Raw genomic sequence first — 72,089 nt, forward strand, 5'->3', positions numbered from 1 at the left:
GGAGCCGGCTCCGTCGTGCGCATACGCACTAGGCCAACATCGACCCGCTTGCGAGCGCTCAGCGCTCGCGAGCGGGTCTGAATCAGGCCCACAGTTACTTGCTATTTCTTACTCAGGGCCTGAGTCAGCAAGGAACGCAAGTGAGAGAACGCACGCACTCGGCCGCTGCGTGTATATGCTAATCAATGCATACTCATGGCAACCGCAGAAGATGCAGACGAACAGCACTACACAATGCCGTCCACTTCCCTTTACGCAAAGCCTGACTAGTCCGCAAGACAGCGGAAACATCAAGAACCATCGGAACCATACACACAATAGAGGTTGACCTGATGTCGTGCAGGATTTTGGCCACTTCTTGCGTGCATCGAGTCATCTGGCTGCATATGCTGCCGCACTGCCTTAATTATGCACGCCCCTATAACGGCATCCCAATGCACAGTCACGCATGCCTTCGCCCGACCACCCCGTCACCACCCACAAACGACAGTTCCTGTTGATCAATATCAGAAGGGTCTGCGTACACACTGTGTGTAGTCTGCGTACCCTAACCCGATCGCACTGGCTAGTTCGTGCACGTGCAGTGCGAAAACATTGGCCGAGTGTGTGCGTTCTCTCACTTGCATTCTTTGCCGAATCAGGCCCTCTGTTCCCAACTCTGAATTAGGGGTAACCATCGACCATCGGTGATTGAAAATCTTCGACGGTTTATGGCTGATGTCAAATGCTTTTACCATCGATAGGAGTAGAATTTTTTTTTTGTTTGCTGGATGGGATGGAGCTTAGCCCCGCCACCAGCACCTGCTAGGCTCTGTCCCTGTTTTTGATTGGCCTGCGGCCAGCTGTCCCCCCAGCAGTGGTGGCCATCAAGGGGTGCAAACCATCGATGGCTCACCATAGATGGTTTTTGCACCATCGATGATAATCACAGATGGATCCATCGATGGTAACCATCAATGGACACCCCCACCAATGGCCATCCATACTCTGAGGGGAATTCAATTAGAGGCAAAAAGCCATATTCGCCTGTTTTTTTTTTTTAAATTTGCCTAAAAAAATTTTGCCAAATTCAATTCCAGGACAATTTTGCCTAAGTGGAAACAATTCTCCAAAAATGATTCTCCAATCAATAGCTGGTGAAAAGAAAAGCAAAATCTTTATTTTGGGGTGCAAACGTGGGGAAACAACTCAGACCCCTTGGGACAGCCCCCCAAAGGACAAATCTGCAAAAAAAAAAAAAACCTAAGAACACCCCAAAAAAGACACGTCATTTTTGGGTTTAATACATAAATATAAAAGTAGCGAAATAGACTTCTTGGGGGTCCCCAAGTATGGGTCAGGTGTTTTTGGGATTGCAGGTGCATGCAGCAGGTGGATTTTTCACTTTTTTAAAAGTTCACTTTAGAGACATAAAAACATGCTAGCACCCATTTTCAAGCACCCCAAATTTTACAGGACTACTTATTTTCACCAAAAAATACAGCTTTGCGCCATTCTTCACCACTTTTACAAAGACGCTAATAGCAAGCAAATTACACAACTTAAGTACCCAAAATAGTCTTATTAGCGCTATTAGTACACATCTATATTGATTCCCTAGGTTAATATATCTTTTTCTGGGGTACAGACTGATTTCCCCAATTCTTTCAGTACTGTTCGCCTGCCCCGCATTCGCCTATTTCCGTTTTCGCCTGCTTTGCAATTGAATTAGGCGAAAACCGGGGACGAGTACGGAATAAATTCGCCTCTGAAACAGGCGAATGAAGCGAACAGTCGGACAGGCAAAAACTTCGCCTCTAATTGAATATGGCTCTCTGAATCAAGCCCAAAGTCAGATGTGGTGTTGGTTTCAAGGGCATGCCAGCCAGTTACTATGCCCACGTGACTGCAGCCATTGGTGACACTAAACCAACAAAGAAGTGTTGGTGGTTATCACCCACAGATAATTAATAATAGAGCAACAAATTCACAAATGTAAATCTAATTCCCCCACTGTGCCAGGTTCCTCCAGAAATGAACAAAATTAAAGTTATCCTAATTAATATATATATATATATATATATATTATATATATATATATATATATATATACATACACACACACACACACAAACACATGCAAATATCAAGCACTCGTCCACAGTTTAAAGATGGTGCTGGCTCCGGTGGCCTTCACAGGGTAATGACACCCCAATATAAAGCGGCAATTATAGACTTATAAGTAAATTAAAATGCTTTTAGTGGTCCAATGTTTTGGGTATAAGCTGAAATTGAGGGAAGTCAGTGTCGGTTCTGCATGATCCAGCTATGCATTGAAAATGTGTGTAAATGATATCTGCCATAAATATATCACAGCTGGATTTACTAACAGTTTATCACAACTGTAAAACAGGCAGAGGCATCTGTGACTAGTTCGCTGTTCTAGAACTTTAGGTCTACTGACTAGAGCACCCAGAGGCTTGTAAATAAATACACATCCATAGGTGGCCTCTTTCTGCTCAGACGTTTGGTAAAAAGCTGAGATGCCTCCATGTGGTTTGTGTCACACTATACAGTATATGCACTGCATGCATTTATATAGGAGGATTATACAGTAAGCTCCTCATGTATTGTATCATGTAACTGCTGGTAAATATAGTCACACCACCCAGGACACTGCTACTGCTACAGAAATGGTTAGGTGCAGGGCCACTACATTACCTGTTAGTTAAGCAATTTCACCTTTGCTGGAACTCAACTCTCCAAACTCCATAGCAGCTCCACCCCCTTCTTTAGAGACCACACACCATGCCCCCTGCTGCGCTGATTGGCTGACAGACATGTCTGTTTTTTCTTTCTTGTGTTGATTGGACAGAGCACACATGCAGCATGCAATGCATTTTACACTTCCTGTCTGCAAATCTATACATTAGTAAAGTAGTACTGGTACTTGTGCAGTTGGTTAGAAGATCCCTTCACTTTAATAAAGTTTATAAAAATAAAAGCTTCATATGCCGCCGCTGACAGCCCGGGCAGGAAAGGAGACATGGCACCGCCACCTGCAGTGCCAGTAAGGTCAATTTGTGGGGAGAGGTGACTAAGTGACAGCAGCAGCAGCGGTTGGTTAGGTTCACGGCCGCCACTAGCGCAATGTAAAAGAACGATGTCTCTGAGACGGGTGTATCTAGGGGTCAGAGCGCCCCTGGCAAAGTAAGGGACTGGCGCCCCCCCCACCCATATTATAACTAGGGACAAAAAAAGGGGCATGGTCTCGTGGGGAAGGGAAGTGGCCACACAATAATACCCCTAATTCAAATACGCCACACAGTACTGCCCCTTACTCACATTACACTGCATATTAGTGTCCCTTATTCACATTAGGCCACACAGTATTACCCCATATACACGTAACGCCACACAGTAGTACCCCTTTAGCCACATGCTAGGTCCCCTTATACATGTTACGCCACATGCTAGAGCCCCTTGTTCACATTACACCACACAGTAGTACCCCTTATACACATTATGCCACACAAATAGAAGAATGAATAAAGCCCCCAAGGGGTTTGGTGCGAGATGCCGGCGCTCAGGTTCTCAGCTGTCAGAATCCTGACGCTGGCTTCCTGACAGGGTTAGGATACCAATACCTGTCGGTAAGTATCCTAACCCTAAACTTCCCTCCCAGCAGCCTAATCCTAAACCACCCTACCCCGAAGTCTAACCCTCCCTCTAGGGCATTGGTTCCCAAACTTTTTTGAATCACGGCACCCTAGAATATCATTTTTTTCCACAGCATCCCTGGGCCAAAAACTTTTTTATTGAGGAATTCAGCAAAAATAAGTTAAGTAAATTGTACTTATATGTCACCCTTTGATTCAATTATGTAGTGGTTGACAGGGCTGCTCTTCTTTTTGTCCACATATATTTTTATTGGCAGTCATTAGCACTGGTTTTGCCAATCACACTGACCTAAAATAATTATATTTGGCACTGAACCACGAACCCGAGGCACCCCTGCATATGCCCTGAGGCACCCCAGGATGTCCCAGTTTGTGAAACACTGCTCTAGTGCCTAACCCCTAACCGCCCCCCCTAACCCATACCTCCCAACTGTCCCGTTTTTTGGGACTGTCCCGCTGTCCCGCCCACGGGCCGCAGTGTCCCGCGGTGGGGGGGGAAGTTGGGAGAAGCATACACCGGACAGCGTGTATGTAGAGCGAGAATAGATGCTGTGCGCAAGCGCACAGCATCTATTCACAGCACGGAGGGGAAACCCGGGGGCAGCCCAGCATCCCGGAGATGCTGGGCACGCCCCTTAGTGATGCAAACGGGGGGGTGACACTAGGCCACGTCCCTTTTGTGTATAGGCTACACCCCTTTTCGGGAGTGCGGGACGTGGCACACCAAGGACTGTTTCGCATGACTGAAGCAACAGTATAAGGGGGATGTACTAAGCCTTGAAATATTATAAAGTGGAGAGTAATAAAGTACCAACCCATCAGCTCCTGTCACTGTACAGGCTATGTTTGAAAAATGTCAGGAGCTGATGGGTTGGTACTTTAGCACTCTCCACTTATCACTTTTCAAGGCTTAGTACATCTCCTCCATAGGACACATCTGTATGTCAGAGCCCTGTTGCTGCATACTTGACAACTCTCCCTGATTGTCAGGAAGACTCCCTGAAATAGTAGCAATCTCCCTGACACCCTGAAGAGTCCAGGAATCTCCCTGATTGCATCTAATTATGAAGCTGTTATATAAAAAAAAACAGAGAAATATACATTCAAATGGATTAGTATAATTTCCCTGCATTGGTTATAAGGCACAATGATCCCTATGGCAGGCTTGCCGACTTTTAGCTCCCTCCTTCCGGGAGGGAGCTGTCGGGCTTACAGGGCTGGGGGCGTGACGTGGCAAAAGGGGGCAGGGCGCGGCAACTGACGTGTTGTTGGGGGCGGAGCATGGGGCGTGACAGCGCGATTGCGTCATCGTGGCTCCGCCCCCTCTGCACAATGCCGTGATTAATGGCATTGTGCAGCCGGGGGCGGAGCCACGACGACGCGATTCAGCGCGAATCGCGTCACCGCCCCCCCTGCTGCCGGTGGTTTTACCTAAAAGTGCTGTGGGGTGCGGGCACATCGCCAGGGCCGGGAGGATTGCCTGCCTTCCCGGGAGGTCGGGAGCGGCACCCGATTTTCGGGAGGCTCCCGACCAAATCGGGAGGGTAGGCAAGTATGCCCTATGGCTACATGTATTTTCTGAAAAACTATCAGTGTGTTTTCATCAACAAGTAGATCTTACTAACTGCTATGGGGCTCATTTACAATTGTATGACTCACCTGCCTCTCAGATGTAGCAGTACACGCCCACTTTACTGCCGCGCTCATAGGGGCTGCTTTCACAATCTCCCTGAAAATGCTTTTTCAAAAGTAGGTAAGTATGCGTTGCTGGGATCTGATGCCGGGCCAGTGATAGAAGGGAATCTTTAGATTTATTATAAGTTTATGACCTTGTTCCTGTAAGTTTAATACCAAAGGGTGTGCGTGGTGATTGTCACTATCCCTTATCTGATGGCAGGAGATTGGGTACACACCACACAATGATGCAACCAAGCGATACATCACATACCATACACACTGCATGATCCGCCGCACAACAGTGCGATGTATCATTACATGCTGCATAGTCAAGATAGTTTTGGCGAGAAGACCTGAGTTGGGAGTCGATGCTGATTGGAACCCCAAAATGATCCGAGCAGGGACTCCGAGCCCCAAAGTTAAGATGTGTTTGGTTTTCTTTTCAGCGAAATCGGACAGTTCAACTCTATGTAATATAATGTGTAAGCAGCACATACATTGTAATACAGGGGTCTATTTACTAAGCCTTGGATGTAGATAAAGTGAACAGAGATAAAGTCCCAACCAATCAGCTCCTAACTGTCATTTTTCAAACACAGCCTGCGACATGGCAGTTAGGAGCTGATTGGTTGGGACTTTATCTCCGTTCACTTTATCTCCATCCAAGGCTTAGTAAATAGACCAGTGTGTTAGCAGAACATAGATATAGTAATAGGTGTTAGTAGCAAGTACATAGTGAAATAATGTGATGCAGCACTTACATAGCATTATCATTATAATTATTATCCTTTATTGAGTGAAAATAAAAGTCTGTCGTTCGAATCGTCACAAAAAAGGGGCTTCTCAGGCAGCAAAGGGTTAAAGCAAAAGAAGAGGCATTTAAAAGCTCAGGCCACGCCCACCACGCTCCGCTTCGCCCAATCATCGCATTCGGTAGCAGCGCCGTCACGTGTTTTTGTTTCCCTGGAATCGCTTTCTACGGCTTCCCCTGATTGGCTGTCACTTTCGAATTTCTGAAAAGAAATTGTCGGACATGGAAGCCGCGATCTGATTGGCAGAGTGAGGACCAATGAGAGAGTGGAGTGGGCGTCGCCCGCGGGTTTCAAACTTGTGTGGGTGGATGATCCTGAGCAGCGCTGGGGAGCTGGTCGGTCCGGTCACTGGTAAAGACAACAGCGAGTGATCATCGGATCTGGTCGGGGAAGGGAAGTGTCTGTGCGGGAGGTCAGTGATCGGTGAGTCGGGGCCGAAGGACGGGAGGCAGAGACAGTTCTCCCCATTAGCACAGGAGGTAGGTGCGGTAACGGCGTGTGTGTGTTTCCTTCGTGCTCTGCTTGCCAGCGGCCCCGGTGTCTCCGTGTCCCCTATGGTTACAGCCTGATCCCGTGTACCTATACAGAGCTGAATAGCAAACTGAGACCCCCCCCCCCCCCAGCCCACTCAATGTAAATCGCCATGATGTGGCAGCAATGCATGTTTTTTACCTATATCAATTTGTCCTTAATCCCCCCCTCTGCCCGCCCCCAAGAGTCCCTCTTTGTAATCACTTGAGCTGTATCTGTCTCTAGAAGTGTTCATAATGGCTATAGTATAGTGCTATATGCACCGTGTGTGCTCTAGTTGTGTAGTGTGTGCAGCTTACATGTATGATTGCTATGCTGCATGTATGTATACGGGAAGCCCTTCCTACAGCAGCCATATTGTACAATCATACAGTATAAATGCATTGTTTAATATGGTAACCTCCTTCCATGACTGGTATGAGGCTGAGATGTGCTCCTTGCTCCTACACCCCCTGCAATGTGAAGACCTGTTCTAGATGATGGTTAGAGATAAAATAATTGTATACTGTGGGCTTGATTCAGAGGTGGACGTAATGTTGTTATTATTATTATTACCAGTTATTTTATATAGCGTGCATATTACAGAGAATATTCGGCCATTCACATCAGTCCCTGCCCCAGTGGAGCTCACAATCTATATTTCCTATCACATGCTCACACACATACTCTAGGGTTAATTTTTGTTGGCAATTACTTAACCTACCAATATGTTTTTGGAGTGTGGGAGGAAACCCTCGCTCGCAACCACAGGGAGAATATACAAACTCCACACAGTTAGGGCCGTAGTGGGAATTGAACCCATGACCTCACTGCTGAGAGGCAGTAATACTAACCATTACACCATCTGTGCTGCTCTTACCCTTTGTTGATGCTTCATGTAGCTGACCAATTTCATTTTCACATGTGTCTGAGCGCACTGCGCATGCATCCTGGGAACGAATTTGGACACAGCGATTCAATTAAATGGGAGTTGATTAGTGCGGTGAAGTTGATCCTGGAGCTATTCAAATCAGCGCGCTGTTTAGTTCGACACTTACAAGTTAAGTCGGAGAATGCTGGTTCTTATCCTTAATATTTTAGCTGTATGATTTTGAGACGGATTGATTGTGTGGAACAAAGGATAGTTCAGAGTCAAGGATGTCACCTAGGCATTGGGCTTGTGGGGTTGGGTTGATTGTGATCGAGAGATCAGTTTGATAACTACTATTGGCCAGTGGAAATATAATTAATTCTGTCTTGGATATATTAAGTTTGAGGTGGCGAGATGACATCCAAGATGAAATGGCAGGGAGACACTCAGTGACATGGACCAGCACAGATGGTGACAAATCTGGGGAGGAAGGGTAGATTTGAGTATCGTCCACGTACAGATGATACTGAAAACCAAAAGAGCTGTTTACAATAGGTTAGGGTTTGTTGCTGTAAAGCGCACTGAGGGTCTCATCCAGACCCGCTTGCGAGCGCAGGACGCTCGCAAGTGGGTCGATGGTACCCAAATGCGCATGCGCACGACGGAGGGAGCTCTGTCGTGCGCATGCGCGAGACCCGGCGAGCGACGGGGTAGCCGTCGCTCGGGGTCTCGCACCAAAGGGGGCGTGCTGTCGATGGTGAGTGACAGCACGCGCCCTTTGGTGGGCGTGCCGGGGGCATGGCTGCCAGACGGAGGCGTTCCCATTGGAACGCCTACCGTCTGGGTCCGGCCCCACTGACATCACTAGTGATGTCAGTGGGAGTGATTTTGGCTCTGATAGAGCCAAAATCACTCCAGGGTTTGCGGCAGCGAGACCCTACCGTAGGGTCTCGTCGCAAGCCCGATGGTCGCGATGGTCTTGACCATCGCAACCATCATCATGGACGCTTGCATAAGCTGTGGGTGGTAACCCACAGCTATGCGAGCGTCCAAGAGGCCGCTCCAAGTTTAGGTAGGAGGGGCCTGATTCAGAGCGAGCGCTCTGGTCAGAGCGTCCGGCTCTGAATCAGGCCCTGAGTTAGGTCAGATTGTGTGGGTCCTCTGCATTTATTGCTACATGTCGCACAATGAGATCTGTCTCGTCTTACAATTGTCTCTATGCTGTATTACTGAAGGACTTTTAAAAATATTTAGGTATGGGTTTATGAAATGGGGAGGACACATTTTTCTGCTTTGACAATGTCCCACCGGTGGCAATTGGAGAACTTGCACCCGCTAATAAATGGCCCTGTGCCGTTTGATATATCTTGTCTTCCAAGAATGACCAATAACTCATTTAGCTCTCAATAAAGGGGTAATTACATCAGCTATGTATTTAGCATACAGCGGTAAGCTTAGTTAGCCGTAAGGTCCCCTTTGCGACAATTGGCACCCAGTGAAGTTCTTTTCTGCTTCAACGAAGCATTCCAGGCTTTGCTGTGTCCAAGCCACGTTGAAGCGCCATGCTCAGTCTGTCGTCGCACGTGCGCAATTAGTTAGGAAACCATTGAAGGCAGCAGTAGGCTGCAGAGAGCTCTGCAGAGAGGATATTGGTTGAGGAAGATGTTGCTGCACCTCGCCCATCAGGTAAGTAATATTAAATACCAGTGGTACATTCGTAAATATCACCATGATCCTAAATAAGCTGCCGGTGTCTAGTATCATTGTTAAATGGACCCTGTAGTCTCCATGCTTCTTTTCTTTTCATCTCCCTCACTTCTACACCTTTCTCTTTTATCGGGTAAATTATCCCTTTCAGCCCTACGCAGCGCTCTCTTATGTTTTCCTTTTTGACTGTTGCTCGCTTGTGTAATACTGGGTTATGCCGGCCATACACAGTGCGATTTTATGTTGGTAAGACGTGTTGTATGATTGCCCTAGAAATTCTTCCCTTGAAATTCTCCCTACGATGTGGTGAAATGGTGTACGAGTGATTGTTACGATCATACGATAAGATGCATACATGTGTATCACATTGTACACAATAGATCGTAAACTTACGGTTTTGCAGTAAGTTCTACGATCCAGCTATACGACTGCTGGGACGCACGTTGGCATCGTAAACACACAATCAACCCACGATGTGCACGATTGATCGGAATCGTACACTTCATGCAAAAAATCGTACCGTGTATGAGCTGCTTTAGTTTGAGGTTAATGTGTTCCAGAGCTTTGGCACCATATTTTCCATGGGTGAAACTATTCCGTATAACTTGCTAAATGTGTGCGGGATTGTTCTGTTTGTAAATGTATATGTTGAAAATTCAATAAAAATTCCCGGGGGTGAGGCTGGGAAGCAGCGCTAGCGCTCTTCCCAGTACCACTGGACTGTAGGTGCTGTGGTTATAGGTTATGTTGGGACTTACCAGCGAAAAAATACAGAGAACCCTCATTAACCAATGTGTACATTGTGGCAGGGACAGCAGGATTTCACTGGTTTAAATGTGGACCAGCAGATGAACATCAATCCAGTCCAGGTTTTCTTTAAGGTCAGAGATGAACTGCAGCTAGGCTGATTAGTAGCACCTGTTAGCTAGCTTTAAAAATGTTGTTTGCGCACAGGGATGATTATCCTGACTGTGAAGTAGTCTCCCAGGTTATAGGCCCAGGAATGACTAGTGTTAGGGGGATGTAGTTATTCGGTCTCAGGCCCTGATTCAGACCAACTCGCGAGCGGCTGTCCGCTCGCAAGTGGGTCGATGTTCTGCACTGAGCATGCGCACGACGGAGGGAGCTCCGTCGTGCGCATGCGCCAGACGCGACGAGCGAAGGAAAGTCCTTCGCTCGTTGTGTCTGATCAAAGGGGGCGTGCTGTCGATGTTGATTGACAGCACGCCCCCTTTGGTGGGCGTGCCGGGGGCGTGCCTCCCTGACGGGGGCGTTTCCACGGGAACGCCTCCCGTCAGAAGCCGGCCCACTGACATCACTAGTGATGTCAGTGGGAGTGATTTTGGCTCTGATAGAGTCAAAATCACTCCGGAGCTTGCGGTTGAAAACCTCAACCGCAGGCTCCGGCTCGCAGTTTCGATGGTCACGACCATCGCGGCCATCAAAATGCACGCTCGTATAGGCTGTGGGTGGTGACCCACAGCTATATGAGCGTCCAGGAGGACGCTCCATTTTTATGGAGGGCGGCCCTCTTTCAGAGCGTGCGCTCTGCTCAGAGCGTACGGCTCTGAATGAGGGCCTCAATCCCAACACTACAATCCCGGCAGGGGATTTAACATAGATGTCAAAATACCGACGCCAGACTGATCGTCCAGTGGCGGAGGTAAGTAGCGATATAGACTGGGATGGGGAGGTTCGGTTTAGGGACTCCCAGACAGGGTTAGGCTGGGGGGGGGGATTAGGTTTATGCACTAGAGGGGGAGGTTAGGGTTGGGGACCCCTCCCTGGGGAGGGTTAGGTCTAGGGTGCGGGAAAGGGGGGTTAAGTTTAGGCACTAACGGGGGGAGGTCAGGGTTAGGCACTAGGAGGAGAGGTTAGGGTTAGGCACCCCTAAAGGAGGGTTGGGGGAGGGGGGGGTTGAATTACTTGCCTCCTCTGTCGGGATTTCCTCCGCATTGGGCTAGCGCTGACGGGATTTGAACCGGCGGCTACACAGCCGCCGGCATTTCAAGCCCATTCCGTGTTGGGGACCCTGGACCTGTGAGTCCACTAAAGAACTGTTGCTGTTTGGCAGGTTCTGTGCACCAGCCTGTAACATCTTGCCTGTGAACACTGCACTGTCCTGTATTCCTGCCTGTGGTGAGAAAATAAACCTCTGTTTGATTTTACCCGGAAAATGGTAATTTAGTTTTGTAGTCTCCAGAGGTATTTAGGGGGGGGACTATAATCTACAGGAAATATAGGGGAAAAGTATTCCCCAAACCAATCGGGCTAGTGTGCATAGTTCAGACTGTAGAAATAACCCATTTGGTGAGATGTTTATTAGCATGTTGGAATATCATTACCAAAACTTCCTAATTCCCGGTGCCAAATTTTGACCCAACGTGATTCGACCCTTTGCATTCTACAGTTACTTATTCAGAATTGTAACATCTGATGCCTGTGCCCATTTTGCTACCCAACTTCATGCCCTAACCCATGTAGCGCCAGACTAAATACAACCACAGTTTTAGCCTCCCTTACATATTCCCCCTCATTACACAGAATCAGCAGGTGCTCTATATAAGGGAGGTCTGTTGGTGGCCTGCTGTATGTGCTACAATCTCTTGAAGTATTATTGCTATGTCATGTTTAGGATAAAAGTAGCTGATGTATCTGTTATTCCCTCTAGGTCACTGAAAATGATGCCCACTCACCGTAACGTTCGACCGGGGTTATCCAAACCTCCTCGTCCGGGGAAGCCAGTTGCTGTGGAGAATGTTTTGACTGAAAAGGTATTGCCCATACTGAGTGCTATCGTGATAGATTAGTATATAGACAGACTTACAGCTTGATTCAACTTAACAAACGGTGAAATGTATATTTTCACCTCTAGCTAATGGCATCCTGAGATGGCATTCGCTATATCCAGCAATCAGGATTAGCAAATGCGTATGTGCTGATGTCGGTTACATGTGTAATTATGAGAGAACACTCAGAGGATTGGAATTTTTCACCAGGTTTCTCGGAGGATCCACGACAAGTTGCCATATCACATTAACCGATATGCAGCGATACATAATGATAGTTACCACCGGACATTGTTAATAGACCACAGGTTCTCAAACTCGGTCCTCAGGACCCCCAAACAGTGCATGTTTTGCAGGTCTCCTCACATAATTACTAGTGAAATAGTTAGCTGCACCTGTGGATCTTTTAAAACATGTCAGTGACTAATGAATACACCTGTGCACCTGCTGGGTGACCTGCAAAAAGTGAACTGTGTGGGGTTCTGAGGACCGAGTTTGAGAACCACTGTAATAGACCCTTCCTTGTGTATTATAGTATTTTAGGTTTCCGAGGACTGTGTCAGCATGAGAATGACTTGCTGTCCTATTGGGTATCCTAATTAGCTGTTATGTGGGAGTAGTGCTCAGTACAGTTCATTCTGCTCGGTTTACAACTGATGACTGGGGTGCATTAACCCCTATTTTACTCTCCATATAAGTGAATACAGATGTGTCCTCTTACACTTTGTCTTCAGTTGCACCGAACAGCCCCTTCGCTAGGCGCTAGGTCCTGGTTGACTCGGCGGCGCTGAGCTTCTTTTTCAATTATAATGTTTGTCTTATTTGCACAAATAAAATGACTAAGTGGTATAACTACTTTGCTAGATTGTACTGATTAATTGTGACATTTGTACATCTGTGTGCGGGAAAAGTGTGACCCAGTGTACGAAGTGCTATCATGCGGCAGTCACGTCTTTTTCTTATGCCGAGCTCCGTTGTGCTTCACCTGCGACTTTGTTTGTGCTTTAAAATAAATTCCTGTTCTGAGAAAGTCACAGCCCAGAGTCTGTTGTACACTGAGCCGTGTTTCGCTGCATCTGCAATGTGATTAAGACACAAAACCACACCGCTCGGAGCGGCCCAGTCGAGCTGGTCATCTTATGGCGTAATGAAGCTAGGTGTATGAGGACACACCTGTACATTAATGTACACAATTACATATTATAACATTTATTCAAGGCAAGAATGATCGCCCAAAACATAGAGGTTAAAAAAGAACCTATGGACCCATTATCCGGCTTATCGACCAAATCATACGTGTGTGAAAAGTGAAAATATTTAAGAAAAACAAAAAAAGTGTATATTATATTAGCATATAAAAAGTCATCCTATATATTAAGTTATAGGGCCGTATTCAATTAGGTGCGAAAAGCCGTCTTCTGCGGAAAAGTTTCACCGGTGACGTCATTTCGCCTGGCGAAATCTTATCCCCGTATTCAATTCCAAAGACTTCGCCGGTGCGGAAAGTCAATGCATTGGAATAGGTGAAAAAGCTGTTGTAAACAAGTGCAGAATTGGGGTTTTGGGGTGCAAACTTGCAGGAACCATTCTGCACCCTTGGGACAGGTCCCCAAAGCTAGACTATCAAAAAAAAAAAAAAAAAGCTAAGGAACACCCCAAAACAGTACTTTCAATTTGGGGGTGAAAAAAACTAAAGTTGGGGGAAAAATTAGCAAAATAGACTCCTGGGGGGTCCCCAAGTATGCCCCAAGTGTTTTTAAGTTTGCAGGTGGATTTTGAAAGTTTTTTTAATACTTCACATTAGCAACTTCAAAGTATGCTAGCACCCATTTTCATGTACCCCAGATTTGCTGGGACTAGTTATTTTGCTGAAAAAATATTGCTTAATGCCATTCTTCACCACTTATGTAAAGACGCTAATGGCAAGCTTTTGGAGAAACACCCACCCCCCAGTTTACCTTTTAGTAGAGTTACTAGAACACCCCTATAGTGATCCCCTATGTTAGTGCAGCTGTTCGAGAGGTACACAGTGTGTTCCCCATTTATGACCGTACTCTTCGTCAGGTCCAATTTCGCCGGGTGCCGTTTTTGCTGATTTGTAATTGAAAACGGGGATAAGCATTATGAACGCAATACTTTCCCGCTTGGAAAACCAGCGATAATGGTGAAAAATCTGGGACTTTTCGCACCTAATTGAATATGCCCCATAGTGGTGAATTTCCTGTCACCACCTCATATGGAAAAGCCACAGCTTATGTCACTTGTACAGTGTTGATCATTCGTATCGGGGTAATGGCACATGCAGATACTGTCCCTTAGACTGATACTGCATCCTTATAAAGCACATGGAAAGCGGTGCATGTTTATTTACATCTGTGTGGTCAGGGTTTCATTATCTAACACGAAATGTGACCTAATAGTGCTGATGCCTTTAATGCGGTAATGGCTTTATCCACACAAGCTGTGCCGTCTAGACACAGAACACATTAAAGAGCACAATTAAAAGGAAAATAATTAGGTTAGCTATTTTTAAAAGGGTTCCCTCTGTTAACACAATCCCTATTTTTGATAAGGATCTGCAGCAGAACTTTAAAGGTAGGTAGCAGATGATCCTTATTAAAAGGAGGGATATGCTTTAATGGTGAGGTAGGGGGAGAGTGTACGTCTCCATTTACAGGGTAATTCTCTACCCTAGCTGTACCCACAGAGGAGTCCTCCAGAGGAACGATGAATCATAGAGTACACGGCATTATTCAAAATCAATTTAGAGATAAATGCATTAAAATTAAGTAAATATGGACTTGCTTGTGTACATAACTGTGTGATTTATATATTGAAATTCCCACAGGAGGATTGTGTCCAGATAAAGCGCTCCCCGTCCTCTCCGCAGGGCGGAGCGAAGAAAAGATCTGCATTTGGGGACATCACTAATGTGAGTACGGAGTTCATTAATCTGCCGCAGACTACAATGCTGCACTGTTGAGCAGCAACATTGCTCTGGTGACCGCAATCTTTTTACTGCTTACAGATGTGGAGCTGTATTTACTAGGCGGCTGGAGTTAAAAGGGCAATTAGAATCAATACAAAATACAACTGGTTTTATCCTGAATATAAATGTCCCTTTAAATTCTGCAGACGAAGATGTGGTGGCTTTGAAAAGCGTAGCATGAAATTACCATTGTTGTGATAAACAATAAATTTACTATACACCAGTATGCAAGTATGAGGGGCCTGGTATAAAAAAACAGGCTATTTAGCTCATGGCAATCACGATATTAAATTATTTGGGTAATAAGCAAGTTTGGATTTATGGCTCACTTCAAGCACCTGCTCTAACGAAGAAGTAAATAATGTAGCTTCAGTACCTTTCTCCTATGTCATCAAGGCTCTCCATAATCATACTTATTCTCTAACATTATCAAGCTCCTTAATCCTAGGACTATGCATATTCTAGAGTTTAATATCAACCATGAACAAACATTGACCACCTTCCTTCTGCCTGGTCTTCAGTGTCCTGCCCAGATCCCTAAACACATGGCGGAATTTCCTTGTTCACTTTCTACTCTGCCATATTGTGCACAGACCCAAGAACTTTAAAACCAGTGAATGAGAGTGACTTTAGTGCTTTGGGAGAAAATTAGGGCATTATGGGAACATTCACAATGAAAGGATGTGTGTGTTATAGGGATGTGCAGGCTCGGTTCTACTCGGTTCCGTTCGGTTCTTTTTACCGAATCTTATTGGCTATCCAAAACTCGTGACAGCTGAAACCCAATAAGATCCGGTAAAAAGAACCGAACGGAACCGAGTAGAACCGAGCCTGCACATCCCTAGTGTGTTATAGAATCTAGTGTAAATCTCCTACCGTATCACCGCTGTGACCTGCAAAGCTCACATTCCTCTGTTGTCATGGTGATTATTATTTAGCCCTTTATTAAGTTCGACTTCAATGTCCGTTTAGAACGATACTATACCTGTGTATGTAAGCATGTTATAATTGTAAATGCACCAACATTTGGAAGGAAGGCTTCTTCAGTTAAACAAATGTTCTCTACAGGCTAACAAAAACCAGCTGCTTCAGAAGAAAAAAGATGGACCGAAAGCTGTTCTGAAGAAGACAAAAAATGTTGGTAGTAGTGGAGTGGCAAAAAACAATGAATTAAACATAAAGAGGTGAGTGCCCCAAACCCCCCCCCCCCCTCCCCCCCCCCTCCCCCCCCCCCCCCCCCCCCCTTCTGTCTGGAAAGAGCAATTCTGCTGGGGCAATCCTTGAAAAAAGTGGTGCGGTCGCCAAGGTGTTTTCATGCTCGAAGAGTAAAGCGAAACTTTCTCATGCACGTTTTGAACCAGGACGCGCTGTGCGCTACATGTTAAGTGGGCGTCCGGTGTGCTTGCTGCCCGGTGAGGGCCCCTTTAGCTGGGGAGTCATCAGCGTGGATAGGCGGCCGGCCTGTCTGTATGGCTGATTTACACCACCACATGACGCTGCAAGTAAAAGTCTCGGTATCGAAGAATTGTCCCCGGCATTAGCAGGATAAGGCTCAGTGTGTCAATATTTATTAATAAATTGCAGCAATAATTTTCTCTCAGTGATGGATAATTCGCCTCATCACTGCAGGTTGATGAATAGGATGGAAAATATTGCTCTTTTTACACTGCATCATACCAAAGAATGGTAGAACAACCAATATGGCAAAGTAGAGCTAATCTCAATACTGTCATTAATGTGATACAAAAATCATTCTCTTCTAGAAATCAGAGGAAAGTTGGAACCACAGAGTCCGTGTTTGCGGTGGTGAAAGAAGAAAAGTCACACCATGAAGAAGTTGAATCCCAACCAAAGGTGGAAACGTTTGTGGAACAGGTACTCTTCACGTGTCCTTACCAATGTGTGGACAGTACGGGTGAGTCTGCCATGCTGCCATCCTAACGCTATGTGTATAATGTGGTTCCAGGTCTTGCCACCTGATGTTGAGGATATTGATAAAGACTCATTGGGAGACCCGTTCGCTAGCTCGGAGTATGCTATGGACATCTTCGCCTACATGCGTGAGAGAGAGGTGTGTTATTGAGGACTCCATATTAAAAGCAGATAGATATGTATCACAGTTGAACATGCTAATTAGCTGCAGATCACATTATGTTATAATGTATTTTTTTTTGTCATTATAGGACAAATTTGTGCTTCCCAATTACATGGAGATGCAAAATGATATTAGCAGGGAGATGAGATCCATCCTGGTGGATTGGATGGTGGAGGTGCAGGTTAGTGTCCTGTAATTGTGTCAATTTTAGTACATCATTTCTCTTTCAAACAAATATGCTGAGTGGTACATGAGTATAATATTGTAATGTTTTGGGCTGTTTGAATAATAATATAATATGGGATTATGTACATCACTTACTACGTTTCTCCCCTCCCCCTCTTCAGAAATAAATGCTTCCTGTCCGTTGGCATCATTAATAACCAGTTTTATAATGGTTCCATATAACTGCTTATTGAGGCATGTCTGTGTCACAGCTGTCAGTCATCCCATAGCTACACACTACCTATCCTGCCTTCACATCAAAGGGAAAACCTTCTCCAATAACAAGCGTGCTCTCTGCTTCCTATATCTGCTCATGTGTAGTTAGCGAAGGAAGGAGAGAGCTTGCTGCTGATTGGTGGATAGGATTCCTGTGATGTGTGGGCGGGGCTGGTACAGAGTACGGTGTATGTGATTTGTTCAGACTGTGCTTAAGCAGAGCATGAATTGCATTACTGACCTCATTAGGTGGTTCTGTGCAGTGGTGGCTACTGAGGTTGCTGATAGGTAGAATAAAGAGCTTCAGGAAGGAGCAGTGATTTCTGAAAGTGATATGCAATTTGTGATATCCTTAATTATTTATATAGAGAACTTTCTATCCTCTATCTTATACGTATCTCTCGTGTAATGGTGCCCATCCACCTGAGCCTAATTTATGATCAAAATAATCCCCCATCACTGGAACCGAAGTATTTTAGTGGGCTGGGGTTTCTGAACAGCAAAGTTCTATGCTAGTTGTATACTGATTCCAAGTTGCAGATGGATCTTGCGATATTTAGCAGCTGCGTATGCATCCTAGTCAGGCGGAATCATATGAGTATATCCAGAGTTATACACATCTCCGTCACATCTCGCTTGCGGCTAAGCAGGTGGTATTGGGTTATAATATTGGTCGGAGGCCCTGCGCACTATATCTAGGTTAGTGGTCGGGGATATGCTGCAGTACAGATTGGGTTGCCCTGACCTAGAAGTGCAATCTATGGGAAAAAGTTCTAACTGCGCTCTCCCTTTAGTGAACCTACAGACTATGTGGTGCGAGATTGAAAAGAAGGAGAAGAATGTCTTTCTGTAGACATGTCATACTGTGTAGATATACAGTATGAGAGCGCAATGTATATTATTGGCCATTAGCACATGTTGGTAAATTGTATTAGGAGATGTGCACAAATAAATTAACATTAGCACAGAAAGACATATTATTTTGCTGCTTTTCAATCTCACACCACATAGACTATAGGCCCACTAAAGGGAGAGCGCAGTTAGATCTTTTTTCCCATAGGTGGCAACAGAGCGATCATCTGTAGTTTAAGTAGAGTGCGGGTGTGTCATGTGTATGTGGAGGAAATTGTGGGTTGTGCAGAGTTATCCCTGTGCAGGTTTCTATCTGAGCCAGACAGATCAATTGTACCTAGTTTAGGGCTCGTGCAAGTCCCCACTGATAGTGGCAGCTGTTTCCACAGGAGGAGTGACGATGGCGGTCTGGCAGCCTAGGTGTCTACAAGTCTCAATACAGGGGAATAAATGCATTTTATTTTCCTTGGCCGCTTATTATATGGGTCTTATGCCTACTTTGCACAATTATGTATTTTGGGATGGGATTTATTTAGATAGATATCTATCTGTTTCACTTGCACTCTAATACTATGCGTGTTTTTGTCTCACTTTACGCCTTGGTCTATTTTAACAGGAGAACTTTGAGCTGAATCATGAGACCCTGTACCTGGCGATAAAGCTGGTGGACCATTACTTAGCAGTCTCCATTATTGTGAAGGAGAAGCTGCAGCTCATCGGTTCTACTGCAGTGCTGATAGCTTCTAAGTTTGAGGTAAAGTCCTGTGGAAGTGTCATCTTATACAGTTTAACGTGGCGTTATTGAGTGCTTTAGCCAACTCCTATAATAGGACTGAATGTCCAAAAATGAGATGGCTGCAACTTACAACTGTGTCCCTCATACACCTCGCCTCAGTACGCCATTTAGCGCAAGTGAGCAGCCAGGCCCCATGCGACTCTGCTTGCGCTGAGCGTATTTTTTATTTTGGCCTGAAAATGTATCTTGGGTGCAAGCGGATGTGACAAACCTATTCATAAGACTGCACTCATTAATTTGATATGTGACACTTGTATATCTTTGTGCTACTGATTCTGTACGCGAAGCACAATGGAATTTGTCGCGGAAAAAAAGGTGCTGCCTCTGCATTGTACCACTTCATATACAGATTCAGGCTCAATCGCACCCATATGCAAGTGTTTTTGGGTGAAAAAGACACTCAGCGTAAGCAGTCACATGGGACCTGCCGCACCGATATGGTCATTTTGGGGCAACTGCAACATTCGTGTGTTAGGACATATCTGAATGTATGAGGAATTGGGGGCGGGACAATATGCATTAGCAGGTGTGGCTGTGCTAATAATTCCAATGCACAGTGTGTAGCAAATATGCTAATATCTGTTCTTTTAACCTAGGTGGCAGGGCTTGTGCCCTTAGCTCACTAATACACTATTTTTAAACCATCCAATGCACACTGTTCTGCCTGGGACTATCGGCAGTCATTATTGCACTAGCACAGCTGTAAAAATACCCCCACTAATATAGTGTTTGAGCCTCTACTGTTATATTATTTGTTCCTCTGTTATACACCGGTTATTAGTCCGCCAGGTTTGCAGCAAATGTATAAATGCAGCTCTGTCCCCAGTAATGGTCTAGCCTTACACATGCCTGTGCAAGCAATATGTAATGCCTATGGCTAGTGTGATCCAACATGTTTCAGAAAAAAAGTAGGATTGTGGCATGTACTGGTTTACTGGGAGAGTTTTCTAGTTGCCAGGGTAACCGTATGCTGGTCCAGGATTTGTCCATCCGTTTCCGGTGGAAACAGAAGGTTCAGGAGACAGCGATAAAAATGACACAATACACATACAGTTTAAGTTAAATAATTAATTAAAATAATTTATTTGTACTTAGTTTTCTAATTAATTCCGATAATGGTCCAATACAGCGCAAATCACACCCGGAAGCCTCGCGCCATCATAACAGGCCGGATGGGTACACCGGACCCAGCACTTTCTGCAGTCAGTCTTCGAGGCTGGAGTTAAAGGCTACAGACTTCCGCATTTCACACTGAATTATAGGGCTCCTAACAAAGACCGGATACTACATACCTTATATGGTCATAATATTCAAATAAATATTAGCAAATAGGGGGCAGCATTGCCTCAAATATAGTTATTGCCAAAATATTATAACATGACATTTGCATCTATATGTTCAAGGCTCTTGCATTAAGCAGTACAACTAGTCCTAACATAACTACAGCACATTCCTTTGAGAATCATATCATAAGAGCACCTTCTAATAAAACAATAATTGAATATTAGTATCAAACTGCATAGCTGAATTAGTAGAAAACCCTTCCTAAATACATTAATACAATCACTAATATATACATTTAAAATTACTCTGAACAGTTTAACAACAAAATAGCGCAACAGCCACTTTGTATCACCTGTCACACCATCACTGAGTGATTCTTTATGCAGGATATATATTATGTAATTATCGGCTTAGTATTGGATGATCGGGCTTCTAATTCCGTAGTGTATTGCCGTGACTGATCAGAGATGATGTGACAGTGTGGTGTGCAAGATCTTCCAACATGCCCAACTGATCCTTTCATTGGTCAGCAGCATCTGGAAGTGTATTCACTGCTGCAGCCAACTGTCCGACAGTTCCCCTGTTCCTTCCTAGGGAAAGAACCCAGATTTTCTTTGGCCATACAATGCGAAATATCTCGGTGTTTGGTCATAATATCTGCTGATTTCAGGCTGTCGGTCTGATAATGTATATACAGCATTAGATTTGTCTGTCTAGAACTACCGTCACTCTGTGTAAATGTGTTACTCAGGTCCTACCTTTATTACTTCCATAGGAGCGTTGCCCGCCTTGCCTGGATGACTTCCTGTATATCTGTGACGATGCGTATAAGAGGGAGGAGCTGGTGTCAATGGAGATGGAGATCCTACAAAAGCTCAACTTTGACATCAATATCCCCGTCCCATATCGCTTCCTCCGCCGTTTTGCAAAGGTTCATCTCTAATTTCCTTACTCTTTTTATTAGTTTCGTGTCTTGTTTTTATGTATCCTAGACCATGTACTGCATCCACCAGCTGTAGATGAGACTGCATTCTAGGAGTCACTTCATTGAAACAAATAATGTGTAATGTCTATTTTAATTTTTACTTTTGCTGCTATAACATCTTACACCTACAAGACAGCACCTGCTTCTAGGGCTGTGCCAGGGAAGTGCAAGAGAGTCCTGTATCCAATGGCTCATACCCTTCGGTTCTTTTAATTCAGTGTAAACTGCACCTTAACCTGGGTACACACTAGGCCGACCTTACAAAGGATTGGTGCGTACACACTTATCAATCATTCGGGCGATGTCAGCGCTGACACCCCAACTGGGCGGGCATTTGACTTCAAATGCCCGCCCAGATGAGTTGTCAAACATTGCCGGGTCCCCTGCAGCAAGTGGGTCGCCCGCACACACCAGCTGATGCACCGATATATCTGGCATCTGCTGCGCTGTAGGGCTGATCTGGTATGTCTGAACGATAACGTTCACAGACATATCGGGGGGGGGGGGGGTACACATCCACTGATATGCTCGCAATATATTGGCAATTCCATTGAACAGCCAATATATTGCCTAGTGTGTATCCAGCTTAAGTATTTGCTACACACTGATTTAATTGGATGCGACAGGGAAAACTCCCCAAACTAGTCTCCAAGTTAAGGTGCCTACACACTTAGCAATATTTTATACTATTTGCCCGATTCCGACGCATCGTAATGACAAATCGTGTAAAATATGCCCAAATCCTGAGTGTCCACTCACGTTGCGCGTCCCCGCAAATCATACATCGCATCTTCAGATCTGCCGTGCTGTAGGGCAGATTGGCCAATCTGGGACACGATGCACGATAATCGTTTGTCACATTAGCCACTTTTTACACCAAATCGTGTGCAGGACTGCCGGGGGAGAATTCAGGGGAAATCGTACACTGTCGGATCGTGAGCACATCGCCAAGTGTGTAGGCACCTTTAGAAGCAAAAAATAAATGACAAAAACTGGTTCTCTCTACACCTTTCTCCTTTTAGACCTAGGAGGGGACGTATTCAGTCTTCTATGTTCCCCTATAGTCTTTGAGAGATTTAATAACCATTATTTTTTTTCTTCCAAGTCTCATGCTGGCTACATTTTAATCCGTTAACATCCTTTAGCAGAAATTGGGAATTTCAAAATATCTTGCGTCTCTCAGGAAGGAAAGAAGCCTTATGGAGCGTACACACGGTCAGATTTGTCAGATGAACGATTAAACGATTTTACCAAAGTTTTGAACGATTTTTAACTGCATTAAAATGAATGGAATCGTCCAAGTCTGACTGCAAACCCATCAGATGTCAGATATCGTTATCTGACAAACGGGAACGCGCATCGTTCATCGTCCATCGTTCAGGCATGTCAGATATGAACGATTTTCCTTCAGATATGAACGACTGAACGATTTTTAAATCGTTATCGTTCATATCTGAAGGAAAAATCTGATCGTGTGTATGCACCATAACTGCTTGAAGTCTCCTTGTTAACAGAAATTTTATTTTCTTGCTGCTTAACTGCTATGGGGTGTGTGCATTTTCCTTTGTTTGAAAAGGGAAGAAATTGTAAAAAATAAAAACCCTATTACATTCTAACTAATCAGCAGTTGGGCAAAACCTTTCATTTCTTGTGAGATCTAAAACTGGTCCCTTATCTATCTTTATAGTGTGCCCATGCCAACATGGAGACTCTCACACTTGCTCGCTACATTTGTGAGCTCACTCTGCAAGAGTATGACTTCATGCAAGAAGGAGCTTCCAAAATGGCTGCCAGCTGCTTATTACTTGCACTGAAGATGAAAGACTTTGGTGGATGGGTGAGTAATGTGTGTTCTTGTCACTGCTATATGATCCATGTCCTACAGGAGCATGCTGAAGTGGTAATGTTTTCATGTGATGGTTAGCGGAACTATTAAGTGCCGGAAATGCTCCTTTATGGAAACCTGATGCACAGCAAAAAGACTTGCTTTAACCCAGTGGTTCCCAAACTTTTTAGATTCACAGCAACCTAGAGTATCAGCATTGTTTTCACGGCATCGCTGGGCCAAAAGTTTGAGCAATTCAGAAGGAAATGTAGTACAGTGAAATAAATTGTGCTTACCGGTCATCCTTTGGGTGAGTTATGAGGTGGTGGACAGGTTTGTGCTTCTGTTGTGCACATATTTACAATGACCATAAATACTTTGATTTGGTGCTGGACCACCAACCTGAGGCACCCCTGCAAATGTCCCGAGGCACCTCAGGGTGCCATGGCACACAGTGGGAACCACTGCTTAAACCTGTAGCAATCAAACCTATTTAATTTTCTACACAGCACTAGTAAATCTAATCCAATATTGGTTACAGAATGGTTTGTGTTTTTTTGTTTTGTTTTCTTTCACTTTTGTTAAGATCTTTAGCTAACACAATAGGTCCGTATAGTTCCCATATGTTTGCAGCACTAAAGCACACAATAAATTAACTATTCGTTGCCTTTCCCACTTCTCAAAAAAAGGATTTGGTCTTGTGTGAAATAGACGTAACATTAGCATATTGCAGATATGGGATAAATTGTCGCGATTTGTCCAGTCATGAGGAACATACACAAAAATGAGATGTTTGCCTATTTTACAGGTGAAATCTATAATTTCTGTACACAAAGGGGGTTTCACAATTGGTTTAAAAAGTAATAGGTTTTGCGATGTGTTTTTTTTTTTTTTTTTTTTTTTTTTTTTTGTATCTGCTAGTATGTGTGTATTTGGCATTCATCTCTATGGACCTTTGTTTCTTCATATATTTTATTTCATTATCTGTAGTATTCATAAGTGTCCTATTTTATTATTATTTTTTTATAATTTTTAATTTGCAAACCTAATGCTGCTTTCGAAACTCGGAGGCGTTCTATTCTGGTTTTAAGTCTTTTGTGCAATTACTAGTTTTTCATTGGTTCAGCCCATCCTTCATATGTTTAACACTGTGCACTCTCTTCTGTGCTCCAGACTGCTACACTGTGTCACTACAGCGGATACCAGACACCAGATTTGTTGCCTCTTGTGAAAAGATTAAATTTCCTGCTCTCGTGTCAACCAAATGAGAAGCTGAAGGCTGTAAGGAGTAAATACTCACACAGGTACTGTCTCTTTGTATCTAGAACGTCTTGACTCCTCATAATAGAAAAGCTGTGATAGATATGTATATGTGTGTGCGTGTGTATGTATATATAATATATTCCAGAGACCACTAAATGCTTTGCTTCAGATGTCCAGCAGCTGTAATCTCTAATCCTCTAATAGCAGATTCTTTGCCTGGATTGTTACGTCCGGTTTTGTCATTGTGGAAGCGCTGCCTTAATTAAGCTCCTGTGTATTGAATTCTAATACTTTGCAGTACAGGTAGTCTGCGCAGATACTGTAACACAGTGAAACAATAGGTAAAAGCAAACACCCATCTCCAGTTAGATAAATGTTCTATACACACTTAGGCCACCCATTGTCTTATTGTCACTGATGTGTCTGGGAGTTTACATAAACTGGATTAACAATTTCTATTTGCACAACGTTGCTTTTATTCAGGCCAGCGTGATCATCTGGCACTGTAATGCTGGCTACACACTGGCATATATATTGGCAGATCAATTGATCGGCCAAATATATTGTATGAATCGGCCAGTTTGTACCAGCGATATGTCACTGAACGACGACGTTCAGACCTATTGTGTCGGCTCTGCTGCACAGGCGATGGCAGATATATCTGCAGATATATTGGGGCATCGTGCTGTGTGTACGGGTACACTTGCTGCAGAGGCTGCGAGGAGGGGGTCATGACCCGCGGGCAGAAGACAGATTGTATGAACAACCATCTGTAGATATTTCTGTTGTGTACCCAACTTTAGGCACAGACTGTAAATTTATTCATGTGCAAACATCTATTGCCTACTATTGTATAGGGATTTTTCACCTAAATTTAGGGGCTGGAGAGTGGCAGGGCAAATGGCTTGAAAATGGGCACTATTGCATGTGCCTGAAAAAGGGGTGTGGTTTCTTGAAGGGGAAGTGTCCTTAAACTGTGCCCCCTTTTCATCACTGTAGGGGGCATGCCCAGCATTCACGGAGATGTAGGGCAGCCCAAATCTCTCCCAGCAGAGAGTAAAGATGCCGTGCACATCTATTCACCCCACAGTGACTGTTTCCCCACCTGCTAGACACTGACACACGCGTACAGACTGCACCCACGGCAGGCTGTTTCAGAAGGGCGCTGCCATAAGGGCAGGGCACATAATGCAATTTAAAATCGTGCAGGGTGCGGCACACTGCTAAAACAGCCTAGCGGGAACACTATCAGTGGCCACACATATTCCCTTGTGTCTGTACTGGGACGGAGCTGCATGGACATGGTAGAGACAGTGGGCCTGGTTCAGAGATGGATGAACTTGCAGAGCCGCACGCATGCAATTCCGTCCATCTTAATGCAGAAGGAGGTGCAGAGCCGGGACAGTGACAAGCCATGCCCCTGCTACTCCCCCAAACACCTCAGCATGTCAATCATGCTGCAGCTTGGGAAGGTGGGCTGAGGGGTGGGGTCTGCAAGCGTAATCGCAAGACCCATTATGCACATGGGCAGAAACAGTTCTGCGCAGACCCCTAACCATTGGAGATGTACATTAAGCAGTCCCAGTGTGTAGGCAATGCTGTGATGTCACGTTCAGCGAGGTCTGAGGTTCAGTGTCTGAATGCTTATACATTATCTTCACATCTCCTTCAAGCACTGCCCTAGTATTAAGCACACTGTTTAAAGACACAGTCCACCTACGGTTATGTAGAGTCACATGCCTACACGGGCAAACTCTTCCATTGCAAAGGAGGAGTGTACGGATGTGTGCCAGAGAACAAATGTGTACGTCACCTGATGGGAGTAACTGGGCAGATTGCAGGGGGTCCTGACTGACATGATTGTGCCACCTACTTAAGTACTAAGAGGTAAAACCCAATTTACTTCTCTGTGATGGGGCTATTTAAATGAGTTGGAGTACATTGTCACATTAAGGTAGGCACTCCATGTTTTAAGGGTAGGTTCACAGGCTTTTCCTCCCTACAAGGACATTCATTCTCTGACCAGCCATAAAGGCAAGCACGCAGTATAATAAGTGTGTGTGTAATATATGTATGTATGTATGTGTATTCCAATGAGCACACAATTCTGTGAATTAGCAGCTCCACCATTTTGTGAGTGACAGCAATCTCACTCTGAATCTGCAGTTAACCACATGGTGTCACGGCATACCATATCTGTATTGTGCAAGGAACACGTCCATTAAGGCGTCAGCCTGAATGATCGTAATTTAATTTATTAAGTTTGCGTGGCAGAAATTCAATAGGGTTTTTTGTTTGTTTGTTTTTTTTTTTTTTTTAAATTTCAGATCAGGTCTGTCAGGGTTTGGAGGAGCAAACCGGGCCAACTGCAGGGGAGAAGGGCAAAAAAATGGTACACTAGCGCAGGTGGAAGAGGGTCCGTCACACAGGAGGGGGTTTGGGAGGTGGAAAGTGAGAGAGACTGCTGCAAGGGCGGGCTGTAAGCATGCTGGGTAGCGGCGGGAGTGAAGAGGAGTTGTAGTGCAGGGGCATCAGCAGGCGATAGAGGGCTCACCGGTACTGGGCATGCCCCTAAAAAAATAAATAAAAATCCATAAGTCACAGATGGATGGGCGCATCAGTTAGATCCATCTTTCTACTTCAGGGTCCATAGGTGGTCCACAGGGTTGACCTTGGGGTATAGCTGGATCTGGATCCACGGGCACCACGCAGTTAAAAGCTTTGCTGCTCCCAGGATGCACTTGGGTCCGTCCTCCTCTATACCCCGGCCACAGGCACCTCAGTTTTAGATGGTGCCCGGCCGGAGTCGGGTCACCCTGGGCAGTGGGGCTGCATAAGCAGCCCCTAAGCTTTAATTAAAAAATTTTTGAAAAAAAAAAAAAAAAGATTTTATTTTTTACTATCTTCAGAGCGGCAGCATAAGACTGTCCATCTGGACGTCCATGCTGCCGCTCCAACAAGCCCCGCTGGCGCTGTGACGCCGGTACTGATCCAGGGATCGCAGCGGGACCCCGGAGTCAGTACTAGCTTGGCTCCGGGAGCTCCCACTGACTGCTGCCGGATTCTACGGGGCCAGGTAAGCCGCGTGTTGCGCTTCGCGCTGCACGCGGGGGAAGTCAAATGCAGTCTTTCAGCCGCCGGTCTCTGGGGACAGACCAGCGGCGCTAGTAGCGGCGGCGGGCTCCCCCTCTTCAGGAATACCCCGCGTGACCGCTGGCCCCCGGGGTGTAAGTACCGGCGGGGAACCGGCTTCCCCGGGGGTTTAGTACTAGCAGGGGAGGCAGCCTTCCCTGCTTCAGTGCTCCTCCCCTCAGCCCAGCGCGCCTTCTCTCATGTGTGCTGGCGTCGCTGGGCTGTTATCTCCTGGCCACTCCTCCTCAGAGCTCTCCGGCGGCCATCTTCCCAGGCAGCATCGCAGAGCTCCCGGGCGGATACAGTGGACCAGTCCCCCTGCGTACCTCTCCCCCTGCAAAGGACAGTGTTCGCAGCGCTATAGCCCTCCCAGACACTGAATCTGGGAGATTGATTGATTGTAGCGGAAGGTGCAGTGAGTATAACTTCTCTGCATGGTATGTGACTATTGCTAGTGCTGCTGTCTGTGCTTTTTCTACTTACTGTCAGCTTTTTACCTATCCCTTTCCTTCTACGGCCCGCAGGTGCATGGGGGAGGGGTGTTCTTTCTGTGTACCTCACTTATATAGATCTACGTATTTGTGAGGTCCGTCACATACAGCGGTGTGCTACTCAGTACCAGATTGTGGGCTGTTTGTGTTGCATACTTGGGAGTGCGCAGGTGTTATACGCCTTTACCTCTTTTCGGTGATACTACTTTTATTGCAAAAGTTTTGTGTCATGTCTGATGAGAAGGAGCGCTCCGTGGCTCCTGTGTTGTTTTCCTGCCGACGCTGTTCGGCAGGGGTTGACGGGGCGGATTTGTCTCAGGACGGTCTGTGCGGACGGTGCCAGCTGGTACCTAGTCCCTCTAAACCCCCAGTGGCGCAGGATCCTCCGTGGGCGATGTTTACACAAGTGCTGGCGTCGATCGTGGACCGGCTGGCGGTCCCGACTGCGGGCCCTTCTAGGGCGTTGCCCCAGCCTACCATCCCCCGTTCCTCGGGCGTGACGCGTCTGGTGCAGTCTCCTCCCGGGTCTCAGACTGTGGGTCCTTATGTGGGTTTGCCTGTGTACGTGCAATCTCCCACGGTACCACAGCAGTCGATGGTACCGTTTCAGGGGTATCCTCAAACGGTACCCCCTCCCTGGGTGGATGTCCTCTCCAGCTCTGTTCAGAGCCTGGCGGCTTCGTCATCGGCCTTTCAAACTATGTTGCACAGTGATTTGCCCCCACGGGCGTCCAAGCGAACCGTTCGACTTCATTGGCGGCACAGTTTACGGACACTGACGTGTCTTCGGATGACGGGGAGATCCATGAAGACTCTGACTCGGATGCTGGGGCCCAGGAGGTCCTCCATTAATGTACCGGCATTGGTTAGGGCAGTGCGGGCCGTCCTTCATATAGAGGAGGATGCGCCGGCTCCCAGGTCGAAGTACCCTAATTTTAAGAAGGCCAAGGTAGCTTCGACGGTTTTTCCCCTGTCTGATCAGTTAACGGATCATATGGCAGGGGCCTGGCAGTTGCCCAGCAAGAGGTTCCAACCGCAGAAACGGTTGGCTTCAAACTATCCTTTTCCTGAGGCTCATTGCAGGAAGTGGGAAACTCCGCCTGCTGTGGATTCCCACGTTACCCGCTTAATTATAAGCGCTACGCTGCCTTTGCCGTCGATCTCGTCCCTCAAAGATCCCACGGACAGGAAAGTGGAGACTTGTTTAAAGTCTATCTACTCTCTCTCGGGGGCGGTTGCCCGTCCGTCCATGGCCATCTCTTGGGTGGCTAAGGCCATCGAGAGCTGGGCCAACGCCTTGGAGGATACCTTTCCGGAAGATGCTCCGGAGATCCAGAGAGCGTTGATAGGACAAATGAGGGATGCGGCTTCCTACATTGGGGAAGCATCGTTAGATGCAAGCCTGCTGACCTCTCGGGTGTCGGCTGCAGCTGTGTCGGCGCGTCGGTCCTTGTGGCTGAGGTCTAGCAGAGCTGACACAGACTCCAAAAAGGGACTGGAGGCCTTACCTTTTAATGGGGAGTTGCTTTTTGGTCCTGACTTGGACAAAATTGTGGATACTCTAGCTAAGTCTAAATCAGCTTTCCTCTCTTCGGCTTCTGCACCTACCAAAGTACGGAGCTCTGCCTTTCTGTCCTTTCGGGTTCAGGGCAAGGCCAAAGGTCAGTCCTTCCCGAGGCAATCGGCGGCCAAGGCCGTTTCTAAGCCCAAGAAGCAGGCCTGGAGTGCCAGGCGCCCTTCTTCCAAGCAGGAGGATAAACCTTCTGCCTGATGGGACGGGCCTCCCTCTGGGGGACCCCAGAGTGGGAGGCCGGCTTCTTCTATTTGCCCAGTGCTGGAACAATACCACCACGGATGCCTGGGTTCGAGAAGTGGTCTCCCAGGGGTACGCCCTGTCTTTTCGGCACAGACCGCCCCACCAGTTTTTCTGCATGAGTCCTTCTCAGGATACGACGAAGACTTTATAGCTTCCTGAATCTGTAGAGTCCTTGCTGAAAGCAGGGGTCATTGTTCCCGTTCCTCAATTACAACGAGGGACGGGGTACTATTCTTCTCTGTTTCTGGTGCAGAAGCCCAATGGTTCTCATCGCCCTATCCACAACTTGAAGTCTCTGAACAAATTCCTCAGAGTTCCCAAGTTCAGGATGGAAACGTTACGCTCCATCATTCTGGCGATGGAACCGGGGGATTACATGGTGTCCCTGGATATCCAGGACGCCTACCTCCATGTTCCGATAGCACCTTCGCACCAGCGGTATCTGAGGTTCGCTATCCTTCAACATCATTTTCAGTTCCGGGCGCTACCCTTTGGCCTCTCCATGGCACCGAGGGTGTTCACGAAGATTATGGCAGTCATGGCCGCACATCTTCGGAACCAGAATGTACGGCTGCTGCCGTATCTGGACGATCTCCTGTTGCTGGCGAGCTCCCCGGAGGTACTGCTTCAACATCTCCACCTGACGATCGCTTGCCTGCAGGCACACGGGTGGCTGATAAATTGGAAAAAGTCCTCCCTGATTCCATCACAGCGGATGGTTCATTTGGGAGCCCTGCTGGATTCTCGTCAGCAACGGAATTTCCTGACTCCGGAGAAGGTCTCCTCCCTGCAGCTGCGGATACACAGTTGCCTGAGCAGTTGCCGCCTGTCGGTCCATTCGGCTATGAGAGTTCTGGGGTCCATGATGTCGACATTCAGATGCTGGTGTTGTCCCCGGAGGTTTTGGCTTGGTGGCTTCAGACAGCGCATCTGGTCGAGGGGCGCCCCTTTTGGATCCCGGACTGGGTCCTGCTCACGACAGATGCCAGTCTCCGGGGTTGGGGGGCAGTGACCGGCTCATTATCGCTTCAGGGTCGTTGGTCCGCGGAAGAAGCACTTCTCCCCATCAACATCCTGGAACTGCGGGCAGTATACAGGGCCCTGCAGTTGTCCGGCCCCGCTCTTCACGGAAGGGCGGTTCAGGTGCAGTCCGACAACGCCACCACGGTGGCGTACATCAACCACCAAGGGGGAACTCGCAGTCGGGCAGCAATGTCTGAGGTGTCTCGCATTCTTGCTTGGGCGGAGTGTCACATTCCAGCGATCTCGGCAGTCTTCATTCGCGGAGTCCTCAATTGGGAGGCGGACTTCCTCAGCCGTCACGATGTGCATCCCGGGGAATGGTCGCTTCACCCAGAGGTGTTTCAGCTACTCGTGGACAGATGGGGGCTGCCGGAGCTGGACTTGATGGCCTCCCGTCACAATCACAAGTTGCCCGTTTACGGGTCAAGGACAAGAGACGCAGGTGCCTGTCTGGTAGACGCACTGTCGGTGAAATGGACGTTTCACCTGGCGTATCTGTTTCCTCCGATATCCCTGCTTCCTTGGGTTCTGCGGAAATTCAAGCTGGACGGCGGAACGCTCGTGCTGGTAGCTCCGGCGTGGCCCAGACGTCCTTTGTACTCCGATCTGAGGTGCCTCTCCATCGACGCTCCGTACCTTCTTCCTCAGCGTCGGGACCTGTTGTCTCAAGGGCCCTGCCTTTACCCGGATCTGGGTCGGCTGTCTTTGACGGCGTGGCTCTTGAGACAACTGTCTTGAGGTCTAGGGGTTTCTCCAGTTTGGTCATTGGTACCATGCTTAGGGCACGCAAGCCTGCTTCCGCGCGGATTTACCACAGGGTGTGGCGCACTTATTTCCAGTGGTGTGAATCCAGAAACTATGATCCGCAGGTGTTCCGGGTTTCCAGAATCTTGGAGTTTCTTCAATCGGGTTTGGACCTCGGCTTACGCCTAGCCTCTCTGAAGGTTCATGTGTCTGCTTTGTCCGTGTGGTTTCAGCGACAGATTGCTACACTGCCAGATGTTCACACCTTTTTCCAAGGTGTTCTCAGGATCCAGCCTCCCTTCGTGCCTCCGGTGGCTCCTTGGGACTTGGCGGTGATACTACGGGTCTTGCAGGGTACTCCTTTTGAGCCGCTTGAGTCGGTGGAGCTCAAGTGGCTGACGTTTAAGACCGTTTTTCTCCTGGCTATTGCTTCGGCCAGAAGGGTGTCAGAATTGGGGGCGCTTTCCTGTCGCCCTCCTTTTCTGATTTTTCACCAGGACAGAGCGGTGCTCCGCACTCGTCCTGAGTTTTTGCCCAAAGTGGTCTCAAAGTTCCACATTAATCAGGAACTTGTTGTGCCAGGTTTTCAGTCACCTGATCTTTCAGCTGGTGAGGCTTCCTTAGATGTAGTCCGTGCACTTAGAATCTATGTGGACCGGACTGCTTCGGTTAGGAAGCCGGATTCTTTGTTTGTCCTCTTCGGTTTTCACAAGAGGGGTTGGCCTGCCAACAAGCAAACGTTAGCCCGTTGGCTTCGTTCCGTTATTTGTGAGGCTTATGCACAGGAGGGTTTATCTGTGCCAGCCTCTGTTAAGGCTCATTCCACTCGTTCTGTGGGTCCCTCTTGGGCTGCTAGACGTGGCGCCTCCGCTGTTCAGCTGTGTAAGGCGGCCACTTGGTCTTCAATTCAAACGTTTTTGAGGTTCTATGCGTTTGACACCTTCGCCTCTCAGTATGCATCCTTTGGGCGCCGGGTACTCCTTTCAGCACAGGAGCGTCCCCGCCCTTAGTTGAACTGCTTTGGGACATCCCCAAGGTCAACCCTGTGGACCCCCTATGGACCCTGAAGTAGAAAACAAGAGATATGGTAAGAACTTACCTTTGTTATCTCTGTTTCTACGAAGTCCATAGGGTTCACAGGGCGCCCGCCCTGACGCACCTGGCTTCAAATGGGCTGTGTGGCTGGTCACCGGTTTTCCGTCTCCCATTTCTGTGAGTATGGTTTCTTGTGTGTTCCAGTCTTCCTTCTCTCTGTTTAGTCTCCTCCTCCGGCCTTAGCTGCTTACCAACTAAGGTGCCTGTGGCCGGGGGCGGGGTATAGAGGAGGACGGACCCAAGTGCATCCTGGGAGCAGCAAAGCTTTAACTGCGTGGTGCCCGTGGATTCAGATCCAGCTATACCCCAAGGTCAACCCTGTGGACCCTATGGACTTCGTAGAAACAGAGACAACAAAGGTAAGTTCTTACCATATCTCTTGTTATGCATCTATGTTAAAAATTGAATGTGTAAAAAGCACCACAACTAGCCCCGAGCTTTTCACGACCAGTCCTGCTTGTGCTTTAAATACAGGGGACAAACGACATAGGAGTCCCCTGTATTTAAGCTCCATCAGCACTGGGCTAGTCAAAAACAGCCCTGGTTGACAAAATGCGGGGGACGAACGACGTAGGGGTCCCCCGTACTTTCCGCAGCCAGCACTGGGCTCTGATCCAGTTCTGGAAATACAGGGGGAAAAAAATGAGTAGGGTCCCCCTGTATTATCCAGAACCAGCACCAGACTTTTTCTAGCGAGGGCTAATGCCACAGCCAGGGGAGGCCTTTCACCGGGCCCCCCAGCCAAAGCATTAACCCTGACCGCTAGTCAGCCCATAAAAAATAAAACAAACACACACCGTTTTTAAAAAATATTTTATTTGTCTGCACCTTCAACTGGGGGGCAGCAGCCTATAAGCTCTTTTTCACATCCGCCGCTCATCCAGGACTTTCCGGCGGCGTCTTTCTTAAGCAGCTCTTGTCTGCTTCTACCTGGCCGAAGGACTGGCTGGACGGCGCATAGAGCTGGCTTCTATATAAGCCAGCCGAGGGGGCGAGCGATGACGTTGCGTACCATGATTGGCTCGCGGCAGCCATCTTGAAATCTCCGGCCTGGTCTGACTAGCGGTCAGGAGTGATTCTTCGGGCTCCCCTGGCTGTGGCATCACCGCCCCCAGATGCTAGAAAGGGTCCGGCTCTGGTTAATACAGGGGGACCCTACACATTTTTATTCTCCCTGTATTTCCAGGGCCGGCTCAGGCCCCAGTGCTGGTTGCATGCATTATTTTATGACTTTGATTGTGCTATTTAGGGAATTATTTTGGAGCAATGGAAATACCCTTACAAGAGATTGCATCCACTGGGGCTTATTATTATTATCGTTTATTTATATGGCGCCACAAGTGTTCCGCAGGCCTTACGAGGTACATAACCAAAAAGTCACTTGCAGTAAAATACACTACAATCAAGGACAAGGATAATATACATTGATACATAGGTGGCCATAACACCCAATTAAGCAACAAAGCATAGGAACCAAGTGTTAGGTGTCCTAGTGGTGAGTAAGAAGTAGACGAACATAAAGTAAGGAGAAGTACAAGAGGGTAGAGGGCCCTGCTCGCAAGAGCTTACACTCTCAAGGGGGAGGGGCAGACAGATGGGCATGATACAGATGGGGAAGACAGGGAGGAGGGAGCATGTAGTAGCAAGTTAGGATGAGAGCTGGAAGGCATTGATGAAGTAGTGGGTCACGTGTAGATCTCCAAGTGCCGTGGAGAATGATGGCGCTATATAAACATAAATAATGTATTCTGGGCAGCAAGATTAGGGAAAACTTGGAAATTGCCCTGAAGGTGTACTGTGTGATCTGTTGGGGGGGAGGATGGCAAAATATTATGTGAGAAGAGCTTCTGAATCCTCGCCGTTGGCCCTTTTAAACTGATAACTGCCGGTGTGTTTGACTTTCCTACTGTGAGGAGTGTGGCCAAGGTGATGCCTGATAAATAGTCTGAGCTGTGATTAGTGATATCAGCCAGAGACTTCCTCCCACAGTGGGAACATTTTGTTTTCAGTCATTTGGGTCCAGTCATACTTCAAGCTCAACTGGAGAGATTTTAGTTTCAACAAATTCTCAAAGTTCCACAATGTACCCATGGATACTGTTCACAGTACCAAAGACCACTGGGAAACATGCCTGGGATAGTGACTTGTTTGAAAGAGCCTTTTCCATTCAATGGTATTTGTCAAGAACACAAAGTGGATTTTCAACTAAGCTCCTTACCTGGTAACCCAGAGGGAGGGGGTTGGGTTCGGGATCCCGGCTGTCAGAATTCCGATGCCGACATCCCAACAGGATGCAGTCAGTAAGGCGGTGGTCGAAATGCTGGCTTTCCCGACTGTCTAATCCCGACAGGGGTCCAATGACAGGCGTCGAAATCCACTGCCGGTCGTCCGGCTGCATTTCATAACTATCCCATCCCAACAGGCAATTGTTGGTACACCTCCCTCCCCACACCCTCAACTTAACCCTACTCCCCTAATGCCGGGTTTTTAAACTACCTTCCGAGAGAGGTCCCTTGGATGTTCCTAAAGCACAATGCCAGTGAAAGGTCCTCCACAAGTAAAGCGTATCCATTTTCAGGAATTATCCTTTGGGTTTAGCTCTACCCTGAGAACCTTTTATAAAGGCTATTGCAGCTGCAGGGCTTCATGTCACCACCCAGGGATTTCTGGGTGGTGACTGGATGGGTTGGCCGTACAGATGCATGAAGATGGTCCGTTTTACGACGTGTCACAGTAGTGGTTGCTAGCTGATATGCACAATCCATCACATTGGAGGCTCTAACAGAGAATCTGCACCTAGCATGGCATGACATCAGGCAGTATTTGAGTGTCTAAAGATGCTCAAAGTGGGCCTCTCGGTCCTTTCACGTGCAGATGCACGGCTGAACACCAGGGAAGGATTTTCGGCAGCATTTGCATAAAGTCTCATACGTGCGCCCGGCAAAAGTCACAGCCAACCCCATGGGGAGAAATTCAGTTCTGACTATGTGTTGCCAGACAACCCTGAGAAGTCTGGCTGTGCTTATTATGGGAAGGACTCTCTGCTCATTGTCCTATGCAGCTCTGAGGTACAGTGGATACATGAGTGGTGAGAAGCATCGTAGTGTAAACGCATGGCAGGATAATTGGGCTTTTGCATGATGCAATAAGAGATTCATGAGATCTGCCAAGAAGATTATCCTTTACTCTCTGCCATTGCTTAACTAACTGGTCTGATGTCTGCTCTTATTTTTACAGGGTGTTCTTTGAGGTTGCAAAACTACCACCGCTGGATATGCCGGCATTGGAAGCAATACAGAGCTAACCTTCGCCCTCCACTGTTCCTGTTATGTCATTTGTATATACCATGTAAATATGTACCTTTTATATATTATGAAACTAAAAGCTTCAACTGCCTCATTGTTTTTGTGTACAGCCTTCTACAATGATCAACAAAAAGCAGCCCCATGAGATGGGGGAAGTGTGTGAATTAAAAAAAGACAAAAAAAATGGAATGTGTGTGTCTTTTATACATACTAGGTAAACTGCAAAGGTTGTTGGTGTTTTCCAATAATATGCTCATCTTGCAGAAGTTATAATCAGTTTAATATATTTTTAAAGCCGCCCCCCCCACCCCCCAAAAAAAACACCTGATCCCTATTTAAAATTATTAGAGCTCATCAAGTTTAAATTAATGGGAAGAAATACCAAACGGATCTTTTTGTTTTATCCATGTGGTTTTTTTATTTTTAAAGCAGTTTGAAATACAGACATTTCCACAACGTACACACTTCCTGTACAGTTACTGTCGCCACCATGCAAATAACATCAAAGCAATGCGTTCCATATATCCAATTCATGCACATTCTAATCCAAATATTCTCCTGTTTGTGGTTGTGTTTTTTTTTTTTTATATATATATTTTAAGTTGTATGTAAGACTATTGTAAGCCTGGATAAACTAAAACCTTTTATAAAGCAGGTTATAAATGTGTTATACCATTTCGATCCCCAAGGGGACAAATCCATTTTGGTTTTATTTGTGAACTCCTAAAATATTTATTTGTAATCCACAAATGGAAACTTTTTATTAGATTTAAATTCATAATCCCCATTTAGATTGAATTTCTGTGAACTTGTAGAGAAAAAAATAAATCTTTTTAGAATTTACTTTTGTAAACAGACAAATCTCTTCCAACCTATCTACTGCTGAGCTGTCATTTATAAATTAAAAAAAATAAATAAATAAGAGGTACTGTACATGAACCTATATCTATTCTCTATGGTGGAATATGTCAGCTGAGGCAATTGCTGTTTTTACAGTGCTGAAACCATGTTGTGTTGAAGAGAAGCTGATTAATATTCAATTTTGTTTTGAACCAGGAGGCATTAAAAAAAAAAAAGATAATGATTAAATATGAAAAGCTTGTGCAATTCATTGTGTCAATTGTGGTGACCCTGAAATCATTTGGGAACATGTCTCCTATTAAAGGGAAGTGATTAAGATCTGCAAATGCTGTATGCTTTGTTATTCGGAGTTGAATAAGTTCCTGTGTGATAATGGGGCAGTGCCCTTCCCCTGCAGTGCCGTGAAGTTTGTTAGCTAGAAGAGTGGGTCCAAAGTGCCTAATTATTTCTTGCACATTTCCAAAATAGAATCAAATATCACATTGGCACACAGACATTGGATATTGTCTTTTTTGAGTTGTGTTCTCTTTCAGGTATTTGTCTTCCTGTTTAAATGTTCTTGAATTGTGCCATGGTTTTGCCAACTACACTTGATTGTTAAACAGTAATTACAGTTTGCTTGGGAAGCATTAAATGTCATATTTTCATATATTAAGTAAATCAAGGTGTGTGTGTTTTTTTTTTTTTTTGCAAATCTCACAATTGAGATGGAATGTAGTCATAATGTTGACGGTTGTGATGCTGATATCAAACTTGTTGGCATCTGCAGAATGCCGACGTTCTGCATGGATTGGCAGTTGAGGTTAGGATCAGGCACGAGGGAGGGTTAGGATTGGACATGCTTATTGCCAGAAGCAACGCAGGATCCTTCTTGAAATCAACTTTACATCACCGCCAGACCCAGGAGACTCCGCTGGAGCCACCTTACCAGGTAAATCGCCACTAGACAACCAGGTATGTTTTGTCGACATTTCATCAGTGCCAACATGATGAATGGCCATTTTCAATGTCTGCAAAATATACCACACCCATTCAGAAAAAAGTAATTCCAAGAAAAGGTCTGCTTTTGGTTTCTACACTCTAAGGGGTTTATGTACTAAGCTTTGAGTTCTAAAACTTAGCGCTTCTAATTGTGTTTGGTGTTAATTCTAGCTCCATGATTTGGGGGGGGTGTAGTCAATATCCTGGCGGACAAGATGCCGGCCGTCTATATACTGCCGCTGGGCGAAAGGCCGTTCCCGCTATCGCTCTAGATACCGGTGTCTGAATCCCGACTTCCAGATCGGACCCAGGTAAGTGTTAGCGGGGTTAGGAGGGGGGTGAGGGAGGTTACGGTTAGGCACCCCCCAGGAGGGTTAGGTTTAGATGCTCCCAGTAGGACTTGGGGTTAGGCACCACCAAGAGAGGGTTAGGTTTAGAAGCCTACAGTGGGACAGGGTTAGGCATCACCAAGGGAGGGTTAGGATACTTACCATGTGGTGTCGGGATCTCCTCCTGTCGATCTTCCACTGATGGAATTTGAACCGGCGGTTGAACAATCCCATTCCGTCCTAGGTGTGGGTCCTTTAGAAAGTGTGTGAATGAGTCCCAGAAACTTGATTAAATAACGCCATAGGGCATATGCCCTATTTGCTTCTGTGTGCGGTGTCTGTCTCATACTCAATAGAAAACGATGATCTTGTGTCGTCTACTTGTCAAAAACTAAATAGGGGGAGACTGGAAAAAAACCTGTCCTTTTTAAGGAAGTGCAAAACATGGAGCCGTATAGAGCTTTTCTATGTACACAAATCTGCTCATCTTTCCAACTAGTGTAATAGGCGCCAGCCACCATCCTGCAAATCAGCAAAATACATTTGTGAGTGAAGAGACCTTGGCACTGTTTATTATGTCACTATTGTGTCTTTGATTAATAGACATATTGATTGGTCTATATAGACCAATCAATATTAAATGATAGATATCTATATCTGGGTTCCCTTTGGGAATTTAGGTTTCATACCATAAACCAAAAATATGCTTGCAGGTTAATTAGTGCTCTATAAAAATGAATCCTGTGTACTTGTAGTAGGGAATATAGATTGTAAGCTCCACTGGATCAGGTACTGATGTGATTGGACAAATGTTCTCTGTAAAAAGTGCTGCAAAATATGTATATGCTCTATAAATAACTTATCAGCAATATTATTAAATAATATTTATTAACTATTTAACCGTCTGTGCACACTTTATAATGCAGTTGCTCAACATAGATCGGCAGTTTCTTACTTTAATATCACCTAACAAAATAAAATCTTGTTTTTAGGTGGAGGTGCATAATTCACCTAGGCTGCATGCCTGTAAGTAACGCACCTGATTCCTTCAGCTCCTCCCAGCAAGAGGCATGATTCAGTACCCCAAGTGCTGCTGTTGTCTGTCTCATAAAATGCTTTCTGTAAAAATAAGTGCTATGGGGTAAATATAGGAGAAAATGACAGTGTTGTGGGAAGCTTACATTGTGCAGCTGTATATGGGTTTACCAGGGGGTGATAGTATATGCTTTCCACATTTACTGGGGACAAATATGCAAATAAAACAAAAGTGAACACCTCATAGTTTACCCAATTACAACTATGAGATGAGGCAAACTTTTACCCACAACAGGATGCCATATTGAAGCTCCCTGTGTCTTCTGTCCCAGAGCCATCTGATCTTACTTCAAAGTTAGCACTGACTGAGGTTTGATTCGGAGATGGACGCAGTTTACATTGTTGCTGTGTCTTTGGACGATGTGAAAATATATTAATGCTGCAGGAGGTGACTGAGGGAAGATGCCTCTTGCCAGCATTTTAGAGCTGAATGGTCTGCGAAGCCATCGGCCATCTGAGTAAAGCTGGGTACACACCTATATTAGCGTCAGCTGACTATTGTATAGGTGTATGTAGGAGCGCTAGCTGATAATTGCTTAAAACGCTCCTGCAACTGTCTAACCAATTAGTGTAACACCAGAAATTGATCTAAAAATTTAATCTGCTAGTCCTCCAGGGCACAAGGATGAAAATATGTGCAGGGTCTGATGTCGTTATAGAGCCCAGAGGTAATGAGAAGCGTCCATCTACACATATTCTCAGTATGGGAGTGAGCGGGGTAGCGGCTGGCAGTGTATGTATGGACAGGTCCAAACCTGGTGTGAGGCAATTATTTATGTATTTTTCATAAATGCATTATATTAGGTGTAACTTCTTGCGAAGTGCATTGGTGTCCTGGAGAATATGTGAATTCATTTTTTGGTGGGAATTAGCTGATGTAGAGAATAATAAATAAAATATATATATATATATATATATATATAATTTTTTCTTTCTTTCTATTAAACAGTAGTTTAAAAAAAATTATTGTTTAGTGCCACCAAGTATGTATTGCCAAAAATACACAATCAATACTATGTATCAAGGCTAAAGCTGACCCGTATAAGGAGCAAAGAAAGAAAAAAAATTAAACTGATATAAAGACAACTAAGAGAGTGACCGCTAAGAGCGTGACTGTTATTAGAAGTAGCAGTCATTGACCCAATGCCCTGGCACCAGCAGTCAGAGTAGCTGTCTGGGAGGGAATCTGTATGAAATACCCGATTCCTGGCAGCGCCTGGCCGACAAAAGCAGAGTTCCCGGCAGCGGAATCCCGACAGTGCTGGAAATCCTGATTGTCCCTAATGTAAGTATAAACTAACCCTCCTTAGAGGTGTCTAACCCCCCCCACCCCCCTACATGTAGACGCCTGGCATTTCACCCTCGCCGGGATATGACAGTCGGGAAGCCGGCTGTCGGTATTAAGGCAGCCGGCTTTCTGATTGTATGCCGTCTGGGAGTGCCCTGGAGATGCGTATAGTGTAGGGTGAGAACTAATGGTGGGCACACACTATGCGTTGTTCATGCAGCTGACGAGTGACATCACATTGGGCATCTGTGTATACAGGCGATATGTCTGTGAACGACATTGCTTTCACAGATCTATCTGGTCGGCCTTGCAACCGATGCCAATATATCTGTATGTGTCTGTATGGCACACGGACCTCACAACTGAGCGGGCAAATTTAAATGCCCGTCCAGTTGTGATGTTTGGCCAGACATAGTGAGCGGCCGATTGGCAAATGTTTATAGCTTACCTAGTTGGCCGCTTGGTCGGCCAAGTGTGTACCCAGCTTTAAATATGTAGGGCCTTGCTAATGAGAGCTTACAGTCTAGGAGATTTAATTTATTTATTTCAGGAGTGTTACAAATTGGGTGATATTTTGTTGCTGAAGAGACAGATTAAAATATATAAATATATATATATATAGTGCATCCAGTATTTTTTTTCTTACAGTGTATATATACTTTTTAATTTCCATTATTTGTTTTCTAGTTCCTTTTACATCAATCAGTTGCCTGAGCCAAGCAAATCTGTAAGAAAGTCTGGCATATTGCTTCTATTTGTCTGCCACTAACATGTATGTTTGCTCACCATGAGCTTGATTGAGAGGTGCGTACTATTACAGATGCCAATAGGATTCTTACAGAGGTGCCCACCAGCTGTGGCGCTAATACCCCACTGTGTATTAAGGGCCTGGTTCAGAAATATACGCTATGCCGATGGTCTCGCAGATTAACTATTATTGTCCGTTTGCACATGCGTCAAGGTACATTATTGAGTATTCGCAGTGTGAATGACAGTAAGGGAGCGCTTGGAAGTGGTAGCGGAGTGTCGCTAGAAATGCAGGCATGTTGTGATCGTTTGGGTGGCATGTCAAATCCTGCATCTGCCATCCCGTATGCAGTAAACATCTCAGTTCCTGCGCCCATTCTGTACGGCCATAGTTACTCAGGGCTGCGAATATCGAATGATCTGCAACCGATGCTGCATCTTTGTATGCAGATACCTGGATTTGCAGAGATGCTGGTGGCACTCAATACATCTCCTGGTGGCTGCAACATTTGCATCGCAGCTGCGGTGGCATTAGTGCACATCTCTGAATAAAGTCACAACATCAGTTGCATCATCAAACATTGCACCAGCCCTATGGAGGTGTAAACTCATTGTCTGAAAATGTATGGCAAAATCCGTGCAACTGTAACAGCCACACTTGCTGACCATAAAACGCAGGCGTCTGGCTAAATTGCCCCCTTGTTCAGTGGCTATCGTTAACTCCGACACATATGTAGACTGAAAACATTGGCCGCTGCATCTGGCCCCATATGTGTTTATCGCCCTTATTGCAATACACTCGTATGCAGGGGGAGCAGTCTGGAAGGGAGTTTTAAGAAAATGAACAGAATAATTTACAGCTGTAAAGGGCACTGGAAATCTTCAATTGTATTCCACTGTGCAAAGGGGTGTTATCTACTGGGGGATCATAGTACAATGTTTGCAAAGATAGGCTACAATTGTAACCAAAAAAAAAGTGGTAAACCACCTATATATTTCTCCTCCTGAGCTATTGTGAGTGGGGGGGGGGAAATGACTGCTCATAAATCGTTTCCTACTTGTCTATATGGTCACCCCCTCCTCTACGTGACGCACACAGCACTGGTGTTTGCCAAAAGCTGCACATGCAGCCATATTAAAAATCTACCCTATGCTTTTAGATACAAGAGTTTGTGACTCAGTCACTACATAAAGGAAAACAAAATGCATTTATTTTCTTCATGCTTCAGTGTTTTCAACAATATAAACCATGACATAAACATCTGCAGAAAAAAATAACTACCTCCAGTGGAAAAAAATAAATTACACATATCTGCTTTACTTGTAACAAGCATGTGCTATTCTAGTAGGTGTACACAGTACAATAATGATTGCTTCTGCAAGTGTGCTATAGGTTTGATGCTAACATTTTCAACCGGCATAAAGCAACTGACAACTATGTAGTTGGGATGTGAAATGTATCAAGAAAATAAAAACAGTGTAGCAAAATTGCTAGGAAAATAATCAAACCCATGTAACAAGACTCAACGATAGGTAAATAAACATTTTGAATACTCTTTTTGCAACGTTAGGTGATGGACTTCCATATTTACAAATAAAATGTTATTTCATGAATTCATTCATTTTTACTATAGAATAACGTTTTCTCTTTGCGAGTAATCTGCCCTCATAATAGTATGTGCTTCCTTACCTGCTGCTCACATTTATGTTGCTTGAAAAATATCTTTGAACATGTATAGGTATATGTACAAAACACCAAAGCCACCTGTCGTTATCTTGATATATGTTTAAGAAAGGAATCATTTTGGAATATTCTGTATTTTTGCTTAAAGCTGCAATCCCAGGAAAATGTATGTTTTCTTTTTGTTGTAACATCAATCGCTCCTAATCATGTAGTACCCGGGATTTTGCACACTGGTCCATCCCGGGTGCGACCTGGCTGAGACGCCTTTCAGACTGGCGGCCTGGCCTGGCTTACTGCCGGAAGCTGTCGATTGGAGTTGAGATCAAGCGCCGGCTCTTCCTATGCTGTGAACGGGTCCCAGGTCACATCGACCCGGGCTACTGTTCACACTGCACCACGAGCCGCGTGGAACACTTGTTCCACCCTGCTAGTTACCCGGGTTATTTCAACTGGACCCTTTCACACTGCGCAATAACCTGGTTTGCTGCACGTTCACGCGACATAACCTGAGTTATTGCTGGCAGTGTGAAAGGGGTATAAGTATGTAATTGCCATGGCAACCAGAGCCCCGTGGCATGCTCTGTATAGAGGCTTTGGAATACCCCACCTCGAACACAGCATAATCTTACAAACCTGCCGTCCTCTGGAAAAACGTATATGACAGAAAGGCTCCCACTTGGAATTAGGTGACCCTTTCCTCGGGGACAAACTTGAGTGCTGCAAATGAGTTCCACTCAAGAGGCCCTACCTTGCACTAGCAGCCATATTAGTCTCCCCACAGATTTTGCAAAGGGAGGATTGAGATATAAGATGACATACTTGTGAGATTGCAGCTTTAAATCATCAATTTATAAGTTACTAATGGGTGACCAATTACAAGGTTTGAGGGTACATATTATGAGCGCACATCAGCCATTCACAAGACACTCCAAAAGAACGATACTCCACCGATAATATATATTGCTTCAATTACCTGTACATTCACTATGACATTGTAAGATCAAAGGCTGTAGGTCCTATGCCCACATGACAGGTCACAGCTTCACAAAATGAAATAGAAGTACTTTTCTTTTTTTTTTCTTTGTTAATTTCTTGTTTCTTTACACTACGTGCAGCATTGTTTAGTTTATTCAAGTTCCTGGAGAAAGACAAGAAATGGTGCCTCATCTGGCAGTGGGAAATGTTTAGGTTTTAAAAACCAGGAAAAATGAAAACCAAATGCAAAATTCATGTTTCATATGGAGCGGAGGAACAGCTTTGGGAATTGTGACTTCAGTGTTGAATATGAAACGTGCTAGACCTAAACTCAAGACATATCAGTAAGGCCTGACATTAGAATGGAATCCTGAGTCATAGCAGCTAATGTTAAGCCACCATCCAAGAAAAATACTAGCCATGGAGAAATGAGCTCTGGAAATACTTGAATTTAGGTGTCACAACATTCCTCAGGAAAACAGGCTCATTGTGATAGACTTGTTGCCATTGTCCGGAAGTAGATTTTGAGGTCTTTCAGCAAAAAGCTGGTTAGGAAACATGTCCACTCAACAGAAGCAATCTTCAGACGACGCTGAGAGATCTAAATGAAGTTGGGAATAATTGAATAAAATCAATTTGGGGTATATGTTTGATATGTGATGCACCAGTTATGTGACAATTCCATGTAATTGCAATGTTACTACATGGGACTGGTGATGTCTTTAATACCCTGTAGAATCCTCTTCATGTGGCCAACTTTGGCTATCCCCAAATCCTATAAAGCAAAGCAAGTATGTTAATATAACTATACACAGTATGACAACTGTATTGTACGTAATATTGGGAATATGTATATGGGGTGGAAAGCAGAACTGGCTCTACTTTGAATAGCAGTCCTTCTATGATAACATACGACTGGAAGTACTTAAATATAAAGTAAAACTACCGTTCAATAAAAGATTAGGGAGAACATATTTCATATTTGGTTGCTGATTTCGCTACAGTACACTGGGGAAGATGATATGAATTTGTTTTGCTTCATAAGAGACAAGATGATCATGAGTTGATGATGTGGAAAGGAGACAGTGGCTGAAGGGGGTTTAAGACCCCTTGCAGGGTACCTTGAGATCTCTCCTTTCCAGTAACACCAGCTCTGAGCCCTGGATGTCATGGCGGATAAAAATGTCCTTGTACTCCCCCAAACCCAAAACGTCAAGCCAGGTTGCCACTTCCTCCGTGCCCCATTTATCCACTAGCAGAGAGATGAGGGGAGAGAGAATAGAATAAATGAAATAAATAAATAAATGACATACACAAACAGAACAAATGACAGAACAACGAAAGATTTGTGGGGGGTGAGACATCAAGCAACACAAGGCTTTAATAAATAAAAGCCCCCCTCATTTCTGTCTACCTAAACAGATGCTGCAGATCCTGTACAGTAGCAGGTTATAAAAAAAACAGAATATGGACAGGTATTCTAGCCCCGGTCAGCCAAGCAAGCACTCACACACACCTGTACGCCTGTAAAATGTACCAAGTCACTATACAGGCAAAAACACATTCGCTTCCATTATTACTATCGTCTTGTGGACCCGATTAGTACAATCCTATAAGAAACATTAAGTGACTAGTTCTGAGTATAGGGATATTAATTATTTGCATTTGACTTAAGTCTTCTGCTTTGAGCCATATACAGCATGTACAGGGACACTGTGTCCAGTGATCAGGAGACCAGTAGTGGTTCCTGGCCACTCCATTGGAACACGTCAGTCACTGACAGCCAACTTTCCATGGCTGCTCACTGCAGGGCTTGTCCAGGATACTACCCAGCTGACATCGTTATTAGCGAGGGGCAGAGTCTGCTCATCACTGCCATAAATCTAAAGTGGTCGAGCGGGAACAGTATAACTAACATATGAAGATGAAAATGAAAAATATAAAAGTTGTTAGTCACCAGCATATAAGCAGTAAATAAATTTTATGCACTTTTAAGTAAACGTTTGTAATTGAAATTTTGATTAAAGAAAACAATGTTTTCCAATCAGTCATCGTGGCAAGTACGAATTCCTACATTATATTATTTGTGACCTTTGCACAATTGATGTACTGTTCATCCCTCTACCCCCAACAAATGATAGTATATTTCTTCTTTACCCATTTATTTCCTTACATTATAAACTATGTTATTGTGTCTAACAATATTCCGTCGCTTTTGTTGTCTCCCACTATCGTATGAGCCACTAAAATATTGAACACTTGTATTTCTCATCACAATACGAACACTAGGGGGAGCTGTAGCACGCCTTGATGAGAGATTAAGTGGATAGGTTGCCCAAAGCAATCAGCTTCTGTCATTTATCTCTGCATAGTCTTTGAAATGACAGTTTGAAAGCTTGATACATCTCCTCTCCGCAGTTAAAGGGTCTTCATGTAGATTCTGCTGTTCTTTGCACATACCTTCCAGCTATGCAATACTCTATTTACCTGTTAAGGAGCTGTTGGATTTCTGCTTTTGACACTTTTCTTTTTCCTTTCTTGGTTTTGAAATAATTCTGAGTTTGAAGCTTTCTTTGGTCCCACCACCACCGCTTTCCTAACAGGAAGAAAATACATATTTACGTGCATTATAAAAAATATGTTACTACACATAACATGTAGTGTTAGCGGTATGTAATTATTCCAAAGAAAAGCAGCACATCTGCGAATGATTGCCACAATTCCCAGTCACCTGGCTCGGGGGGATCAGGGCAATTCTCTGGTCGGGATCAGCAAATCAAGCAGTGATCTGGATTGGCAAATGTGAGATTTTTAACATGCAGAATTTCCCCAACTTCCTGACAGATCGCTGATCACTGATACCTGCCGATTGGGAATGTATGTCCCGCATAAGGCACTAAAAAAAGTTCCCAAGTGTCATCTTCCATGTGCCCTGTACTGGCCTCTTACAGCAGCTGCAGATTATCAATCGTTTGAATAAAGACAGGTTCCATGTCGTCTATAACTGAAAATGAAGCTGGAGAGATTTGAAAATGAGCCCCAGTATGACCTAGAGGTGTATTTACACTCGGATGTACTCCGATACGCTGATTTTATGCATAAGATTCACTTTTCTGTGCAACTGTCTTGAGTCACCTTTAGTCTGGAGAAGCAGAAAGAGCAAGAAAGCGCAGGCCGCGTACTGTAAGGGAGCACACAACACAAGGAGAAGTGGCTGCATATGCAGGTAAGTATCTCGTGTGGGTGTAGGAGGCCTGGTGCACGTGCTGACGGTGACATCAGCAGCACTATCTTTCTGCTTCTGATTATTGAGTACAGGTTGTGTCTCCCATATCCAAATGCTTAGGACCAGGGGTATTTTGCATATCGGAATATTCCGTAATTTGCAATAATTGCATACCATAATGAGATATCTTGGGAATAAGACCCAAATCTAAACACAGAATACATTTATGTGTTATATACACCTATAACACACAGCCTGAAGGTAATTTTATACAATATTTTCAATAATTTTGTGGCTCAAACAACATTTGTGAACATACATGAAATTCATTTATGTTTCATATACACCTTATACACACAGCCTGAAGGTAATTTTATACCTTATTTTTAATAATTTTGTGCCTTAAACAAAGTTTGTGTACATTGAACCATCAAAAAGCAAAGGTGTCACTATCTCAGTCATGCTAAAAAAAATTCTGTGTTTTGGAATATTTCGATATGGGAGAGACAACCTGTACTGCCAGCTCCATCTAATACATTGCAGCTCCCTTATATGAGGACACTGATGTCTCTTTGTATTATTTAATTGACATTTCCATTTGGACTACTGCAGGAAAGAAGATCTGTATCTGATTTTTAAACCTGTAAGGTGGAAATAGACGTTTCCATGAAAGCAAAGCCAGTCTGCACAGAGAAACTAGAGGCCACCCTTTTGCTAGCCTGGCCAGGTAAGCAACCAGTGACACTGCAGCCGGCCTCAGGGGCATACGGAATGAAGCACAGGCAGAGTGGGGAGTAGTAATCTAAGTGCACAGAAAATTAATGATGCAGATCCCCCGCCATATATAAATATAGTTTGGGAAAATAACATGTGCAGTTGTTGGAGATGATTCTGCGTGTGGACCAAGGACAGTGAGCATACTACCTGGGCTCCTCCTAATGTGAAGGGCACTAGAAGCCTGAACTTCAGTGACTCCCAAGTCTTGCCTGGAATGTGATGTAAACAAGGACCAAGGGTATTCAAGCTGCTAAATTGTTCTCACTACTCAACTGCGTCACTACATCTGGACATGGGTAAAGGGAATGGACTTTGAGGAAGAGAAAGAGGTGTTGGGCTTGGTAGCTCAGGACCATTTTTATATTATTGTTGCAAAGGGTTGAGAGGGTGCCGTGGATAAACAAAAAAAAAAAAACACCTCAATTTAAAACAGGCTCTTCAGTAAGCGACTGATTTTGTGGCAGTACAGTCACAGCTTCACTTCAGCAGCCCTCTAGCTGTGATCCAGAGAAGCCTCCAACATCTGTGACTTCTCACATTCCATACCAACCAACAGCATACATCAGATCCCATATCACGTTACCAGTGCATTTGACAAGACCATCTCAGAATGAATTATTTCTCTACAGAATGATTAATCTTAATCCAGAGTAGCCAACAGGGAACAGAAGAAAGTCAAGGGTAACAATGAATGCTGGAACCTGGTAAGGAACAGATGACTAGTGTTGGAGAATGGAGCAGATGACTAGTGACTAGTGATGGGCACACCACCATACTAGACCCATACTGCACAAATTAACGTACCACAGTTGGGCATTTTGTGTATAATAACAGATAATATATAACATATTTGGGAAGTTACAGTTCTACTCTATTTGGTATTTGTTTATTATCAGTACTTAATATATGTCTCACACTTCCATTGTTTCAGGCAAAAGAGCACTGGATGCTCTTGGTTTTGCAGTCATACATCTGGATGGTCATCAATATGTAGTTGACCAGACAAAAAATTCAATATTACATAGCTAAACAATTTTATTACAGGTCTGTAGCAGACAGTTTTACTGGAGGTATGTTGTGGACCCAGCTGCATGTCATGGTTCAGCTAATGGCACCATGCATTTGACAGGAATCATAATGTATGACCCCCAGACGTCAGGCCGGCGGTTGAAATCATGATGCCGGTATTCCGATGGGTGAAGATCCCGACAGCAGAGGTTTGAAGCCTATCCCTACCCCTTTCTCCCCCCTAACCCTCCCTTAGGGTTGCCTAACCCTAACCTCCCCCCAAGGGTGCCTAAACCTAACCCCCCCTCCCCACACCCTAAACCTAACCCTCCCGGAGGGGTGCCTGACCACAACCTCACCCCAGGGGTGCTTAAGCCCCTCTGCCCCTAGGAGTCCCTAAACCTAATCCCCCCCCTACTGCGGCTAAGAGGTCCCGACACCCAGCTTACCTTCATTCGGTATCCCGGGCGTCGGGATTTCAGCGGGTGGATAATGATAGGTGTCAGGGTTTCGACACCTATCATTAGTCCCATGCTGGAATTTGACAGTCGGGAAGCTGGTGGTCGGGAATCGGCTTCCTGACTACATACCATTTGACAGCCTGATGCACAGCCATGGTACTTCATAAATGTGCAGTACATAGCTTGGCCACCAGTGGTGATAACCAGAGATCACCATCGCCGGCTGCCATTAACCATTTTAAGGGAGAACCCGAAATTCTGTGAAAATTTATGTTTTTGCAGGATTTACGGATCATCTCCCTTTGATAAATAAGCCCTTCTATTTCACACTTCCCTAGCTTCCAGAGACAGGATTACGTTTTAAAGTATATTTCCTGTAAATGATCCTGTTTGTCAATACTGACAGAGTACGTGCATTATTCTGAATATTTGATGCAGTACTCACAGACTGATTGTATTTATTGAAAAGGAGAATTACCAAACTTCAGTAACCACAACATAATGTGGATTGTAGCGCACTACAGTCCATCTGGACTGGGCCATGCTACAGGGCTAATGCAGAGCAAGTAGTAACCCAGTTTGCTTATCTTGTGTGACTTTTCACTGTGCATGCTTAGAAAATGAATGTGCGCACATGAGGCTATGCAGCCCGCACGCATTTTGCACATATCAAGCATTATGACCGGACATGCGGAATGGGGAGAGAAGGGGAATTCTGCATACTGTATGTGAGTAAATACACAATTTTTCTGTAAACTTTTCTTTTAAGTCATTTATGCTTTATTAACACTTGATATTCAAGCTCTCTATACCCACGTCCCGCATGATTTGGGTGTACGGGCAACTGAACATTTTTTGTTGGGTCTCAGATAGTGTTAGATTATTTGAACACAATTATTTCACTTTTGATGATAATTTCTTTCTTCAGGTGATGAGAACGGCCATGGGCACTAGGTTCGCTCCGAGTTTTGCAAATCTATACATGAAATTATTTGAATATCAATTTATTTAGAGTGTTCTCTACAGAGCACACCTAGAGGGAAATGTATCAAGCTCTGGAGAGAGATAAAGGAGCAAATGAGTTAGGAGCTGACTGGTTGGTACTTTATCTCTCTCCAAGAATGTATACACCTTCCTGCTAGTGTACTATGTCCATTATATTGATGATACAAATTTAACATGTTTTGAGAGAGTGTCCTTGTGCTGCAAAATGGTTGAAATACATAGACTTGAACATTAACACTGTGAACACATTGCATTGCTTATACATATATAGGGCCTGGCTATGCTTTTATATGTTGACAAACGCATGCAGCGACAGTAAGGAGTTCTCCATTGCAGTTCAGTATTTATTAATATTATTATTATTAATAATAATAATAAAAATAATAATACATGTCCCCTATTAACTGTCACATAAATTGAACTTGATATGGTTTTTACATTTTAGTGTTGTAAATAAAGAAGAAAGTATGTGAGAATAAGACCTGGCTGCTGTTCCAAACAACAATATTAATATACTAAAGCTGGATACGATATAAAAAAAACATGGGATGGTTCCAAAACCATAAAGCCAAAATAAAAACACCACCTAGACATTTTGGCCCTGATGCAATTGGTAAGTAAATTGGGCATATTTCTCTCCAAAAAAGTGTGCACGAAAAAAATTCATATATACACATCTGAAGATGTGGCTGCATCTGCGTGTGCCTGGGTTACTACTAGTTTCCAGTATCAGTGCACAGTTGCACCTTTCCTATAGGTACAAAAGATATACCTCCTAACAGGCATATTTTCTCTTACAGATGTGTACAAATTTGTTGGTACCTTCCCACGTGTGACCGGCAATCTGGGGTGCATGGGCCTAAACTAAAAACGTGAGAAAGGGGAACATTCCAACCGCAAATATGCTGATCTTTGCATGTGCAGAGATCAGCTGCAGCAGGAGAAGGAGCAGTCCCCCATGCTCCACTGCACTCTGCAACAAGGTGAGGGTGCGTGGCTATGCCAAGGAGGAGGAGAGTAATGCAGGGGTCATCTTTTGCCACTTGGAAGGGGTAGGGGGTAGGTTATACCCCACAAAAACTTTTTTTGGCCATGGTGGAATATATTAAAAACAAAATACAAATGAATGTACAGTGACACATGGGGAGTGGGGGGGCACTAAAAGTCGGGGGCACAATGACACTGGGGGTGAGGGTGGGGGCTCTGCCAATGGGATCAGTGTGGTGAACACAATGATATCAAAGAGCAGAGTGACTACTTTTCTCCATTTAAATAGGCTGAATTATTAATTATCAGATTAATATACACGTGTGATGCTAATTCAAAAAAGCAATTATGATCCAATTATTTATCTTTTAATATCGGATACCAACAAATCTGTCCAGGACATTTTAGAACATATTTGGAGAATAAGCAATAATTTATCTCTTTTCACAGTTTCTTTGCTTTATTCAATGACATACTGTAGCAAAGGCATGCAGGTATATAATAGATTTTAATTTAATCAGTTTTCAGGAGGAATGAAGCATTGTTTGAATGAGCTGTAATGGTACCAACAAATTTGTCCACGTCTGTATGTCCTCATGGCCTACAGTTATGTCGCCTCGCCCTTGCCTAATTTCGCCTGCAAGAAAACACCCCATTACAACCCAGTTACGCCTCTTTGCCTGAACTCTTGTGCACCCACAGTGTAATTCATATACGATGCACTCCTCAAAGGCGTGTACCTTCATCTCCACATCCACATCCACTCCAGCAACAAGCTTTATCCTTCTACTGAAAAAGTTTCTTGAATATTTTCAAAATGAAATTTTAGGTGACAGTAGAGCTGTTGTTGAACAGCTGTTGCAATGTACAAAGTTGGACGACAATGAAGATGCATGCGGCTCTGCACCAGCAGCATTGTCAGCAATTTGAGTCTGGCATTAATCAGATACACTTACACCCAATCTGTATTTTACAGAGAAATAGGCATCCCCTACTAGGTTGGAATAAAATAATAAAAAAAACCTATTGAATGCAGCAGATATCATATAACTCGTGTACAAACGGAAATAAAAAGAAAGTCTCGCTAAAATAAGCTCCCAAAGTCATATAATATATATATGGCAGTGGCACTAGTAATGAAGAAAGCACTTATTAGCTTGAGAAATTAATTCACAATCAGTCAATTAGAAGCAACTAGAACCAGGCCCTAAATAGTCACTTTAGAGCTTTGGGGGTCTATTTACTAAGCAGTGTTAGGAGACAGAGTGAAAAGTGTTAAGAAAGTGATAAGGTGCCAGCCAATCAGCTCCCAACTGTCATCTCACAGGCTGTGTTTGAAAAATGACAATTGGGTGCTGATTGGCTGACACCTTATCACTTTCTTATCACTTTTCACTCTGTCTCCTAACACTGCTTAGTAAATAGACCCCTTGGTGTTTTTAAAACATCTCCTTTAGGCAACAATGCCAAATAAGGGTTATGAATAAACGTTAGCCGTAGTAGCTTTAATTATCAAAAATATGTTAATTTAATTTTTTTCGTTTAAAAATTCCATTGGATAAATCCATTATTGTTTTTGGTAGCTGATAAGACAGCCATTCACAGGGTGGTTCTTAATAGGACTGACTCAGAGTGCTGCTGTGGTTGCTTTAGAGTCTCTTGCCATACTTGTGTCTGTGACTCTATGCTAGTATACGGCCCTTCCCCTGGTGTACAAGGGTGCAACTGAATGTGTAAGGACTGAGAAGCCCACTATACGCGTCTTTAGACGCTACCACCGGACGCACCATCAAAACTTGTGCCAGCCCCATGCTAGGTGCAGATTCCCTCAGAGTATGGCCTCCCATGCAAGGGATCAAGCGTCTGAGATCGCAATCACTTATGCGATACGCCCGCAAAACTCCCATCCCATAACACGCCCAAAAGTTGGTAGATCACCATGTGTCTGAACAGCCACCTCCCAGTCACCGCACAGGAAACATTTCCAATACATCTGAGCTAATTAGACGTCTGCGCAGTTGAAAAAAAAATGTGAATAGCAGTATGGCATCCGACTCAGAATAAGCGCCAATGAATGACCAAAACGGACAAGACCATCTCTCATGCGCTCGGATCGCTTCCAGCTTAGTTGCAGCTGGAATTTCGAGAGGATCACATTTGTTTTGGGGTCAGATATGCCAGCCTATCAAGCCAAGTAGCCAATACAGGCTGCAGTATCGCAGTGTGTATGGCCAGTGTAAGACTCAATTTGGATTAAAGTGTCCCTTTCAACTCAATGGTAAAATGGTCTTTTAAATAATGTACAATGGGGCCCATTTATCAACGAACTTTATCATACGCAACGAGTTTTAAAACTCGTTGCATATGAGAATGTTGCTCCAGCCAATTAGCTCCCAACTGTCATCTGTTTGAAAAATGACAGTTGGGAGATGAATGGCTGGAGCACCATTTATCATACGCCACGAGTTTTAAAACTCGTTGCAAATGAAGACACTCATTGATAAATGGGCCCCAAATGTCTATGTTTTTCTTGTTATAAGTATATGAAATTTTTAATAAAGCTGGAGAAGGAAAGAAATTAAATGGAGGGAGTTCTCAATTATTGCAATATTAACAATAGATAAGATAGCGTGACACAAACTGCGGGCCCATGCTGTGGATAATATTGTGTATATCAGATGTTATGGAATATAGTCCAGTGTTAGTAAATAGAAAATTGGACATTTTTAATCCTCAATTGGTGGACTGCAAGCTGGCAACAACTCGCAATTAATAAATGAACAGGATAACGTTCATTGCCCACTTAACTCAATGCCACCCAATGCCCTTACCTCTTCAGCTGGTTTAATGATGTGGCTGATCCAATGCACATCAGACATTTTCAGCAGGTCTTGGCTCACTGTGTTGAGAGCGCAGAGTAATCCTTCCTCCTCCTGGGGAGAATCCCAGTGCTGTTTATACAAAGGATAATAACACAAAGATGAAATATATGCCATGGGGCTATTGTTATAGATTCTCAGGTCTCACGTCTACAGCAGGAAACAGAAGGGTCACACACAGTCACCTTTTATTTACTCCATACGTAAAACCAGCAACTAACTTCCTCTATCCCTCACTGCTTTCTATTTCTGTTTTCATTACTTCCCTATGTTCTATTTGTTTTTCGTGCTCTTGATCATCAGTATACAAATGTAACTTACTACAGGCTATATGAAGCAAACAAAGGATATGTACTATAATTTATCATTAGCGCAACCCTATCCACCACCACATAGCTGAATATAGCTGAACCCATGGATGACAGGTAAGCAACATTTACTTCATTTAATCATTTCTGCTGCATTTCTCAATAAGAAACTTTTGGCCTTGGGGTGCCATGAAAAAATGCTGATTCTCTAGGGCGCCATGATACAAGAAGGTTTGGGAACCACTGGCTTAGACCAAAAATGATCGTGCCATGATACAAGTAGGTTTGGGAACCACTGGCTTAGACCAAAAATGATCGCGCCATGATACAAGAAGGTTTGGGAACCACTGGCTTAGACCAAAAATGATCCACACGTTACAGTTGTGGTAAATTATATCCAGAGATCAATTCTCTTACACAGAAACTATTTGCATAATACGGTCACATACTGGACAAGAAGTGAATAATCCAATCTCAGATTATTCCAAACATTCTATTTGTAATAGTTACTGTGCAATATCACAATTAAAGTGTCGGCCGTCAACTAAGTTGCCACCGAAATTGATTATATCTACACGTCTCACAAGGGTAAGATATTATCATATTAGTCTCAATTTCAATAGTACAAGAAGAAAAAGAACTATTGTACTATTGACAATGTATTGCCTTTGGCAGCACCCCCATAGAGGTTGAAATGTATTGTACATTGTGATTGTCAAATTGGGGCAAACATATGAAAGGATAGTCTAAACCTATGCCTAGTGCAAGGGTACTCCCCATCTCCCCAACCCTTCATATTTAGGGGTAAATTTACTAAAGTGAGAGTTTTTAGAAGTGAGTTTTAAAAGTGATGTTGCCCATAGCAACCAATCAGATTCTAGCTATTGTCTTCTAGAAGGTGCTATTTAAATTTTAAGTAGAATCTGATTGGTTGCTATGGGCAACATCACTTTTAAAACTCACTTCTAAAAACTCTCACTTTAGTAAATATACCCCTTAGTCTCACTTTCAGCCAGAAAAGTTGAAAATTAAAGATTTGGAATTTCTTAACTGTGCTGATAATTCCTGTAGAGAAAAACGCGTTTCACCAATTTTGTAGTTATGGTTTATTAGAGGAAAAAATCATACAATATCTCACACGTTTAAACACTTCTTCCAGCCATTAGAAAGGCTAATCTGCGTCTCATAAGGGCAGAGTAATCAGTTTAACTACTTATTTAAATAACATGTTTAAATAAGTAACTAACCAGGTCATCCTTTTTGTGTGTTTGATTGGCTTAAGATCTTTTATTCACAAAGTTTTAGATTAACATCAAAGCTTGTAAAGTCTATCTTTTTCTTTAATGAAAGGGATAAACTATTTTGATATATACAGAAAACGTAAGCAGGTGTATTTCCTAATTATATTCTTGTGGTACTGAAAAATAATCCTATAAGGAAATGATTTTACTGTCATTTGGAGGGCTGCTGGGAGAATTAGATCCTTTCATTGATTTCCTTAAGGGTTTATTTGAGAATACTTAATATTTTCACTCAATGCTTACATTGCTTCAATTAGAAAAAGCTTTGTTTAAATGTGTCATCAACGTTTCTCATCATTCATGGTCATTTGAAGTCTTGTTTATATTCATTTCTGTCTTTCATCAGCAAGTTCAAATACTTTATATACAATTTATTGGGTCAATAAATTAAACTGTACAGATGTGTCCTCATTCCCCTATGCCAGTGATTTTCAAACTTTTGCGATGCGGCGTGCGTGACTAATGAAAAAACATACACATTGGCTCCCACTGGCATAAAACACACAACATTGACCTCCACAGGAAGAAAACACACTACATTGGCCTCCACAGGAAGAAAACTCACTACAATGGCCTCCACAGGCATAAAACTCACTACATTCGCCTCCACAGGCATAAAACACGCAACATTGGCCTCCACAGGAATAAAACGCACTACACTGGCCTCCACAGGAATAAAACGCACTACACTGGCCTCCACAGGAATAAAACGCACTACACTGGCCTCCACAGGAATAAAAAACACAACATTGGCCTCCACAGGAATAAAACACACTTGCATTGGCCTCCACAGGAATAAAACACACAACATTGGCCTCCACAGGAAGAAAACGCACTACATTGGCCTCCACAGAAAGATAACTCACTACATTGTCCTTCACAGGCATAAAACACACAACATTGGCCTCCACAGGAATAAAACGCACTACATTGGCCTCCACAGGAATAAAACTCACTACATTGGCCTCCACAGGAGTAAAACTCACTACATTGGCCTCCACAGGAATAAAACACACTACAGTACAAGTGTCCTGAGCTGACCGTCGCGTCAAACTTGACAACAGCTCTAGTGTGCCGTGGCACAGTGGTTGAAATACGCTGCCCTAGACGCAAGACACTTGACACTATTGGGATGCTACACCATGGGTAGCGATTCGTACTTTTTCCTAAATTTTGCATCTTATTCGCAATGTAGCCACATGCAAAGTTGCTCACAGTGTACCAGGCTCACTACATTAGCAAATTGGTACTTTTCTGGCACAGGAATTGATATAAAGTCGCATATTAAGCATAACAATACACGGAGTATAGAATGGCGCGGTATCAGGGCTCTGCCTTTTTTAGATTAGAGACGGATTCAGAGATGGACGCAGTAGCTACAGCTGCTGCGTCTTTGTATCCACTGGCTGTGCTAAATTATGCTAATGACGCAGGAGGCGTCTTATGTATATAGATGCCTCCAGCCGGCTTCTGTGATCCGCTGCTGCGTCCGAAAACCCATCATTGGATCACTCTAAGTGAACATTGGACACCGGAGCAAACTCTCAGGTTACTCAAGATAGCCGGTGTTTTTACGCTCCCAGGGCCAAGGAAGCTGCGTCAGAAGACACATTCAGTTGCATCCGATCTCATCTGTAGTTGTAAGGAGGCATGCATACATAGGGGCTGATTCAATTAATTGTGAGTGCAGCTGAAACAATGCCTGACGGCTTTGCTGGATGTCTCAGAGGCTGATTTCTACTTACAGTCTATGGATGTGCGTGCACGGATCAACTTACCATAATTGCACTTATAAGCGCAGAGCGAGCTGCTGGTGGCAGCTTGGGTCTAATTAATGTGGCCCCATAGAATCATATTTCGAGATTTTATGGGACCCAATGAATAACAGATATTGCACAACATGCTACATAGAGTCTAGAAACTGGTGGAAGATGAAGGGAATGTGGCAAAAACTGGGCATTGCCTGTGAAATACTCTGCCTCCCCTGAATTAAGCTGTCTTGCCTAACAATAAACATATGTAATAAATAAACATATGTGAATAATTGGCATTCATATAGCAACCTCATAGCTATAATGTGCGCAGGCTGTACCCCCGTACTATACTGTTGATAAAACTATATTTAAGACATGACCACTTTAGTTAGAAAACTCAAAATAAAAATAAAATGTCAAGGAGACCATTTGGTACATATCCAAGAAGGTGCACACTTTAATTACTAGTAACTTGCTGTGGCTGGCCAAATATTGTCCCAGTTGATTGGAAATATTGTACTAGACATAAAAAATCTATGGTGACTGCAGATTTCACATTAAAAAAAAGATAAATGTCTATTTTCAATTAAATGACTTAGAAGACCCAATATAGATTAACTGCTGGCAGATCGTGTCATGTAACTCTAATGAAATTTTGCGATTGTATGAACAAAGTAATGGATCATCATTGATCAGTGCATATCACTTAATAAGATATTTGATTCTGTATCTTACAATAAATTAAGTAAGAAACTGACATATGTACTATTTGACAGTTAAAAAGTTGGGTTGAAAAAAACAGGAGAAAGAGCGTCAATGACAGAAACTGAAACCAATGGCAGGAGACCAGTGCAGCATCACAAGGATCAGCAGTGAGCGCTAGAGTGTATACTACAGTAATATATGATGTGTCTTCTTTGCAGTTAACGCAGAGATTTGTAGGGCTGCAAATGGTGTATGACAAATAACTAGTGATTTAGGGAAAGCACATGGCTAAAGTCTGGAATATTTAAATTAGTGGTCGCCAACCCGTGGCTCGCGAGCTACCGTTAGCTTGTGGCCTTAATTTTGGTAGCTCACCTAGCTGCAGTACTGCTGAGTCAACTAGGAGGAAGTGACCTCTGACACGCGCTCCCCCGTGGTGTCGACGCCATGGGTGGAGCCACAGGGAAGCACGTCAGACGATTGCCGCAGCCTCTACAGCAATCACCTGACGTGCTTCCCAGTGGTTCCTCCCACGGTGTCTACACTACGGCGGCACAAGTGACTCCCACCCAGCCCTACCGGAAAATCACACAGCAGCCCTGCCTATACAGTGTCTTTTGCTCCTCTACTGCTCGTACCTCCTGGGAGCTGGAAATTAACAGTGAAATGTTCCTATGCTTAATTTTTATTTACAAACTACAACAATATCACTGTAATAATTAAATGCATTGTTGTTTTCTATGAAACATTTCTATTAATTTTCATTAAATGACCTTCAATTGTTCGGTTTTTAGCCAGATTTTTTTTCTACAATTTTACTAGCTCTTCGGGAGGTTTCATTTTACTAAAGTAGCTCACACCTCAATTACGGGTGGCGACCACTGATTTAAATGAATTCATCAAAATGTGCAAGAGTGCATCTGTTACTTAGTAACACAGATGTTGAATACATGATGAATGATAAAGTATTGTCTATAAAAACAGATGAAAGGACCGAGGTTCTGTTATTGCTTATTGTGAGGATGTAACACTAGAACCTAGTTACCCACACTATAAAAACACATAGATATAGAAAAACATGAAGAAAGTGGAAGATAGAATTTGGCAGCATAACTTACAGTTTGCTCAATGTGTCTATATGTATAACTATGACAAACAGCACTTATTAGGTATAACATTGTCAGGAAAGACTGAGCAGAGACCTACCTGCTTGCTTCCCATGAAAGCCCTTGTCTCTGTGTACAAAGCCTTGACACTAATGGCCACGTCAACAGCGGAATTTCTGCTCAACAACTGCTGAAAGAGAATGAATACTTTGTAAGTTAATAACTATATGTTAGTAGAGTTAGTAGGTAGGAAACTACCCAGACATACTATTCAATAGTAGCCAACATCACAGTAGACATTGCCATGACCCTAGTGGGCATGCATAACACATCTGTAGTGCTAATCCTCCGCTCTGTGCGGCACCAGGTCACTGCAGACATTCCTCCCAATTTCCCGCGAGTTGGGACTAACATGCCGACCTTGGGACTATCCTCTCAAGTAGGACTGACCCACTGACACTGAACAGGTGGGAGGATAATGTCTATGACAACAGGGATTGTTTGCTCTGCCAGTGTCTCAGCTCCTTCCTGATCATTTTCAGTCTCTAGTAAAGACGGTCAGAATGGAAGGATGGAGTATGCTAAGGATTCCACCCAGGTGTCAGAAGTATCTGCAAAACCTGTGACGGACAGGCCTACACCTGTACACACGGCTGCCACTACAATCAGGAGGGAGCATACATTACAAGCCAAGGTGCAGTATCATACATTACTGTTCAGCTTGTTCTGAATCTATGTTGTTAGGACTGGGAACAAAAGTCATTATTATTATTATCTTTTATTTATAAAATACCGACATATTAGGCAATATGGGTGTAGCTATGGTGGGTACAAGGGGTGCCATTGCTATGGGGCCCAGAGGTTTAGAGGGCCCCAGACCCAGCTCATATAATTGTCTACCAAGTTCCTAAAATTAGTGATATGGGTATTTAGTCTGCACCAGTTGAGTGGTATATTATATTAAATCTGCAGAAAAAAATGGTCCTTCTAAAACCAAAACCAACACTGTGGTCTATCTCAGAGTATATATAGGATGACCCTTGGTTGGCGGTGCTCCCAAAGAATTTGTGTGGTACACAAGTATATATTTTGCAAAGGGCAAAAAAAAAAGACAAATTTTAACCTTTTTTTGGGGCACTCTTGACTTGAAAAAATGTTAAAGTAATGAAGATATGGATGAATATAAAACTTAACTTTTAATATTAAAAAACCTTATTAAAAAAGGAAAATATACCAAGTAGATAAGAAAAAAAAATAAAAAAAATTACATAAATAAGTAAAGGACAAAGGACTTCATTCAGAGTCGGTCGTTGCGGCCGCACGGTCGTACGCCACCGATGTTCGCTAAACTGCGCATGCGTAAAGTTCACAATGCGCGTGCGCAAACCAGCTGTTACGATCAGAAATTTCTCTCTCCTTGAACACAGCCAGGTCGGTAGTTTGAGTGACAGATTGAGGCATTTGTGGGTGGTAACAGGGGAAGGTGCTTGAAAACGGGGGAGTGGAGATCCAAACGCAGGCGTGCCTAGTTATGCGAACGGCGTTTTATGGGAGTGCATAATTAACAAAGTAGTGTCATGGCACACGTGACATGGGTGATTTGTACACTGACCTGATCGTAGTGCTTAAGAGAGGGTATGGCCAACCTTAAGCTCTACGACCAGTTACGATGGTCTCGATTAATCCTTATATGCCCGGAGATGACGTGTAATGCGTACGAGAAGGGGGCGTATTTTTTGTCTTACGGCCGCATCCACCCCTTGGTCGGCCAGCTAGCGATCCGATCTTAAGGACGCAACTTGCGAGTGCATCATTTGCATATCCGGACCCTTTTCCCTTACGACCGTGCGGCCGCAACAACCGACTCTGAATGAGGTCCAAAATGTGTCCGGTCTTATATAATTTGCTCAAAATACAAATAGATGTATTAAATCACAAAAATACTTGTGCAGATACTGACATTAATACATAGATAAGTACAGGACAAAATTGTGTCCGATCATGTATAATTTGTTCAGAAAGCAAATAAATGTGTTAAATGATATAATTCTTGCTCAAATGTGAACATTTTATTTTGGGCGAAAATTTGTTACTTAATCTCTGTCCCTGAAAAGCAAATCAATTTGTCTCTGACCATCAGGGATACACACCAAAAAATCAAATATCTAAGATTATAAATGAATATATGAGTCACTTGCATATGGGCTGACCTAGGTATAGATCAGGATTAGTGCCGGAGTGCTATGAAAAAAATTTCCAGTATCTCTAGGGAGGCTATTTAATATAAAGTTATATACATCAATTCTGTTTTAGATCTGCCTCAAAAACGTGGTAATACGATATAGTAATGGTAGCAAGACCTAGTGTGGATTAAAACATATTGTAGTGTATATATAGTCAAAATAAACCCCTATTCATTGAGATATATACATGGCATATCATGCAGAGTGGTCTTGTATAAAAGGTACTGTGACTCATAAAAAGCATATTTCCATCTGGCAAACCCATTGTATTCTATCACCATAGCACAGCAGCCCTTTCTCACAGACCAATGATACGTGATACACACATGGTACTTAACAAGGCTTTTGCTGTGAATCCATGTGATTTTTATCCTATAGGAACAATTTTGCATTATTAACCCATTTGAGAAACTGCATACAGTAAATTACCCTATTGCATATATTCTAAGGATTATGTATTCCAGATAATTATTACTGTTGATATGTGCGTGGTTACACATGCAATGTGGTTTATATGCTGAGCAGAGAATTCTGAGAGTTTACTTCTGCTTTTTCTGAGTCACAGTACCTTTTATAAAAGACTACATTGCATGATATGCTATATATCTCAGTGAATAGGGGTTTATTTTTACTATATACTGTATACACTACAATAAGTGTTTATTCACACTAGGTCTTGTTACCATCATTATATCGTATCACCACGTTTTGAACCAGATATTAAACTGAATTGATGAATATAACTGTATATTAACTAGTCCCCCAAGAGATATTGAATTCTCTTTCATAGCACTCATTGCAGTCAGGCAGGGGGTGTTTACTTCTGCTTTTTCTGAGTCACAGTACCTTTTATATGTATTAATGTCAGTATCTGACCAAGTATTTTTGTGATTTAATACATCTATTGTATCTTGACACAGGTTTCTCAGGTTGGAAGTAGAACTTTTATTGAGTAAGGGAGCCCTACTTCCTGTCCTTTTTAGTCCTTATAAAGGAACCTTGAATAATACTTTGGTTTCTCCTAGAGACTCCATCCAGCTCACAGAAGCAGAGGTGAGAACAAACCTGGAAGGAACTTACAGGCCTGCAATTGACCAAATGACTGTAAAATAACCAACTGGGCCTCATTTACTAACGTGTTTTATCACCAAAACGAGTGATAAATTTCACTGTGTATGATAAATGGTGCTCCAGCCAATCAGTTCCCATCTGTCAACTGTTAGAAAAATGACAGTTGGGGGCTGATTGGCTGAAGCACCATTTATCATACACAGTGAAATTTATCACTCGTTTTGGTGATAATACTCGTTAGTAAATGAGGGCCTCACTAAGAAGTTGGCATTTCTTCTGTTGATGAGTGGGTATAATAATTTTAATGGATCTACAATGTTGATATAGAAATTCTTTTTTGCATCTAAGGGCCTCATTTACTAACGAGTTTTATCTCCAAAACGAGTGATATATTTTACTCTGTATGATAAATGGTGCTCCAGCCAATCAGCTCCCAACTGTCAACTGTTAGAAAAATGACAGTTGGGAGCTGATTGGCTGGAGATCCATTTATCATACACAGTGAAATTTATCACTCGTTTTGGAGATAAAACTCTTTAGTAAATGGGGGCCTAAATAACCTAATTCTTACCTCAGGTGAATTGTTTGATTTGTTGGAGAAGGCCTCGTTCAGTACCCCAAAGCTGCCGTTTACAGCATGGGCCAATTCTTGTTCTATTGCCTTGTGAGTTTTGGCTGCATCCCGGATTCTGCATGAGGAGAAACATCATTAGGATCATACACATATCATTGTGCGGCAAACAAGAACATTATACCAGGTATACATAGCCCATAACTCTTAGGGCTATGTAATGCCATTTCTAGTAGTCTGAGACAGCAGATTTGTTTTAAGAAGGTAAATAATAAAAAAAAATTGTTAAACACTGCGCTCAGCAGAAAGCTGTATGCCTAAATGTCCATTGTTACGATTACTTGCTGTACATACGAAAAATATATATATATATGAATAGTATGTTTGTGAAAAACCAATTAACATGTCACTGTACTTAAATTACGACCACATGTGTAATAGATGAAATAAACGTTCATTCATTTATTTGTATATATAAAAAATATACTGAGCTGGTTATAGATGGAAAAAATGAAAATGAAAAAATGGAGAAATAAAAATAAATGAAAATTAAAAGTAAATCAAAGTCACTGGAATATGCTACTATAAGTAACAGTCTTGGGGAAATATTAATGGCGGCGTCCCGCTAGTCATAAACAATATGAAGGTAATTGTTGATCGATAGTGTGGTGATGATTTGTCTTCCCGGAGTAGGAGTGCGGTGGGGAAGCTGACAGGAGGCTAAGCTCTCAGGCTGATACCCGTCACTGCTGGCGGATAGCGGCCCTGGATACTCGACTAAAATGGGTGCTAGTATATTTTTGTGACTTTAAAGTGCACTTTTAACATTTTTTTTTAAATTAACCCTGCTGCAGCCACCTGCAATCCTAAAAACACCGGTGAAATCCATACAGCCCCCAAAGTTCCTTAACCGCGGTACTAAACTCAATTTCCAACACTTTTTACACCCCAAAAATGACATGTCATTATTAGGGGGAATTAAGTTAAATCAATCATTATTTTTGCCTAATTTGTCATTACGGGAGTGTCCAAAGGGTTCTGAACCAAGTCCCCACATTTTTTGCCTAAAATGGGGATTTTGCACTTTTTTTCACCTGCTCTGAGAAAACTTTTCGCCTGTTTCTGTCTATGGAGTTTTCGCATATGCGAACACTTCGGGAATTGGATAGCGTGAAAAGTTTGCATCTGCGATCACTTTTTGCCAAACGCGACTTTTCGCATCTAATTGAATACGGCCATAAGTCTTTTAGCAATGTGTACTGTGGTGAGAGGAGTGGTCTCTCACCTGAATCGCCCACATTCTGGTGGGATCAGCTCCCTCCAAGGGAGAGGAAAACAAGATTGGCACATTCTGCACCTACAATAGAAGTTTGCAATTCCGGGTCTTCTGGGCTGCACAGCTCAAACTGGAAATATAGAATTCCGGGTTTTCCAGGTCGCCCAGAGCCAGGGCCGACGAGAGCCGCGCTAGGCCCAGGTGACAGGGGGCATGGCCTAATTGTGGGAAGCGTGGCCACGCCCCCTTGGGAAAAAATATTATTTCAGTGCCGCGAACCAGGGGGAGGGGGGCGGTGTGCCTCTCAGCCTGGCGCACAGTCAATGGGGGGTGCGATCAGCGTGATCGCTCCCCCCATAGGCATAGGAGACTGCTCCGGCTGCTGCTTTAGCAGCCACGAGCAGTCTCCCAGTGCAGCCCAGCACACAGCAGCGTGTGCTGGGCTGCTGTGACTTAAGATGGAGGAGGAGCGGTGTCGGACTGGGCCCGTGCCGGGCACCTGCAGCAAGCACGGGCCTGGGTAATTTGTACCCACTCCCACACCCCTCTCGGTGCCCCTGCCTAGAGCCAGTAGGAAGTCGGCAGCACAGGAAGGTTTAAAACTCTCACACACCTGTTGCTCCTGCTGCTGGACAAACTGGCCAGGCGATAGGCTGGGGGTGGTGGTTAGCATTAGGGTGCGAGGACCTGGAGGGTGCAAGGGCTATGCTGGGAGACCATACCCAAATTGTGGCTGCAAGCCACTGCTGACCGATTAGCACAAGGAATGCTGAGACTTATATGTTTGTTTGTTTATTTTATATTATGTGCATGTATGTGTGCAGGCCTAACATCACATATGCTAAGGTGCAGTGTTTGCTGCTATTAAAAAGCCACTGCTTTAAAAAAAAAATACCTGCCTGTCTGGAATCCTCATTCCAATACCTCATGTTACAGTACATAATAACTTGCATTACTGTTATTGCCATTACATGGTTTTAGCAATTTCAATAATATACAAACAAAAACATATTTTTGAGATTTTGCTGGAGTGCAGTTATCTTGGCCTGTACACCTTTTAAGGTGCATTTGACTAGTGTTCGTGATCTCCTGTTCGTTCATTATGTCCCCAGTTCTGGATGGGGATAGAAAAGGCAGTACTCGGTGGTCTTATGAGAGGCAGTGACCTCATTATTCAGTTAGTGAGGGCAGGAATGCATGTGACAGGGGCAGTATTACGATGTGAGGAAGAGAATGGAGGTGAACAGGAAACCGCACACTGAGAATTACATAGTGACTAGCAGGGTTCCTTAACATCACAGACTAGTGATGTAAAGCTGGCCACACACTAGACCAACTTACATCCAACCAGCCAACTTGTTGATTGGTTGGAATGAAAATCTGGTAAGGTATCGGAGTAACTGATGATCAGAAATTTGCTCCTAAATGCCAGAAAACAGATGAAAATGGTCTTCAGACAAGTTTGTTAAATGTTTGATCTAAACAATTTGTTCAAACAACAGTTTTGGTCCATTTTCCAGCGTTTGGGAGCAAATTGCTGATTGTCATTTGCTTTCATACCTTCCCAGATTTTCATTCCAACCAATCAACTAGTTGGCTGGTTCGACAGATAATCTTTAGATATGTGGCCAGTTTAAGGCTCCTGTTAAACTTATCCAACTTGGTGAAACCTATTTCTTGGGAATGAAGGAGGTCTTGGCACCCTTGGCTAGTTTGTGTGATAGGATTGACTGAACTGCCATGGACCACTATAAAAAGCCTTCTATGAATATTGCTATACTTTACCTGCTGATGAGATTCTCTGCAGAATTTGCAAGCTGCTGCAGCTGGGTGAACTCCTCTTCGGTAAGGTTCTCCATTGATTGTTGGGAATGAAGTCGTGGTCGGCCCATATCCCTGTAGTTCTCACCTTTTCTTTTGTCCTCCCACGATTTCAGGGTGTTCTCAAATGCCTGCCAAAACCGAGTGCAAAGAAAATTAGTGTTTGCCAATTTCAACATAGCAATAGCTTCCCTACTGTTTAATAGGATTGGTATATCAGTCTTCATAAAGATAATTTACAAACCACTAAAATAAAATATTAAAACAAACAAATAAGACTGCCTGGGACCCCAACTGTCATGTCATTCTGGGTTCATGGTTCCTAAATACCCATATAAAAGTGAATAAATGTATCTAAGTTACAGTACAGATTGTCAAAAATGTTATGTGGCTGTCCCTTTAGGTCCGGACAGGACCGAGTACTAAGAAAACTAAAAGAGAGACAACCAAGCCTACCCCACCCATCATTAATGTGTGCCTATCATTGCCAGTCACTCGCTGCCAGGCTCAGAGGAGCCAGCTCTCATCCTCGGGAGCTAGTCTCCTACCAAATAGTTTAACAAATATCTGTGAAATAACTCAAACTCAGAAGGCGTTGACTTAGGAACTTGTAAGTAGCCAATCCCAGTAAGGGACATGGAGTTCTGACACAGGACTAATGGGGGACCACTGTTCCCACAGGTCTTGTGCAAGGAAGGGCTATGGATAATCTGTGCTAGCCTGCAGGTTTTTGCAATTATATCTGACTGCCTAAAGCAACTTACTGTAGCATCTGAGCTGGACCACTGCCACAGCATATCAGTAAAAGAGAGCACTGGCTCTTTGTACTTTACAGGCTTACATTGACCCTAGGTCATAGGCATATTAGTATTTATGAAATTTCCTCGCATTATTCTCCTTCCTAGTGTCACTGCACACACCCTGTCTCTTGTAAGCATCTGAGCTCGGTTCTTGTGCTGGATCTTCAGAATTCCAGGGGGTTGCACCCAAGCCTCTCCGTCCACTTGTACAGGTACCCCTTCCTCTCCCAAAATAGTGATCTTTACTACACGGCACTGATAATAGAAAAGAAATGTAAGCAAGATTTCAACTTTAACATCATAATTCTTTATTTATTAACACTTATTTATAGAAGGTCAGCATATTCTGTTGCGCTGAACAATTGGGATACAAAAGTGCAAAATATCAAAAATCCATTTACAAAGCAAATTATTACACAGCTCACACATTTTTCAGCCATACTTGTGGCCGATTAGTATTGGTGGCGATTGACAAAATCACATTGTCATGTCCCCTGTCGTCTTGTACATTTAGGGCTCAATCCAATTAGCTGCGATGATCTCACGGGTGTGCGAATCATCGCGGCAATAGCCACACTTTACGGCAGCCCAAACTCACACATAAGTGCTCGCAGCCCCATAGGGCTCCGAGCAAAATAGTGCGAATTTGGGCTTAGAGCCGGCGGTGAGGGGAGCGAGATGAGGTGTCGGTGTCAGCGTTTTAACGCCGTGGTAACAGCAACTTGCACCCTTCGTGGCTAACTGGATTGGCCGCTTAAGCTCCTTTGTATTCTAGTTACCTGTATGTGATCAACACTATTGGCCTAAATCAGGGGTAGATGCACTGCCGATGTAGTAGAATGATTTTTTGGTTACTGCACATGCATCCCCATTGTGTCCGTGCAGAGTTGTAGTTATTATTTCAGGCGCAACAGGGAGAAGTGTATTGAAAATATATAGGGGGTTCCTGGGCGGTGACAGGCAAGTATCAGAGCGCACGCACGGAGATGGTCCATCTTATGGGCATGTTTTGGGAGTGTTGCAGGCGTGTCGATGAATACACAGATGCAGTGTTTGCATACACAGACGCTCCACCGCTCACATACATAGAAATTGCACCGGCCATAGAGCTAGTGCAAGTTTCGATGGTGTGACCGATGGTGGCGTCTAAGGACACACCTATTGTTATCACTGCGTGCATAGATGCTGAATGTAGGCGTCTCTGTCCTTGCACATTTGGACGCCTGAACACAGGTCTTTGTAGCTGCATTTGCATACAATTCTAGACGGGCGACTGCCAAAAAACGCCTTTTGCTTCTACGTACAACTCAGTTCACATACAAACTGTCTGACAATATCTGATGTGTGTAGGTAATTATATGTGGGCCTTGATTTGGGAAATACTGAATTGGAAATTGAGGGGGTCATTCAGACCCACTCGCGAGCGGCAGTACGCTCGCAAGTGGGTCGATGTTCCCCACTGCGAATGCGCACGACGGAGGGAGCTCCGTCGTGCGTATGCGCGAGACCCGGCGAGCGAAGGACTTTCCATCGCTCCGGGTCTCGCACCAAAGGGGGCGTGCTGTTGATGTTGATTGACAGCACGCCCCCTTTGGTGGGCGTTCCGGGGCGTGCCTGCCAGACGGAGGCGTTCCTATGGGAATGCCTACCGTCTGAAGCCGGCCCCACTGACATCACTAGTGATGTCAGTGGGAGTGATTTTGGCTCTGATAGAGCCAAACTCACTCCTGGCCTTGCGGTTTAGAAACCCGACCACAGGGTTTCACTCGCAAGTCCGATGGTCGCAATGGTCAAGACCATCGCGACCATCTTGTTGGACGCTCGTATATGCTGTGGGTGGTGACCCACAGCTATACGAGCGTCCAGGAGGACGATCCATTTTAATGGAGGTGGGCCCTGATTCAGAGCGAGCTCTCTGGTCAGAGCGTCCGGCTCTGAATCAGGGCCTGAGTCTTTTTTACAGATGAAATTGTTTGTATTGTGTCAATATTTTTAATTGAAAAGCACATTCATACATAAATACATACATACATTCATACATACATACATAAATACATACATATGTACACATACATACATACAGTACATACATTCATACATACATAAAACAAAATATCCAGACCATGCGCTCACATCCAGCTGATCTGCAAATGTTATTAAATATCCCATATGAGTCCAGCAACAAGATGTATTGGTCAGTTCATCAGATTCTTTATAGACACCAGATCCTTTTTCCTTCATAAATTGGACCGAAGCTCCCCTTGTAAAAAGACCAGATCCGTAATTTTGTTTAAAATAAATGAAAAGGGGGCGCTTCACAGTGGAAAAACTTTTTTAATTAATAAAATGGTTACATATAAAACACTGCACTGTTACAGTGCCGCTTGTACCTTATATAAAACGGTGTAAGCTGATAACCATGGAGTTGGGGGGAGCCTCGTGACGTGACACTGAGACTCCATCAGCTCCCCCAACTCCATGGTTAGCAGCGACGTGGTCCGACCTGCGGCAACCTCTCGAGAAGCGGTGAGCAGCGGGGTGTGTGAACCCGACAGCTTCCAGGGACAAGATGGTGGTGATTGCCGGTGTTAGCATTTTAAAAACACCATGTGGTAAACAGCCCACACCGTTTTATATAAGGTACAAGCGGCACTGTAACAGTGCAGTGTTTTATATGTAACCATTTTATTCATTAAAAATGTTATTGCACTATGAAGCGCCCCCTTTTCATTTATATTTAACATAAATACATACATATACATAAATACAAACATACATATACATGCATACATACATATATACACACATGCATATGCATGCATACACACACACACATACATACATAATAGTCCCTGGACCGAGGTAACGGCAAAATGCAAATGTAAGTAATGCCATTATTACAGTTTTTATTACAATCACTGAAAAGTCACAAGTGCCTTAAAATCTTGACAAAATAAAATAAGCTTAATTACCTTCCGCGCTGTGGGGCTGATTCAAACCCGCTCGCAAGCGCACAGCGCTCGCAAGTGGGTCGATGTTTGCCCCCTGCACATGCGCCGCCTCCGGCGTGCGCATGCGCGAGCCCCAGCGAGCGACTGAAGTTCAGTCGCTCCGGGGCTCACTACAAGGCTCGCCCCGTTTTGTAGGCGGGGATGGGAGGTGGTTAGGCAAACGCAGGCGTCCCCTTAGGAACACCTGACGTTTGTGGGCGGCCCTACTGACATCACTCGTGATGTCAGTAGTGGACTTCCTGCTCTGTTAGAGCACGGAGTCCACTCGGGCTTGTGAGAGCTGAGACCCTACCACAGGGTCTCCTCGCAAGCCTGAAGGTCGCGATAATCGTGACGGGCTCCAGGCCGCTCACAAAAGCTGTGGGTGGTCACCCACAGCTTAGCGAGCGGCCTGGTAAAAAAAGAAAAAAAAATCCCCGCCCTCATTCAGAGCGAGCACTCGCCAGCAGCGAGCGGCTCTGAATCAGGCCCTGTGTTCGGCAGATGCACCTAATTGGTCTAACAGTTCAAATTCCTACCTCACTATACTCTCTCCGCTTGGCCTGTTTGAAACAAGCTGAGCAGATGTTTACTCCCCTCACTGAGATCTTTCCACTCATGTGACTGGGACCATTATAGCAGGAGTGGGTGGGTGCAGCAAATAGTGCAGAAAGAGTGATAATTAGTTTTCATTTTATATTGCCTTACTATACCTAATATTAATGTTGTAAACATTTGCATTTTGTTGCCAGATAAGTGAAAACTGCTGTCTAAATCATCAAAATAGTATCCAAGTGATTCCTTACAGACAGGAATTGTTTCCCTGTGTTGTATCTCTAATATTCTTTACTCTGAAATTCTCATTACATGAATGTATATACATAATTTATGCATATGTTAATACATTTGTCATATAGAGTCCTTTTAGGTTTTGAGGTCTTGGCGGGCATGTGACTATTACCTGAGCAATGCGGTGGTGTTGCAGGTTGATGACTCGGGACATAGCCATCTGAATGCTACCAAAGACAGCAACCACTTCTAGCTTCTTGTCATCAAAAGAAGGGGCTCCAAAATTCTGCAGCATACAATTGAGACAAATGAAGAGTTCATTATATAGATTTAATTTACAGTTAATGAGGCAGTTGTATGCTCAGTCATGTATAGTAGGATGCAAAGTTGACACTGCGCACTGGGGCTACTCTAATGTGGCGGGACGTGCTGCTGGGTGTGGGGGGTGTCTGGCCCTCATTGGTATGTATATATTAAAACACAAAAATGACTCGGCGCACAATCCCTATATATGAAATGAGTGAGTGACAGGTGTATATCTCCGGTATAATTGGCTATATATTGAGGGATATAAACATGGAATAAAAACATGCATATGGATGGTTGAATAATATCTCTGAAATTTCTCCCTATAGAGGGACTGATATGGAAGAAATAGTGACACTAGCTAAGTAGGCTGGTAGATCACTTGCTGTCCAACATGTAGGTATGAAGACTGATGGTTAGTAATAGTCGGTATGCTCAGTCATCACTTACATTGTCCTCTTTGGTTCCTCCCCAGAAGTTAATGCCTCCAGCATAGCTAGGGATGTTTAGAACCGCGATACCCTGAAGACTGGGCAGGGAGATGGTCACCCCATCACACTGAAAGAGCACGTACTACATTAATA

At 44.1% G+C, this 72,089-nt stretch overlaps 2 protein-coding genes and 1 long non-coding RNA gene across 11 annotated transcripts in view; 1 reads left to right on the forward strand and 2 right to left on the reverse strand.

Annotated features, from left to right (window-relative positions):
- Positions 1-2,784, reverse strand: part of LOC148542721 (uncharacterized) — a 154,555-nt gene extending 151,771 nt beyond the window's left edge. For both annotated transcript variants that reach the window (XR_015877050.1, XR_015877049.1), the window contains exon 1: positions 2,701-2,784. This is a non-coding gene — a long non-coding RNA (uncharacterized LOC148542721). The remainder of the gene's footprint in view (positions 1-2,700) is intronic.
- A 3,593-nt stretch (positions 2,785-6,377) lies between these two features.
- CCNB3 (cyclin B3) lies at positions 6,378-37,682 on the forward strand. 2 transcript variants are annotated; one of them, XM_088466970.1, is made up of 12 exons: positions 6,378-6,627; positions 11,908-12,010; positions 14,874-14,957; positions 16,083-16,198; positions 16,778-16,889; positions 16,981-17,085; positions 17,198-17,290; positions 19,019-19,156; positions 21,258-21,413; positions 23,155-23,304; positions 24,466-24,596; positions 36,094-37,682. In XM_088466970.1, exons 2-12 carry the CDS (start codon positions 11,918-11,920, stop codon positions 36,158-36,160), a joined length of 1,245 nt encoding a protein of 414 aa, XP_088323096.1. In that variant the 5' UTR covers positions 6,378-6,627; positions 11,908-11,917; the 3' UTR covers positions 36,161-37,682. The 2 variants fall into 2 exon arrangements, with proteins under 2 accessions (XP_088323096.1, XP_088323105.1); XM_088466979.1 differs by having other exon boundaries at positions 6,378-6,571.
- Positions 37,683-42,651: 4,969 nt separating this feature from the next.
- The window catches only part of LOC148542724 (diacylglycerol kinase delta-like), a 200,947-nt gene continuing 171,509 nt past the window's right edge, over positions 42,652-72,089 (reverse strand). For 3 of the 7 annotated variants that reach the window (XM_088466935.1, XM_088466960.1, XM_088466941.1), the window contains 10 exons: positions 71,956-72,063; positions 71,372-71,485; positions 67,541-67,675; positions 66,585-66,751; positions 63,524-63,641; positions 59,739-59,828; positions 54,417-54,536; positions 46,609-46,717; positions 45,243-45,373; positions 42,652-44,896 (listed from right to left, as the gene is read on the reverse strand). In XM_088466935.1, coding sequence (XP_088323061.1) covers positions 44,822-44,896; positions 45,243-45,373; positions 46,609-46,717; positions 54,417-54,536; positions 59,739-59,828; positions 63,524-63,641; positions 66,585-66,751; positions 67,541-67,675; positions 71,372-71,485; positions 71,956-72,063 — 1,167 coding nt within the window. In that variant the 3' untranslated portion in view covers positions 42,652-44,821. Of the gene's footprint in view, positions 44,897-45,242; positions 45,374-46,608; positions 46,718-54,416; positions 54,537-59,738; positions 59,829-63,523; positions 63,642-66,584; positions 66,752-67,540; positions 67,676-71,371; positions 71,486-71,955; positions 72,064-72,089 lie in introns of those variants that run through there. The other 4 variants (XM_088466936.1, XM_088466950.1, XM_088466938.1 and 1 more) reach the window with 4 other exon arrangements.

This window comes from Taudactylus pleione, unplaced genomic scaffold, assembly GCF_031769625.1.
Source record: "Taudactylus pleione unplaced genomic scaffold, aTauple2 ptg000009l, whole genome shotgun sequence".
In the NCBI taxonomy this organism is placed as follows: Eukaryota; Metazoa; Chordata; class Amphibia; order Anura; family Myobatrachidae; genus Taudactylus; species Taudactylus pleione.

What these genes read in the sequence shown, in the direction of transcription:
- CCNB3 (XM_088466970.1), top strand. Translation starts at nt 11,918, where the DNA reads ATGATGCCCACTCACCGTAACGTTCGACCGGGGTTATCCAAACCTCCT. An exon ending in TGGAAACGTTTGTGGAACAG is followed by an intron (nt 16,890 to 16,980) that starts GTACTCTTCACG and finishes ATGTGGTTCCAG; the next exon opens with GTCTTGCCACCTGATGTTGA. An exon ending in ATTGGATGGTGGAGGTGCAG is followed by an intron (nt 17,291 to 19,018) that starts GTTAGTGTCCTG and finishes CTATTTTAACAG; the next exon opens with GAGAACTTTGAGCTGAATCA.